We start from the raw sequence: 72089 nt of genomic DNA on the forward strand, positions 1-72089 counted from the left end.
GAAGGACTGGCTGTTTCTCTGTGGACATAGCCCAAACTGGGTGAACCACGTATATCTATGTCTCTCTTGTTTTATGAATCTTCTGTGTTTATATTTCTGCAATATTTTATGTGTTCTATTGCTCTGTAATATATAATTTTCTAACAGATCCATCTTCAGCCCTTCAGTAGAAATAACAAAACCCAAGTACACTAGCTCTTCTTTCATGAATGAACACTTCTTCAAATTCAACAATAATTTCTCTTGCTACAGCCTTTGTAAGACATAATTCAGATGTCTCGCATGCTCCTCCTTAGACCTGCTATAAACTAATATATCGTCCAGATATACTATTACAAGCTTACCAATGAACCCTTTAAGAACTTCATTCATGAGTCTCATAAATGTACTTGGTGCAATTGACAACCCAAAAGGCATTACTCCACTCATATAGTCCCTCATTTGTCTTAAAAGCGGTTTTCCACTCATCCCCTTCTCTTATTCTTATCTTATGATACCCACTTTTAAGATCTAGTTTTGAAAAATACTTTTCTCCACTCAAGCAATCCATTAAATCTTCAATTCTAGGTAATGGAAATCTATACCTGATTGTGATTTTATTGATGGTTCTTGAATCTGTACACATTCTCCAGCCTCCATCTTTCTTTGGGCTCAACACTGTTGGTACTACGCAAGGACTCAAGCTTTCTCTGATCAGCCCTTTATCAAGCAATTCTTGCACCTGCTTCCTAACCTCTTCATTTTCTGTAGGAGTCATTCTGTAAGTTGCTTTGTTAGGTAGACTTGCTCCAGGTATCAAATCTATATGATGGCTGATTCTTCTAATGGGTGGTAATTCATTAGGCAAATCATCAACAATAATATCACAATATTTCTCCAACATTTCTTGAATTTCAATGGGTAAATCAGAAACTTTAGTAGAAGTCATTATTACCTTGGGCTTGCAAAGTATGGAAAAATTTACCTCATTTTCTTCAATCTGCTTCAGGTATTCCTTTCCTCCAAGTAACAGAGTTTTTGGATTAGTCTTCTTTCCTGGTACATCTTCTTCTTGCAGAGGCAACAACGTAAGATTGACACCATCCTTTCCAAACTTGTAGGTGTTTATTTTTCCATCATGCATGGCTCCTCTGTCATATTGCCAAGGTCTTCCAAGCAATATGTGACACACATCCATTGGCATCACATCACATATAATTTTATCTTTATACTTGCCCACCCGAAATTTGACTTCACACTGTTTATTTACTAACAGTTGATGTCCCTTTTGCAACCATGACACCTTGTAAGGTGTTGGATGTTTCATTGTCTTCAGTGTCAATTTCTCCACCACTTCTATAGAGACCAAATTATCAGTGTTGCCACTATCAATGATCAAATGGCAACATTTCCTTTGGACTTTATACACTATCCTAAATAAAGTCTTTCTTTGTGATGGTTCAACTACCTCCTTTGCTGGCTTGAGCAAAACTTTATTAACTACCAAAGATTCTCCTCTCTCTAGTATATTTTCTTCTTTTTCCAGTGCTTCTACTAGGACTTCTCCCTCAACTGGAGCAACAATTGCATTCCTCTGGCTTGTTCTTTCATTTTTTGGGCACTCAAAAGCCTTATGTCCCAGCTTGTTACATCTGTAACATCTTATTTCTCTTCCTCTTCCTTTGCCTCCTCTTCCTCTAGAAAAACTCCCTCTGCCTCTTACATCACCTCCTGTGGGTGCATGCTAGGTTGAGTTGCTACTAGCTCCATATTTAGGTGCTGTAGATCTTCCTCTACCACCTTGACTTCCCCTTCCTCGAAAAGTACCTCTCCCTCTGGTAGACTGCTTCCTCATGAGTTTTTCTTCAACGTTTAGTGCTATTGGATAAGCTTCATATACTGTTTTAGGAGACAGTAGACTTATCTCATCTTGAATGTCCATCCTGAGGCCATTCATATATCTAGCCACCTTCTCATCTGTATCCTGGGCTTCTCTAGCTCTTATGCTTACCTTGTAGAATTCCTCTATGTATTCTTTCACTGTCAAAGATCTCTGTCTAAGATTTTGCATTTGTCTAAACAAGATTTGCTGATAATTACTTGGTAGAAACTTACCTCTTAGCTTTTCTACCATCCTACTCTAATTCTTGATTGGTTGCTTGCCAATTCTCTTCCTTTCCGCCTAGACACCATCCCACCAAAGTTTTGCATGGCCTTTTAACTTGGTGACAACAAACTTGACTTTCTTCTCATCTTCTGTTTCTTCATAATCAAAGAATCTCTCCATGCCATTAATCTAGTCTATTAATTCTTCCAGATTCAGTCCTCCTTCATATATTGGAACCTCTATTTTTGGCCTAGATGTGGATCTCAATACTGACTGAAAGAACCTCATCTTAAGAGTAACTACTACAACTTCCTCCTCTGCAGCTTTAACCTCAGGTTCACTAACATCTCCATCATCTATATTTCTGCCTGTTGTTAATGCATCCAATCTAGGTTGCATCTGTTGCACAGCTTCTATTACTTCAGCATTTGCAACAGACCACCCTCTTCCACCACGTCCTCGTCCTCTTCCAAATCTGAAATCCATAGTAACTTTCCTTCTCCTGCTTCTGAGATTCAATTCAGTGTCAAAAGGGGGCTCTAATACCACTAATGGTGGCCTGGGTGTAGGCGATATAGACAATCTCTCAAATCTGGCTACAATTTCTTCAATATTTGGCCAAATTCCTCCTTCTCCACTTATTGGCGTATCAATCATTTACTGATAAACAGACAGCCTCATGGTTTTCCTCTAGAACCCAATCCTTGTTATTACCCACAATTTATAAATAGAACCTTCTGTTCCTATTAGAACTGTAATTTCAAAGGAATTACACAAAACACTATCGACACTTTATAAATGAGGAAACTGTGTTTTCAATGCAAAATATGTAATCGCGGGGATTTTGTTCCAAAGGAACAAAATACACTATTGGTGCTTATTTATCACTATATCATTAATTCAAAGGAATTAACTATTGGCGCTTTATATTTCAAATTGTGCATTTGAAACGCAATTAACACTATCGGTGAACTTTTATTCCAAAGGGTTGGAACAACACAATCGGCGCTTTAATATGGTGATATCTCGATGCGATATGCCACATGGCTATCGGAAATCACTATCGGCGATTCTGAAAGTCCACACAATAGTCTCCTCCCGCTTCAACCTTACGGACCCGAAAACTTATCAACCCAACTATATAGTATTTCAGGTCCGAGCTTATCAGGGTTCGGACTTTGGCAGTTCCACAGGCCTCTTCCACTCCACTTATGGTTCTGCAATGCGATATAGGGTTCGAACTCGATGAGGATATAATCCAGACTTAATAATATTTCAGGTCTGGAAACTCATTTTGGCTAAGTATTTTTCACGATTTCTCTGTGTAAACAGAGTTTTATCTGCGGGACTTAACAATGCATTTAAGAAGAACAGCCGTGTCGATATAAGGAAAAAACCGCATCAACAAGCTTAATTCACGTATGTGATAGGAAATTAAGGCCGAATCACCATTAACAAGGCTCAAAAGGAAAGAAACGCCATCAAATACATATGCAAATATACCAGTTAACAAAGACTGTAAGTTCTTATGCACATAGATAATTATTCAAGAACACAATACCTCTGGGATCTACCTTCCGTAGAGCGTCCCATTATTTTATTTATAATTAATAGATAAAGCCTTCTCAACCATTATCCTTTACAAAAGCATGCTTTTACATAGAGTGATTTAAAGCGTAAAGCTTTGTTACAGCTTATCCATAAGCGATTATTTTAGCATGATTTATTCTTACTCTATTCTTATCTTAAACTAGGAAAGCATGAAAATTGTTGGCTAAAGGACCCCACTCCTTTGCCTGTAGATATATATATATATATATATATATATATATATATATATATATATATATATATATATATATATATCTATATATATATATATATATATATATATATATATATATTTCTTTTTGGAATAAGTTTTAAGAGTTTCCCTCCAAGTCACATGCTCTTGCATCAAGTGGATGCCTCCACTCGGTCTCCTCTCAGCATCTCCAATTGTGGCTCCTCCACAATTGTCTGAGACTTCTTCTGGGTCTTCATGTTGAAAGGTAATTTACTCTCCCTCTCAACAACCAAGTCTCTAAAATTTGCCTTGCTCCTCAGGTCTTTGCATGCATCTTGAACCTCAAGAGCATACAGGTTCTTAACTCATGAACCGATCTGTTTCACTTGTCCCGTGGTGATGTGTCTAAGGAAAACCTTTCCCTTAGTGAACACAACATCGTAGCTTTTGTCCTCCAACATCGCGATCGATACCAAATTCTTCTTCAATCCAGGCACATACTTCACATCTATCAAGGTGATAAGAGCTCCATGCTCCCTCTAAAAAGCAACCGTGCCCACTCCTGAAACACTATATCTTTCATCATCACCCATCTCTATGTGCATCTTGTCTTTCTCCTCCAAGGTACTGAATAAACTTTTATCACTGGTCATGTGGAATGAGGCTCCACTGTCAAGAAACCAGCCACAACCCATCATCGATGACACCATGCATGCGATGAGGGTGAAGTCCATTTCGAACTGAGAGGCTAATGCCTCACCTTCCGATCCTTCTGAGGATCCCTTCTTGGACTTCTTCGATTGGCAATTAGTCGCATAATGGCCCATCTCATGACAATTAAAGCATATCACTTTAGACTTGTCAACCTTCTTCCCTCCATGAGAAGAATTTGATTCGGAATGGGACGCCTTCCCCTTCCCTTTCTTTGCCTTACTTGATAAGGCCAGATTTTCTTCATCATCCTTGGATGAAGAACCATCTTGTGTGTTTCTCCTAATCTCCTCCTGCATGAGATCCGACCACAGTTGTTCCCAATCCAGCAGTTGCTCCCTTCCATTCACATAGTCTTGGTAGTTATTCCAGCTCTTTGGAAGGCCAAGGAGAGTGAGGCTCACCATATCATTATCAGCAGTAGTTATTCCCACATTGCTAAGCTCATCTCTGCAAGTGGTGAGCTTGTTCAGATATGTGGAAATAGTATTGCAATTCTCCATCTTGATTCTTCAAAGCTTATCCTTGAGCTCCAATTTCCTCTGCTCGCTACTATTTTGGTAGAGGTCCTTCAATGTCTTCCACATTGAATATGGAGTATCCTTCCCATGGAGACTCGAGACAATATGGTCTCGAACTCCCTCAAGGATGATACATCTCACCCTCGCCACACACTTCTTCCATTCAGCCAACTCGTGTGCATTAGTTGAACCTGGCTTTGGGATTTTTTGATCAATGAAATCCTTCAAGCCGTTGTCTTCTAATATAGCCTCCATGCGATCTTTCCATGCTATGTAATTCGATATGCCATCCAAGGCATACTCAAGTCTCAAGCCATAGAATGCCATTGACCAACCTTGACGTATGAGATTAATTCGATTTTCATCTGCAACCTCGAACTTCAAACTTCAAATTCTCTTCTTAGTATACTGTTCATAGCTCTGATAAACTTTGCTCTGATACCATGTAGAAATTCTCACTGTAGATTAACCTGATTATGCAATATAACTAAAGAAAAATACTTAATCTACTTCTACAATCAAACTTGCAGAATCTTAATCGATTTGAGCAAGATCAAGAAGAACACATATAACAGAGAAGAAGAATCAATACACATGAAACACAGAAGAATACTCTGGGGAAAGCCTCAACTAAAAACCCCGCTATCTGTATTATCATACAAGGTGGAAATACATCAAGATTACACAAATATTTAGCTCTCACAACTAGCTAGCTCTCAGTACAATCCTCCTGGATGCTCATAGGAAATCAAAGCTTCTCACAAGCCTTCTCCTCTGCCCTCCAAGCCTCCTATTTGCTTGTGTTGTTTCTCCTAGGTGATCCTACTGTTACCAAGTGTAACACTGATCACTCACACTGATCTCACACCCTGTAAAACTGTGCAATCCTCAAGGAATCTTATTCCTTCTGCATAGATGAGTTTCCTTTGTAAGAAAATTCACGCAACTGATAGTAACATGTCCTTGACATTTAGCTTAACTAGGTATTTATTTGAATAGACATGCATGAGTTTCTGATGAGAGAATCTTCAGTTATCTGGAGGACACTAGTTGGATGCATGCATGCATTAACTGACTGAACTCACAAGTAGTTCCTCAAACAGTTTGGAACTAATTTAACTGGAAATAACTTAGTTAACTGAGCTAACTAATTACAACTCAATTATAACTCATCCTTATCTCCTTAATTAAGGGATGATCTCCTTAATTTAAGGGATAACTATTGCATGACTTCACAGAGACTTCTAGCTTGAATTTCTCCAACTAATTAACTCAAGATGAATTAATTATTTTTCAAGCAGCTGGTGAGACTAAATTCGAATTTTAATTCTCAATTTTAATTCAAGGACAAATTAAAATTGGAATATACTGGATTCTATTTTTATCATTTATTTTTTCTATTTTTAACAAGATAATGGTGTAGAGTTCTACAGAAGGAATTTGAAGAGTTCTGTAAGAAGTGAGGTATAGCATAGAAAAACAATACTCCATAAACACCTCAAAAAAATGGAGTTGCAGAAAGAATGAACAAGATGTTGATGGAAAAGGCAAGAAGCATGCTTAGTGGTGTTGGGTTACGACAAGAATTCTAGGCAAAGGCGGTGGAGACTACATGTTACTCGGTTAATAGATCACCTTCATCAGTGTTGGAGGATAAGACTCCACATGAGGTATGGACTCATAAGAAACCCTCTTTTTCATGTCTGAGGGTATTTGGCTATGATGCATATGTACATGTTCCAAAGGAGAAAAGAACCAAGTTGGATAGTAAATCTGAAAGGTGCATCTTTATTGGGTATAAGGATGGTTTAAAAGGTTATAAGATTTGGAACCTAGAAACAAGGAAGGTTGTGTACAACCAAAATGTGGTGTTTATAGAGGTGAAAGATGCTATTAAACATGAATTTCTACTAAAGGAACCTAAGAAGATAGAGTTTGATCTAGAGGAGGAAGAATCAAACTCTACAATAGAACAAGAATCAAAAGATGAAGAGACACAAACTCCAACTATGAGAAGATTAGTTCGAGAAAGAAGGAAACCATAAAGGTATAGTTCATCTGATTTCTATTCAAATTTTTATTAGTATCTATTACTGATGATTATTCAAAATTTTTAGGGAGGTAGTATATTCAGAGGATGGAAAACTCTAGAAAGAGGCCATGGTTGATGAAATGCGATATTTGGAAAAAAATGAGGCTTGGGATTTGGTGGAGTTTCTAGCTGGAAGGAAACCCATTGGAAGAACACGGGTGTTTAAGAAGAAGATGAATGTAGAAGGAAAGGTGGAGAAATACAAAGCTTAGTTGGTAGAAAAAGGTTATTTCCAGGTGCTAGGGATTGATTTTGGAGATATTTTTTCTCCTGTTTCCAAGGTAACTTCTAGTAGATTACTTTTATCTATTGTTGTTGCTTTTGATTTTGAGGTAGAACAGATGGATGTGAAGACACCATTTATTCATGGGGATCTAGAAGAAGAGATCTACATGAAGCAACTTGAAGGATTTGTAGTGAAGGTAAAGAAAGAACTGGTATGCAGGTTAAATGTATGGGCTAAAACATTCACCAAGGATGTGGTATAAGAAATTTGATACATATATACGGGGACTTGGCTTCACCAGAAGCAAAGTGGATCAATGTGTGTTTTAAATCAATTGGTGACCATTTTATTTATTTTTTCTTGTATGTGGATGATATGTTGTTGATTGGAAATGACAAAGAAATTATCCAGGATTTGAAGACCCAGTTGTCCTCCAAATTCAACATAAAGGATTTTTCTGCTGCAAACTATATTTTTGGCATGGAAATTAAATGAGATCGGGAAAAGAGGAAGAATTAGTTAAACCAGAGGAAGTATGTCGAGACAATACTGCAAAGGTTTAATATAGAGCATAGTAAACCGATGAAGGTTCCTATTCCTATAGGTGTAAAGATATATGTTGAATAGTGTCCTAAGACACAAGAAGAGGAAGAGGATATGTCTCGTTTTCCATATGCAAGTGTAGTCGGTAGCCTGATGTATGCAATGGTTTGTACTAGGCCATAAATTGCACATATAGTGGGAGTATTGAGCAGGTTTAGGTCAAAACTAGGGAAGGAGCATTAGACAACAATGAAGTGTGATTTTAGGTATTTGCGTGGCACTAGTGATTATGGTCTGTGCTACCAAAGAAGACTATGATTGGATATAGTTTTGGACATTGGTGGCTTTGTTGATGCAGACTAGGATGGAGATCTCGATAAGAGAAGATATACAACTGGGTATGTGTTTAACCTATTTGGAGGTGCAGTCAATTGAATGAGAAAGAGACAGTCTACAATGGCAATTTCAACTACAGAGGCAGAATACATGGCATCCACTCATGAAAGAAAGGAAGCAGTTTGGTTGCAGAGGTTGTGTTCAAGTATCATGGGGTTAGTACAACGAGCTATAAGGATAGACTGTGATAGCCAAAGTGAAATTTTCTTGGCAAAGAACCCTGCTTATCATTCAAATAAAAAGCACATTGATGTTCAATATCACTTTGTGAGGGATATGGTTGAGGACAAAAAGGTGTTGCTGGTAAAGGTCGACACTTTGAAGAATGCTACAGATGCATTGACAAAGTCTATGAGCACTAAGAAGTTTTCTTGGTGTAGAGAAATAATGGGCATTGTAGGGTTGGACCAATGACTAAGCTCTCTTGTGACCCCTTTTGTGGAAAAGAAAACAATAGGTGGGAGAATGTTGGGTGTGTGTTATATTCTTTCCACGACTAGTCGCACATAGGAGGGTCACAAGGGGGGGTGCAACTGTTATAGACATTTTTGTGCCTTACAGCATTGAGCATGAAATGTCCATAATCTAAGGGATCCAAAGTCCCTAAACATGTTGTTCCTACTCCTAGAGGAACAAGGCTAACAAACCACAGCAATTCACAAAAGTTCTCCACCAGAAACTGCTAAAAAACAAGTCAATTCAGGATCATTTCAGTGGCTACACTAGCTGTTTGCGCTGAATGTCAAAGCCAACACTGGCTACCTGCGTTGAATGTCAAAGGGAACACTGGTTACCTGCGCTGAACGAGAGTGGACATGTGGCAAGCTCATTTCTCAAGGTGTCAAAACCCAGGAAGCTTCCAAAATGACACTTGCCTCAGGGAATTCGACTGGTGATGAGTAAGAGGTTCCAAATCTCCAAGTGGAAGCAAGAACCTCCAAGTGGAATCAAGAACTGACAGAGGGAGAGGACACTAGTAAGATCTCAAGCTGACTCATCCTCTCTCCAAACATCTATATATGGATCTCTCCTCCATGAGATCTAGAGGCTGGAATTTTGTTATTGCAAAGAATTGCTGTTGGTTTGAGATTGGAATCATTGGGTGCTTAATGCTTTGAAGGGGGTGAAGATAGGAATTCCATTTGCTGGGAAGGAGATGCTGGATTGGAACCTTCTGGATTGTATCTCTTCCTGAACCTTGTTATTCATCAATAAAGCTATCTTGGTTTCTCCTATATACTGATGTATTTTTGATGTATGATTGCATTAGTATGTTTAGTTTATTTCTAATCCTCAACTAGTTATGAATATGAATCCATGTCTTGTGTAGTGTTCTCTTCTTGGGATCTTGCAGAAACCTCTTGAAGCTGGGCGAGCGAGAAGGCAAGTAGCTGGGAACTATCCAAGAGAAGAGAAGCCGGATCGAGGGACAAATGGAAGATACCGGTTAGTCCATCCATCTATCTCTTCATTCTTAATTCATAAAGGAAGAATACTAGAATAGCTGTCTCTGTTTGTTGCTAAGGCACTGTCACACCTTAGGTGGATAGGATCGTCCTGCATAGGCATTTTTCCCCACAACAAAGTGGCGACTCCATTGGGGAGATTTTTTTAGTCATTTTATTTGTGTTTCCATCATCGTTTGCTTCATAGACTTGACAGCAACGATCGAACTGCATCTGCTATTCCCGGATGCAAAGTAGACAGTTGCTGCTTTGATCCAATCACTGGACTTGTCTATGATCTGAACAATGGACTCACAAATGATTTGATGATCCTTTGTGATAGATCTTAGTACTCCCTCAAAGAATCCCTTTGATTACACCTTGCTTGTTGCTTTTATTTGGCCTGAAACAGTAGATTAAATAGCAATCTGTGACCTAGAACCAGTGAGAAACGAGAGTTTCTCCTTCAGCGCAGACCCAGTGAAGGGATTCTGCATTTCAACGCAGGTCCCGTGAAGGTTACCTGCGCTGAATGTCAAAACCCCTGTGTTGAGGTTGCGCTGAACCAGTTTGGCCTTGTGCAGCTGGGGTTCTCTGCTCTGTTTTGCCTTGTTTTGATCTCTGATTTTTGCAGCCTGTAACCAGCATAGGTACCAGTTTGATAATCCCTTTTCTTTGCTTAGATTCCGCCTCCTTTTGTACAAAAAGACTGTGAGTGTTTTTATGTGTTTGTGGCATCATTTACAGTTTTCCTTTGCATGAGTGAAATAATCATCCTGTAGCCCTTGATTCAAATCTGTTGATTGTGATCTTAGGAGAGAGTTCATTGGTTGTTTGTAGTTGATTATACATTTACTTTTGCATTTGGTTTGAGTTTGTCTCTTTTAAGTGTCGAAACAAGTGTTCATTTCAAAAATCGTTAAGTGTTGTAATCTCTTCTACCCTCTCTGATTTCGAAAAAGTAAACTTGTTTGTATTTGTCATTTAAAAGCAAATTCAAAGTTGTACAAAAAGCTTTCTTTGTAGGCATCAATACTAAGAAAGCGGAAAACAAACACCTGCATTGTGCATTTGCATCTTGATAGTTTGCATGTTTGATTTAGGAAAAGTGCATTAGAGTGTGCTGATTGCTCTTTGAGAAAAGATGGTGTCTTTCTTTTCCCTTAGTAGCTAGGATTTTCAAAGTTGAAAAGATATAAAGCTTGCTTATCATCTTTAGACTGCATTTAGGAATTGTATCATACATCTCGTGGTGAACCTTGAAAGGCAAACTTCTAAAAAGATCAACCTAAAATAAATTGAATGAACTTAACAACGCTTTGCAACATAACGCACAACATAGAGGTCTAGGCTAGAGACGTGTTCCGGCGTCGTAAAGCCTGGTGACTGTCGATCTCGTGGATGGTGGGTGATTCCTCCTGAGGGACGATAGCGCCAGTACGGATTGTGCTCCCATGTACTGTCGCGTATATATTGGGAGACCCCTATAAGCATAAAACCTTTATCCTTAGGAAGCCGTGTCGGCCGCCCTACTGATCGCAATGCACTGAACACAGCATTCAGGAAGATCGACCACCCGTACCCTAAAAAGTATTCTGCGGTTTTGCGAAAAGTTTGGCACACCCTCTGCCTAGAACTCCAGAGCAGTTCCTTTTGGCCTTTTTTAGACTCTATAATGGAAAAAGTCCATCTGAGCGTTTGTCACTTCGGGATCGTTAAAACATCGAAGGAGACTAGAGTCATCTTTAGCTTTTTCTCGACTCTGTAAAATTGAAAAAGCAAGCTGTGTCTTAAGCGTCGTTAAAATTTATTTTAAACGGAACAATCACCCTTTATTCCTGCGTTGATCTTTAGGTTGAAAAAATGGAGCACACCAACCAAGGAATTCCCCTTGGTGGAAATCCTAGTCCCTTCTCCTCTTGGGGAGATGTTGGTGTGCCCCACATGGCCACATTGTCGCTTCCAGGACTGACAATTGGCCTGCCAGTCTGGCTCTTTTCAACCAATGTCGTTCAAACCACCACTATTCCTGAACAGTCGAGTCAACAGTTAGACCAGACTAGATTTTCCAACCAGCCTTCTACTTCATCTAACTCTTCCTCTCCTCCTTCCTCTTCGCTTGACGGAACTGGTAAAACAAAAAACCAAGTTCCTAAGGAGAAGAAGGAAAAGAAGAAGAAAGAGAAGAAGAAGAAGGAGCCAAAGGCGACTAGGGGCAAACAAGCGTCGTCTGACAAAAATCCACACACAGCACTGACTAGGCCTAAATCGCCATGTGTCATATGCAAGGGAGACCACTTCCACAGAGACTGTCCCTGCATCCCTCGGATACTAAGGGACTGGTCTCCCCGTTTGCACAATTCGGTAGCGTCGACCTTTGACAGTCATGTTGACAGCTCACCGTCGACTAGTGAAAGTGAAGTCCTAGGACAGAGAGGGAAAGCTAGATTTCCCTGCAAACTGTGTGAAGGCGACCACGCCATCCACCGTTGTCCCTTCTTAGACGAGGCTAAAAGAGTTTTGGAAGATCGCCCGGTTTTACCAGTGCAACTTCCTCCTGGATATCAAAAACTCCTGCCAAGTCCTTCACTAGTTGAGAACCCGGCTGGCCCGCCCAGGTGGTCAGCCGAAGCACCTATCATTGAAGATGAACCGTCTGGATCCATGCCTGACGAAAGTCAAAAGGTTGAGGTGGCAGTCGACCCGGTTTTGCCTTCAGAGGATCTATCTTCGAATGATACCATCACAGAGGAGAATAAAGACGACACCGTCCAAATTCTCTTCATCAACACAGACTCCGACGAACAAGGGGGCAATTTTCCCATTCCTTTATCGCAGGAAGGAACTTCGTCAGAGTCATACCCGACCGTCTATTCGGTCCCACCACCAAGCAACCTAGTTGTCTCGTTCGACTGGAACCAACTAGGCAGACCCCGGTTGCCAGCAAGCATACCATTCAGAATTATCGTTCAAGTATACAGAATGGTAATGGCTGGCACTATCATTGATGAGGGGGCATCTGTGAGTATCCTTTCCTCTATTGCTTGGAAAGCGCTTGGTTCGCCAGCGCTTTTGCCTGAAATGAGAAATCTATCAGGCTTTGATAAAGGAACCAGTCGACCTTTAGGGATCCTCCCCAATGTGCCCATAACATTGAAAGGGAAGACCGTTCAAATGAACGTGATGGTCGTTCAAGGACCCTTGGACTATAACCTACTCCTTGGACGAGACTATATATATTGCATGGGAGCCCTCGTCTCCTCACTCTTTAGAGTAATGTGTTTTCCGCATGAAGGAAGAGTGGTCAAGCTCGTGGACCAACTTTCATTTCCCGGATCACGCATCGCAAATAGTCATATACCATCCCTAAATGGTCTCTTCACGCAAGAAGTGTCTCAACCCACGGTCCGTCCTCCTGATGATCGTGAGTAATCCGGGAGGATATGACTGGAACCCAGGGGGCATGCGTCCTGGTCTGCTTCGGCAGAAAAAATTTGGGTATAGGGTAGGTTTCCGCGGGAGAATATGACTAGTTCGTACCCCGTCCGTCTAGGAAGAGGGGTTGTTCTAGAATAAGATTCTTTTGTCAAAGTTATGTGAGTTGGCGGGCATCGTCGCTCACCTTTGTCTATTTCGGTAGACATTGCCGAAGAAGTGTTTTGTTTGAAAGATTAACGAGACAATCTTTGGGTAACTTGAAAGAGGTAAGCCTCTCTCGTTAAAACAAATGTTTTGGCGGAAGTGAAGTAGAGGTAACCTTGAAACTCTGTTTTATGCCTGGGGGCATGCAAACCTTTTGGAGTGCAAGCAAGGGGCGGCTATTTATTTTTTAAATTTTTAGGTCCTCCCTTTAAACCTGTAGGTCTAACCCTTTAAACTCGTAGGATTAGTCGTTTCCGAACTTGCATAACGAAAGGATCCGGGGCAAAGCTTCGTGAGATGAAGCTCCATAAAAAATAGAATCTCAATGAGACACTCTTATCATATGACTAGTATAATCGAGCAGTTTTAGCACACAGTTCATGCTCGTTAAAAAATAAACGCAAGATCCGAGCAGTTTTAACGCGGACTTCATGCTCGTTAAAAAATAAACATAAGCAATGAGCAAGTGTTTCCACCAGCGTTTAAGCTCATTTTAAAATAAAAAATGAACCACTACCCGGTAAATAACCACTGTGAATGTAACCTTATCAGCCATCAAAGCCTTGGTCGTGTTTGCACCGTCACCACCACTTTTCATTTGGTCGATCGTTCACTTCCATATGATTGTTTACCCATTTTGAGGAACAGCTGCGAAGAGTGATTTCACCTATCCATCCTTGTGACACTGCCGTGATTGGAAAATTCCAACCTGTACCTGGAATCAGCTGCTAACCCTGTTTATCACTCATTCCTCAAAAGACGAGTCTTCTTTAAGCTCTTTTCAACTGACTCGTAAAATATGAAAAGATTGCCGAGTCCTTGGCCTTCCATCTCGTTAAAGGGACAGGAAGTGCTATCCCTCCTCTAGATTTTAATCTTTTTGGACCTGAGGGATTATTACACAAAAAGATCGAGTGCTTGTTTTGTTCGCTCGTTAAAACTATCGAAAACTCATCCCTTCTGTATTGTTTTATACTTTTTCGGACTTAAGGGATTAGATGACGAAAAAGGACCTTTGGAGTTAACTTTATGTACCTTTTCAGACTCTCTAAAAATGAAAAGGACCGAGTTATCTTTGTCATTAGACTCGTTAAAATCATTAAATAGCGACAAACTTGTATTTAGACGAGAACGAGTTTCACTATCGCTAGGCTCGTTAAAACATAGCGATGGGCTTGCCCGAAGGGCAGGTTATAGAACAAGCATATGTTATCCTCCTCAAGCTTGACAAAAATAAAGAGGTACTGGTCAGCAATGACTGGGGAAAAATTGGGAGAAACTAAAGAAAACTTTGATGGTAGCAAGTCGCTCTTGAACATGACACTTTTCCTCCGTACCACAATCGGGTTGGGTTGTTTCATTCACCGGTCACATCCATGGTCTCGCCATACCATCCATATTTGGGGTAATGCTACCGATCCATCGCATCAGTGTCACCACATGTTCAAGAGAAGTCGTTCAGAAAAGTCAACCGTGTCCCATCCACTGCCATACATTATCCTTCATCCTTTCATGACCGCCACCCTGAATCGTATGTCACAGATCGATTTCACCTCCATTAAAATCATTAGCTCCGTTCCGTGTCACTGATGTGGGATTCATTAAGGCCCTCCTTTGACGGATCGCTTCTTGTCGACATCAGCTCATTATCCAAGAAGTTGATCGAGGAACAACCCCTTCAGTACTTTGAAGCTTGCATGCCTCAATGGCAAGTTTCTCACTTCCGGCGACAGGTATACATCAATGACCTTCGACCGAAAGATTTTGCGTGGTGTTCGACGCCAAGTCCTTTATTCACACCACGTGAATTGTACTGCAGTACCTTGAGGGTCATTATCATTATCGGTGGTTCCTCTCGCGCTTGTTAACGGTTTACATCATTTGACCGGTAATCAAGCGATGTCTTTCCATGTTCGACTTCAGAACATTTCTCACATGGATCGACTTGTACTTAGAGTGAAGATCGAACGAGTTTGAAGACCCCGGATCTAGTTTCATCCATCTGGGCTGCGATATATATTCAGGAAAGATAAAGACATTGACATGTACATCATTGTAGCAGATGATCATCCTACTCAAAAGGATGATAATTTCATCAAAATTATCAGTCTACCATCAGATGATTGTCTATTCTATGTACAGAAAAATGAATTTATAAAGCTGAGCATGGGAATGCCCGCCTCAGCTAGATCATGAAAGCAGTATGAAAAATAATGTATTGTATTGTATCTTATTACAGGTCTCCTCCCAGCATTGGATGAACTTCGGATCCCCTTGATAAAGCATTTCACCCGATAAACGGCCTCATACTTTAGGGGGCAACTGTTATAGACATTTTTGTGCCTTACAGCATTGAGCATGAAATGTCCATAATCTAAGGGATCCAAAGTCCCTAAACATGTTGTTCCTACCCCTAGAGGAACAAGGCTAACAAACCACAGCAATTCACAGAAGTTCTCCACCAGAAACTGCTCAAAAACAAGTCAATTCAGGATCATTTCAGTGGCTACACTAGCTGTTTGCGCTGAATGTCAAAGCCAACACTGGCTACCTGCGTTGAATGTCAAAGGGAACATTGGCTACCTGCGCTGAACGAGAGTGGACATGTGGCAAGCTCATTTCTCAAGGTGTCACAACCCAGGAAGCTTCCAAAATGACACTTGCCTCAGGGAATTCGACTGGTGATGAGTAAGAGGTTCCAAATCTCCAAGTGGAAGCAAGAACCTCCAAGTGGAATCAAGAACTGATAGAGGGAGAGGACACTAGTCAGATCTCAAGCTGACTCATCCTCTCTCCAAACATCTATATATGGATCTCTCCTCCATGAGATCTAGAGGCTGGAATTTTGTTATTGCAAAGAATTGCTGTTGGTTTGAGATTGGAATCATTGGGTGCTTAATGCTTTGAAGGGGGTGAAGATAGGAATTCCATTTGCTGGGAAGGAGATGCTGGATTGGAGCCCTCTGGGTTGTATCTCTTCCTGAACCTTGTTATTCATCAATAAAGCTATCTTGGTTTCTCCTATATACTGATGTATTTTTGATGTATGATTGCATTAGTATGTTTAGTTTATTTCTAATCCTAAACTAGTTATGAATATGAATCCATGTCTTGTGTAGTGTTCTCTTCTTGTGATCTTGCAGAAACCTCTTGAAGCTGGGCGAGCGAGAAGGCAAGTAGCTGGGAACTATCCAAGAGAAGAGAAGCCGGATCGAGGGACAAACGGAAGACACCGGTTAGTCCATCCATCTATCTCTTCATTCTTAATTCATAAAGGAAGAATACTAGAATAGCTGCCTCTGTTTGTTGCTAAGGCACTGTCACACCTTAGGTGGATAGGATCGTCCTGCATAGGCAATTTTCCCCACAACAGCAACCCCACCTGTCAGGGGGCAGCATCCCTTGTACACAGGGTTTAGGGCAAACCCCCATGATTTTTTTTTTATCCTATATTAGGTGGGCGGAGCTACCTATTTTTTTGTGCATGGGTTTTTCACATGGTTTTGGGCATGATGGTTTTTTGTGTTGGGTTGTGTTATATTCTTTCCACAACTAGCCCACGTAGTTAACCGGGGGGCTAGAAGGGGGGCCGAGCCCCCCCTTCGTTGCGCCGATTGCGTAGCGAGGGAAGTCATAGGGGGTTCGAGAGGTGCAGGTAACCCCACTCTATGGGGTCCACGGCAGTGCCCCTGAAAATTTTGGTTTTGGACCCTATATTAGGTTGGGCGGACCTACCTATGGTTTTGTGCATGAATTTTCGCACATGGTTTTGGACGCGATGGTTTTCGGTCCATGGTTTTGGACACGATGGTTTTCGGTCCATGGTATTGGATGCTTCGACATGTATAAATATGTATTGTAACATTAAAAGTAATATAATGAAAAATCAAGTTGGTAGTCCCGATTTTGGCATCCAGGGGAAAATCTCTGTGTATATGTGTTTTATGTGTTATGCTCTCGAATTGTTTATTTTCTATGTTTTAGAATTTGTATGTAGGTAATTTATGTACGAGGTTAAACCTACATTCTGCCCATTGTATTTTGTAGATCCTATCAAGGGAAATACAGTTATGTTCTAATCCAGGGTTAATGGATTGAGGTTTATGAATTCTCCGACATGTATATATATGTATTGTAACATTGAAAAGAACATAATGAAAAATCAATCTGGCAGTCCCGGTTTTTGGATCCAGGGGAAATCTCTGTATATTTGTTTTATATTCTCATCATTGTTTATTTTAGGTTTTTAGACTTTGTCTGCGGGTAGTAAAAGGTTAAAACCAATAAATAATGTCTATCAACTCAAGATCATGAGTCGCATAGTTCTTCTCGTGCTCATTTCAACTTCCTTGACTCATAGAATACCACCTATCCCTCCAACACCAAGACTCCACCAAGTCCTTTCTTACAAGAATATGTACAAACCAAAAGATCCTTATCAAGATCTGCAATATTCAAAACTAGAGAATTTGTAAGAAAACTCTTAACTACTCGAAACTAGCTGCATACTCCTCAGTCCATTTTAACTTCTTCCCTTTCCTCTACGAAGATGTGATAGGATAGCCAATTCTTGAGAATTTATTGATGAACTGCCTATAATAACCTGCTAATCCCATGAATGATATGAGCTCATCAACATTCCTAGGAGTTGGCCACTACATGATAGCTTTAATATTTTCTAGATCCATCGTTATCCCTTCCATAGAAACAACATGTCTCGAGTAATAGATATGAGACTGAAATAAACAACACTTGTTGAGATTGGCATACAACTAATTCTCTCTCAACAATCTCAATACCGCTGCTAGGTGATCTACATGTTCCTCCTCATTCTTGGAGTATATCAATATATCCTCAATAAACATTATCACAAACTTATCTAGGTAAGGGTGCAACACAATATTCATCAAATACATAAAGATGGTTGGAGCATTGGTAAGATCAAAAGGAACCACCAAAAACTCATAATGCCCATACCTTGCACGAAATGTAGTCTTGTAAATATCTTCTTCTTTTATGTGCACCTAATGATATCTTGATCTTAGATCAATCTTTCAGAATAATGCTTGTCCCTTCAGCTAATAAAAAAAATCATCAATCCAAGGCAATGGATACTTGTTCTTGATCTTCACCTTGTTCAGGTACCTATAATCAATGCACAATCTAAGAGTACCATTCTTATTCTTTACAAACATTACTAGTGCACCCAAATGCGACACACTTGGCCTTATGTATCCTTTATCAAGCATTTCCTTAAGCTGCAACTTCAATTCCACCAACTCTGGAGTGCTCATCCAATAAGGTTCCTTTAATGCTAGTGCTACTCCTAGTACCAACTCAATAGAGAAATCCACTTCCTTATGAGATGGTAATTGTTATCACCCCAAGAAACTCTCCTAGGTTGTATCTCAGAGATGCTCAGGAACATTACAAACTCAACAAAAATGTTGGAAAATGGTGGATGAATGAAATAAATGCTGCATATTCAAGCCAGATAAACACTTCTACTATGCTTAACCCTAGACATGGGTGAACACCCCCAGACTACAAGGCTTTAGACCACCAATTACTCACAGTTTTAAGGAAAATGTAATGATGGAGAATACTGATCACACCAGCAGATGCACAGGGGCCTGTGATGGCCAACTGCAACCAGTTAAAAGGTCTGTAAATCTATTTCTTAATGCACAGACATGATGACAGCTCTCTGGCATTAAAACAATAGAAACCTGCATACACATTCACTGATACATGCTAGATTCTAACACAGAGGTGGGATGACAGCCCCTCTAATGCTAAACACCGAGAGTACATGAAAAATTCATACAGACACAACTTGGAACAAAGAAGAAGAAGTGGAAAGTGAGCAATTAACAGCAAAAGAAGCTTGCATTAGCTGAAAATGAAGACCAGAAGCTGCAGGTCTCACAATAGTTACAGTCTCCAAAAGTTGAACTTTACATCAAAATAACATTCATCAACCCTCTTACATTCTGTTTCTGGGTATATATGGAGGTTGAATACAAAAATCTCTGCTGACCTATGCGTGGAGGGGTCATAACTGACCACCAACCACATTTACAATTAGATATGGGTTTCTGCTACAAGATGAGTGTTTAAATGAACAAAATCGGCCTTTCTGGTACTTTGATGTCCTTCTTGAATAGGTAAATGTCGTGTTTATCTGCTCGAGGCTGTCCTTCTCATCCTTGACCGTGCTACTCTTTGAATGAGGTAGCTGAGAATTCAATGCGCTGAGTACCAGATCATCTCTTCCTTCTTCGCATGCACGGGACAGGCCAAAAACATTGAGAAATGCATTGAAAATGGACGATGGACTGGGCATGAACATTAACCGTTGGATAGCTCAGATGGATGGCCGAGATCTCTTGGAGGGCAGCGTTGAGAGGCAACAGAAGTGTGATGGAATATTAGCCATTAGATCTGGAAAATTAGATGGCAGAGATCAGTGTATGAGGGTTATCGGGAGGCATGTGCGTGGGAAGAATGAGGACCATCGGATCATGGACAGGGATGATCAGACGGCTATCGGAAGCGGAAACAACGCGACGGTTAACAAGTGGGGGGTCGTACAGGAAGGGCGGTAAGCGGTTTCCCCACACCGCTCTACAAGAATGGGTGGTTTACGTATGCGATGGTGCGATGAAATTAGGATGAGACACGTGGCTGTAGGGTTTGGCAGGAAACTACTTCCCCGCGGGCTATCGGACGTGCAGGTTCGCGGAGCGGGGGCTGCGTACATCATTAGATCATGGCGATGGATAATAGGACAGTCAAGGTTAATCGTGCATGCTTATTAAATGATGTGACAGGTGAGGGCCCAACGGGTTATGATTTTTATTATATGTGCACGGTTATGTGAATAACATCATATGGCTTTGAAATTAAGCGAATAAAGGTTTTGGATGAATAAAGGGACTTACATGGGGTTTTGTAATGTTTAAACAAAAATGCGCGGGAGCTGGGGAAAAAGGGTTTTATGCCAAAAGTGGGTGTAAAACAGGGTAGCGGGAGTTATAAGGAGAAAATGGAAAATGAAGGAGAAAGCATGAAGAAACTACTGCTAGCCTTATACAACCAAACCAGCACTGCTCAACACCTATTTTAATCCATCAACTGTCAAAGAAGATAGCAAAGCTAACAGTAACTATGAAATCTTTGCAAGAAACACATCCTGAAATTGCTTCAAAATAGGGCATCTCTTCAGGATTTCATCATCCTCAACATCCTTCCCTTTCTCACTATAAATATGCATTGCAAACAATACACACCCCTTCCTACAAATATGCTTACATGGTTGTAACCATTCTTACTGATGTAGGATTCTTCTTTCCCTGCAAGATTCTCCTTTCTCCATCATCATCTAGGAACTCAATGGCCTTCTCAAAACAATCTAACTTGATCCTATGAGTGAACAACCAATCCTTGCTAAAAAGCATAAGATATGATGCCAAAGGAAGCACATTTAGATGTGTTGATGTAGGCATACCATTCAGCTCAAATTCACAAGCTCTCACCTAATGATGAACTCTTCTCTTCATCCCTGTATCCAACTACACCAACCAAGATTTTGCATGCACTTATTTACTCAAATGACATTGATTCACTAGATCAGGACTAAAATAATTGTGATTATATCTAGGATTAATCACAATGGAAACAAATTGATCACAAATATTACCTTCCATGTTAGTAATAGATTCCTGCTGATATGCCCACCTATTATCAAGTGATGCATAGGTCCAAGGAATGATTTGACCAACATCCCTAACTGTCTATGTCTACTGAGCACTGTAGATCTATGGCCTGCCACCCTAATACAAGGGACAATCCTTCTTGCAATGATCCTTGCCACAAATCCAACATTGCATTTGTACCCTACCATTACTTTTATTTTGTTTCTCTCTAGGATGAGACCCATGTTCTTTCTCGACTAAATTAAAATTCTTGTAAGGAGCCACATTTTCTTTCTCACCAAGCCAATTTTCCTTTAGTATTCTCATTCCCTTTCCTATCATGCTTGAACTTAGGATTTCACTTCAAATGCTCATAACAATGCTTCAATTTCTTGATTGTTTCCTCTATTGAAAAAGGCTCATCAAACTCAATCCAGTCTCTGGATGCTACTGGAAAGCCACTGATGAACCTTGAATATTCACTTTATCATCCTTGAGATAAGGCACATACCTCAATAACTCTAGGAATCTACTAGTGTACTCATCATCTATCATAGAAGCCATCTTCAACTCATAGAACTCCTTAGCCTTGTCATGACAATATCTTTCAGATAGGTACTTCTTCTTGAAGTGTCTCTCAAATTCATCCCAAATTAGCTCCTCTTATTTATTGCCTCTGACATCCTTCACATCTTCCCACTAGATATTTACCTTCCCTTTGAGATTCAAGGTAGTTATCTTGGCTTTAATTCCTTGAACTCCAATGGAAAGTACTCTCCTCCTATGGTGTTGGTGGTAATGACAATGATGTATCTTGGAAGAAGAACTATAATAAAACCCATACATACTAGTCCTCATGTTAGGTGTATCCAAGAATATTCCACTCTTCACTATATCCTCCCTATCCAGCCTGTTTCTCCTATGAGACTTTCTACCATATTCCCCATTAGTCTTCTCCTCCTACCTATCTCCATGGTTGACACCCATCTATCCTTGCTTCTACAACTCTAAAAGGCTCTGTAGAATCACTGCATTAACTTATTCCTACATTTCCTGAGCTCTTGCAAGTCTTTCTAGTGCCTCAATCATATTTTTATTATATGCTTTGCAACTTTTGATATCTTCCCTCATGCTCCTCAGTGTATCTGCTAGATCAAGAGAATTCTCTTCTCCTTGCTGCTCAAATGACCTTTTCCTTTACATGGAATTCACATCAGGTTTGTAAGGGAATTCATGTGAAATGCAGTCCACCATTATACTCTTCATCCTTGGCCTTCTCTTTCTTGTAAACATGCCATGTTAGATAAACCAAATAGAAATCTGTTGTAGCCACTGCAACAACCCCTCCAAATTTTCAAGCTCTTCAAAATTTAGGAACTCCTTTTACCTTTTAGGAGTTTATCTCATCCTTAGAGTCTATTTAAGTGCTTGAGACCAGAAAAGTCTCGTAAGAACCCAAGGATTCCTTCCAAATCAAGTTAGCTTCGCAATCTGGTCCAAGCCATCCAGTTGCAACCAAATGATGCGACCTTTCTGTCCCCTGCGACTAATGTGACCCATGCAACCGGGCCGACCCAAGTTGCATAAGTCATATCTGTAAAAATCATGACCCTCATGACCTATGTGATTGCATGACCAATAGGTCACTAGGTCACAGAGGATGCATGGGCCTAAGCACCCAAACATGTGACCTGCATGACCTTTGCGACCTAGCGACTTGTGGGTCGCAAGGTTGCATAGGTCGTAAAGTACAACCAACACAGCAATGTGACCCTTGCGACCTACTGACCTTTAGAGGTTTCACAGGTTGCAAGGTCGGAGTCCTCCCTGATCTGAGATGTGCGACCCATGTGTTCCCCGCATGTACGAATGAAACTATTTATAACTAGTGTCCTCATTTGGTGACAGTTCTTGGGTCGCACAAGAGATGAGGGAGCTTTGTGACAAGGGCACACACACTTTTTCTCTAGGTAGGTGACCTTTGCTCTTCCCCAGTAATCATTTTCTTCATCCAGGTGTCGCCCTCTTCCATCTAGACCCTGCAAATTCCAAACTTGGGGGTTTTATCTAATTTCAACCTCAGTTTGGACCATGAATCTCAAATCAATGTCTTTCGGCCTCATGAAACCCCTTTTGCTTTGCTCACAAACTTTCCTCGCCCTTAGCCACCTCGTTTTCTCCTAAGTGCCTGATATTTTAGCCTTGAGGAATTCCAAAGACCTATCTTAAGTCTCAGTCTTCCTTTCAAGTTTCCCAGTGCACAGGTCATGCAGCCAAAAGCCACGATAGCCTAAATCATGCGATCAGTACGACCCCCGCGACCAGTACGACCCCCGCGACCGGTGCGCTCCCAGCGACTGGAGTGACCCCCGTGACTTGTGAAACCCCCATGAACCGCGACTTAGCTCAACTTACTCAGTTGCTATGTCACACTCCATCCGTGCAACCCTTGCAACCTGCCTAAAAGGCCTCCTCACAACCTCTGAAACAAATTTTGTTTTAAATGACTCTCTTTTATTTTCATGCTGTCATTCTCATTGTGGTTGTTTTTTTGACATGCCAAGTGACGTGGATCTTGAATGCATCTCCATATCCTATTTCGAAGACGAGATGGCACCCCCAACTACAAACGTTTCCTGTAAATGCTTGGGGATCAGTTCACTCGAAATTTATCAGTATGAGAAACCACCTATCTTTGGAGACATGACCTACAATATCAATAAGAATATGAGTGTTGACTGTGCTGGACCTGCCAACATTCGGGGGATCTCCTTAATATGAAGTCCCAACTAGACCTCACACCGTTTCGTGTAGGAGTCCCATCTAGTATGATGGCTCGGTTGCCATTATCTTAAATGTTTGCCTTAGCTCTTGCTTTTCAGCACATGAGAGTGGTCTGATTTGTCTTCGAGGTTTGCATGCCTAGTGAGAGCTAGTGTTACTTGTGGCAAGGTTCTTTCATCACAGAGAAAGAGGGTGGAAGTGAGCCTCCAATCGAACGGGAAGAGTCCCAACTCTGTCAGAGACACACAACATGATAAGACGTGTAGTTTTCGATGGAGCAATCCAAACAGATGCGGCAGTCACACACACAAGAAGAAAAATCACGTACAACACTCAACGGAGTAGTCCACGCGAGTTCAAAAGTCATTATAACAAGTTTATGGGAAAGGTTTTGTCTGATGTCTGGTGAGGCAGGCCACATAGAAAATAAAGCATTAACAAATCATACAACACATTTTCATAAATATATGTATTAGAGCAACCGAAAGGGTTCAATTGTTTTAACACAGGTTAAAGAAACATGCATTAAAAGTGTTCAAGATTTGTCTTACAAACAATTATAATACATGTGTGAAAACGTGTTGGCTTTTATCATGCTTTTGAATTAAGCAAAAATTCAAAGACACATCGGTACACCATACATCACTAACCCTATAAAAGGGGCGTTGGAGCCACTGCTCGCTCCTCAAAGAAAAGACTATAGAATCTCAAGACTATGTGGGAGGAGCCAAGGTGAAAATTCCTTTGTAGGTACAAATGAGAGGTATTTATATCCAAGGGTAAAAATGGCCCTTCTAATTGTTTGGCTTCCCTCATGACTGTTTTACTTACATGGCTCTTCAAATTTACATGATTCTTCAGCTTTACATGTGGGTCTCTTGGACTTCCATATAGAAATTTTGAATAATAAACACTTATTCAATAGAGATTATCCTAATTATACACTATTGCCGAATACATGCATAATACATAAGCTCCTCTACGTTGATCATCAATTTAGCAGCATCAAAAACAATGAAACATCAATAGCATGCACACATTAACACAGTATGTAATCCGGGGAAAGCTTACAGCTGAAAACCCCACACTATCTGTATATTAATGATTGAGAACATGTAACAATACATAGTACAATACTCCTCACAAGTATCCAACACTATCTCCACCTGTTACACACAAAACTAGCTCAGATCCGAACAAGTCACAGGTTCAAATCTCCTCCGCTGCTTTACCTGCCTCTATTGCACAATACCAAGTGAAAATCACTCACACTGAAAATCACGTGAGCACAGACTATTTTATTGGGCATATACTGCGCAATCCTCATGGACATATTCAATCCATTGATTGTGCAAGATCTCATGCACAACTATAGTCACAACTGATAGAAATCTCAACCTCTAACACCTCTCTCCACTGAACTATACATGCACTGAGTTAACTGATGTATTCTTCAGTTGCATTATGAGTTAATAATTAGTGAATTAATTTAATCAATTAATTCACATCACTCATCACTAGTCTATTTGCAGTTAGACTAATTACAACTAGTTTAACAAAGTCAAACTGAACACAACTCCATCAACTCCACATCCAACTCCACCAAACTCAACCACATGAGTTCTAACTGATGTCCTGCATGCAATAGCTCAACTGACCCACAAGAAAAGCGTATTTCCTTCTAACAGCTGCATGTGCCACATCTGTAGCTCAAACTGAAGTGCTCCAAGAGGATAAGATAATGTTTATAGTCTAAATATTATTTTGAGACAATAATATTTGACTTTTCTATTTTTAGCCTGACAGTCTAAAATAGACTTTGATCACTCTGCTGTGAACTAGAAATAGAAGTCCATCTATTTTTCCCAACATGACCAATCATCCATAAACAACATTCTGCAACTCATAGACCATGATCCATATGTCTAAAAATAGACATAGTCTAAAAATAGACTTTGCGCCATAATTTGCCTATGGGCCCACTTAGTGAAGGCGACTCCTTTCCACTAAGCTCCATCATCTTGTTGCATTCTCAACACTTCCTCTCAACAAGATATGGATTATCAACAACCCCTATCCTGCCTCGGTGGTATTTGAATTTGCTCCTGGTGAGCGCCTTCGTCAAGATATCAGCATCCTGATTCTCCGTTGGAATGTATGAAAGTAAGATGATTCTCCGCTGCACACAATCTCTAATATGATGGTACCTGATGTCAATGTGCTTAGATCTATCATGAAATACAGGATTAGCCGAGAGTTTAATGCAACTCTGGTTATCACAGTAAATCACAGTAGGCTCCAAGTAAGAACCGAACAAACCGACCAGGATCTTCCTCATCCATATAGCCTCGCATGCAGCCAAGCTTGCTGCCATATACTCGGCCTCTGCTGAACTGAGTGCCACGGATCTCTACTTCCTGCTGTACCAAGAAACTGCTGTCAACCCGATACTGAAGACCCCTCCTGATGTGCTCTTTCTGTCCGTTGGGCTCCCTGCCCAATCTGCATTCGTGAAGCCACATAGCTTCACCTCATCCTCCTGTCTGTACCACAAACCATATCCCGATGTGCCTCTCAAATAATGCAATACATGCTTGCCTGCCTTCCAGAAGAGCTTGTTTGGCTTAACCATAGCTTATGAAAGCTGGTTAACAGTATAGCATATATCGGGTTGTGTATTAACCAGATACATAAGCGACCCCACCAACTGTCGATAAACAGTGGCATCCACTTCTTCTGCCGAAGTGGCATCCTCCTTCCTCCAATCTCCAGGAAGAGGAGCATCAACAGGCTTGCAACCATGCATGTTGAACTTCTCCAGTATCTCCCGAGCATACTTACCTTGAGAAACAAATAGTCCATCACTGCGCTGCCAAATTTCCAATCCCAGGAAATAATGATGGAGGCCCAAGTCCTTCATTTCGAACTCCTTAGCAAGATCATCCTTGCATGAAAGTATCAATAGCTCATCACCCGTTAGAATCAAATCATCTACATAAAGTACATTGATAAGAAACTTACCCTCCACCACAATCTGGTATAGGTTAGGATCCACCTCACTCTTGGAAATCCAAGTCCAGTGAAATAACTGTCTATCCATGTGTACCAAGCACGTGGTGCTTGTTTCAACCCATACAGCACTCTCTTGAGCCTGCACTCATGCGACTCGCTGTTAAAGATCTCAAAACCTTCAGGCTGCTCACTGTACACCTCCTCCTCAATGACTCCATTGAGGAACACAGTCTTCACATCCATCTGATGAATGTGCCACCCCATCTGCGTTGAGAGAGCAAGAATCATCCCTATGGAAGAATACCTTACGACAGGTGCAAAGGTCTCCTCATAATCGATCCCCTCTATCTGTGAAAAGCCTCGGGCAACAAATCTTGCCTTGTACTTCTCCACACTCCTGTTTGCTACCTGCTTAACTTTGTAGATCCATCTCGAACCCACCACTGATTTCCCTTCCAGTCTAGGAACAATCTCCCATGCACTCTTTCTGACAATCGAATCATACTCTTCCACCATGGCGTCTACCTATGCGAGATCCTCCACAGCTTCCTCAAAAGAGGATGGCTCAGTCACAACACATTTGCTCACAAGAACCATGTATCCAATGTACCGATCAGGTGACTGTCTCTGCCTGCGTTGGGCTGTAGGTGGTCCTACAACTTTCTCTGCATCTTGATCCAGTCGCTCAGCTTCTGTCAAGCGTTTTCGCCCTCTGATGGTTGGCACTGCATGAGTGGTCTCTTCCACTGCATGAACCTCGTCCTGTGGCTGATCCACGTCCTGAAGCTCATCCTTGGAAACTAATAGCTCCTCATCTACATGCAAGTTTGGCTCCCTCTCAAGCGAACACTTCATGGATTTCTCCTCCTAAAATTTTATATCCCGTCGCACAACAGTCTTGCCACTGTCTGGAAAATACACACGATAGTTGTGGGGCGTAGCAGTGTACCCCACTAATATCCCAACCTCTGTGGTCGGCTCCAACTTCTTCCTGGAATCCTTCGTCACATGCATGTAAACGTTAGCACCAAAAATCCTCAATTGAGAAAGATCAGGCTTCTTACCAGAATAAGCCTCCTCAGGTGTACTCATGCCAAGTATCCTGTGAGGACAACAATTCTGCACATATAATGCAGTATTGCATGCTTCCACCCACAAGTGAAGGGGTAGGCCCTGATCATGTAACATCACCCGTGCAACACCCACGATCGTTATGTTCTTCCGCTTAGCAACCCCGTTCTACTCTAGGTTATGGGGATCTATGAGCTCTCTTCGAATCCCTTCTGCTTTGCAGAAATCCTTGAACTCATCAGAGATGTATTCACCACCATTGTTGCTCCTAAGAGCCTTCACCTTCTTCCCCGAATCCTTCTCGACCAGTGCTTTGAACTCACAGAAATTTGAGTATGTCTCGCTCTTCTTCTGCATGAAGAATATCCAGCACTTACGAGAGAAATCATCAACAAAGATCACATAATACCTGTGTTTTGCTGTCGAAGCTACTGAGAAAGGTCCACACATGTCTGTGTGAATTCTCTCAAGGATCGTCGTGGCGCGACTATCCTTCTCATGAAAGGTGGCTTTCACAAACTTTCCCAAGGTACACCCCTTGCACTGATCTAACTGCGCAAGAGTGCCTTTAGGAAGCCCTGTAATGATCTGCTGTAGTATCTTCAAGGCTCCATGGTGAAGGTGACCCAATCTCCTGTGCCACAGCTCGCCATCATCCCGGCTCACCAATCCTTCTGCCTTGCATGCCATTGTTGCGCATCCATCTACATGCAACTGATAAAGGTTCCTCACTCAAACCCCTATCTTCCGGGTTTCTCCAGTGGTCTTGCTGCACAGGAAAGCCTTTCCCTCGCTGAAAACAACATCATATCCATTGTCTTCTAACATCGCCACAGAGATAAGATTCTTCTTCAATCCTAGAACATGCATCACTTCCTTCAATACGAAGGGTTTACCAGACTCCCTCTCAAAGGAAATGGTACCGATACCGATCGCACTGTATCTACCATCATCGCCCATCTCGATGTGCACTCCAAGATCTTTCTCCTCATGAATAGAAAACAAATCTCGATCTCCTTTCATGTGAAAAGACACACCACTGTCCAAGAACCACACCGATCCCATCACACTTGAAACCAAGCATGCGATCAATGAAAAATCAAGCTCAAAGTGTGAGGTTAGAGCCTCTCCTGCTGTAGATCCAGCAGCTTGATTGTTCTTCTTCTTCTGCGGACAATTAGTGGCATAGTGTCTGTTGACCTCTACCGGTCAACTACCCATGCAATACACCCCCCTTTTCTTTGCAAAAAGGGGCAGCACCTGATCAGCGTTTCCGTGCCATCCTGCAGTCATCAGCAGCTTGATCATTTTGATTGTAAACCCAGTCTGCATGTATGAATTGTAAATAATCTTAGCAGACATGAGTCGTATATGTGTATTGCCTAGGTGGACCTAACTTTCTAGTGGTAATCTACGTCCCGGAAGGTTTTTTGTCTCACCGATCCATGGATCGGCAGAGTTTTCCTTCAAACCTGACCCCAAAGCCGGGATGGATTTTGTCATTAGAACTTTAGGAGAATCCTAGTGTGTTGATCTGCTAGATTATAGTTGTGTCGCAGAACTGGGTGTTTTGTGAGGGTCTGTATTAAGTGGGTTTGCCCCCTTGAGATGTAAATTGTAAAAAGTCATCATGAAATGTGTCTTGAGGATTGAAAATGTTTTAAATCCCCTCGTGAGTCCTAAGTCATAGGTCCTAGGTGATGTTTCCGAAGGCTTAGTTCGATGATCCATTTAAAAAATTGAAATAAAATAATAAATAATAAATAATTAATAAATTTAAAAATTTAAAAAAATAAAATAAAATAATAAATAATAAAAAATTTAAAAATTTAAAAATTTAAAAAATGAAATAAATAAAAAATAATAAAAAATTTTAAAAATTTAAAAATTTAAAAAATAATAATATTTTAAATCGACGGATGAGATCAAGAGATGTCTTGATCCTCATCAACGGTCGAGATCATTTCTACATGGATCACTCGAACTAGCCGTTGGGATCATTTCCTTTATATAGGGTCTTAGGTGGTCATTTCAGATCATTGGATCTGTGAGTCTAAGACTGAAGAAGCTCTCTTGTAAATCTGTTTCTGGTTAATAAAAGAAGACTTTGGGGTCCATATCTTGCTGGTGTTACTCTCTTAAAATGCTGTGAGATTGTTTCATTTTCTGCATATGTTATTTTCAGCCGTTAATAATAGCTTTTTGTAGAGTATTGTGAGCACAGGTATCTTGTTCACTTGCTGGGGTTTGGGTGCTGTTAGGGTTTCTGAAGTAATGGCAGGTATCTCCATTACTTCCTGAGATCTAGCAGCATTTTTGCCCTCTTTATTGACAGTTTGTTTTGAGCTGTGCAGAAAACATCATTGAAGGAAATTTTGTGGGCGTTCGGGGAAGTTCTCGGCTGAACCAGCCAACTCCCGCAAGCATTTTGAGTTGAGCCCAGTGGGATTTGATCCCGGGTCTATCATTCGGTTTATTTTTTCTAATTTGCATGAGAGATTTTCTGAAGTCCTTCACAGTGACAATCTGAAATTTCTTTTCTTTAAAGTATTTTTGTACTTACTGCTGAAATCTGGCTGTTAAGGGGCCAAATCTGTACATTAATTTTCTGATCTAGGGTTTCATTTTTAGTTTTGCTTAGGTCAGGTTTATTTAGGGTTTTGATTTTGGTTTTATGTACATATTATTTTTGGGTGATTTCAGGTGGCAGAAGCAAACACCAGATATTGATCTGAGGGCCAAGCCAGGTCCAAGCAGCAAAGTATTTACATCTGATCCCAGCATTCAAGTGAATAGATGGTGGCATTTAAGCATTAAATCTTGGAAACAATCTACGTCTCTGCCATCAACTGGGTCCTTTTTCTTGTGGGAGATTTGTTTGCTGTATATGAACTTTTGAGATATTCCATCGGCCTAGATCATTGCTTTCAGCTGCGTATAAGTTTCTTGAGGGCCAGAGGAAAGCACGTTTGAATTTTTTTGTTATAATTCTGCGTTGAGGGCGTAATCAGTCTTCAATCATTTAACTGGAAAAATCAGCTCCAGGTTTCCCTGCCATCTGCTATCAACACGCTTTTGCTGGTGTGAATTGCATGTATCAGTGAAAATCAAAATTGCTGAAGGTTGAGTCAGCGTGATCAAGACGTGGGACCCGTGTTCTCCGTTACAATCAAGTAGCAACTGATCATTGAACCCTGACGGAACCCTGAAATACCCACGGGAAACGCTGGCAAACAAATAATACGTGAGCTCTATACCATGATTCCGATGCAGAATGACTCGGATCTGGTGTGGAAAATCAAGAAGGCGTAAAAATTATTCAGCGATTTCGTGTGTGAAACGTTTCTTTTTCCGCCATCTGGAACTGGAAACCACATCGCGTTCACGCAGAGGAGCCACGGTCTTGTCAATATACAATGGACTCCAGGCATCGAAAAATCAATCACCGCAGGCCATCACGCAGGTAAATTGGTTCATCGGCGCAGGTAAAATCGATTCAAGCTTTTTTTTTTCTGCCTGCCGCAATCACCTAAATTCATTATGCGTTCCTTCCTGTTTTGAAATCGATTTCCTTGTCTTCGTTTGCTAGCGTAGGGTTTTCTGATTTTTTTTAAATTTCGTTCACGCTGAAGCCATCGACTGTGTAAATTATTTTCTGCCTTTTTGTTCGAAATCCCGTTTTGATGTAGCTTTGTCATCGATTTAATTGTTAGGGTCAATGTAAGTCGTATTTCCTTCTTTTCTTAGGTTTAATCGTCAAGCCTTTTTTTTGTTAAGTCTTTGATATATGGGTAAGATGGGTTAGGCGTATAGTTCCATTTAGAATTTTTTAGATTTTAGTTTGTTTTATATGGTTACGGTTTTAGATTTTGATTTATTTCTTTAGGTTATAGTTTTAGGTTTATAGATTTGCATAACTTAGTCATTAGATTTAAACTTTGGCTTGATTTTATTTTAAATTTTATAATTGTTAGATTTTAGATTTTTCCTCTTTTAGATTTTTATAATATAAAAAAAAAAAATTTAGGTTTTGTTTTATTTATATAATTTAGTTTTAGAATAGATTTTAAATTTTAAATTTTTTAGATTTTTTAATTTTCATTTTTCTAATATTGAAAAATAAAAAATTGAAAAAAGATTTAAAAATTTTGAAAAAAATATTAAAACTTTGTGGAAAATTCTCTTGTTTGCCAGATCCAGTCATTTTCGGAATTATCATCTTTCATGCTGAGATCTGAAAAATTTTCAAGTCGAGATGCGAAAATGATATCTGGTTAATGGTTTATGATTCGTGGTGGTTTAAAGCATTCATTTTTTGAAAATTCTCAATTGCTGGATATCGTTTTGGTCATTCTAAGAGCATTGTGATTTAGCTGATGATAGATGATTGCTGTTCATGGTCCATATTTTTATATCATTTAACAAGTAATCGTTTTAACCACAATCTCTTAAGGCATTGGTCTGCTAAGTTAATCAAATCCATCTAGTGCTTATCATATCGCGTCTCGTGTCTCCCAACCAACTGGACGACAGTTGGTCTCATCATCTCACAGGGACTACCCCCCTTAGCCGCGGGAGACAGGATTAAACGGAGGGATCGGGGATCAGAGTGACAGCCCCCGGTCTGAGCGTTGTCGTGTCAATCTGCGCGACAACATTTTTTGGCGCCGTTGCCGGGGAAATTGTTTTCTCGACGTTTCATCATCTTTTCATCATTCATCGTTCATCTTCCTATCATTCGTTTGAGCCGGCAACGCCAACATTTTGGCGCCGTTGCCGGGGACACTTTGTTCTCGGTGTTTCAACGACAATCATCCTTCTCTTTTTTATCTTTTCATCTGGCACGGCAACGCCAACATTTTTTGGCGCCGTTGCCGGGGACAGAGTTTTTCTGTTCCTGGAGTTTCATCGATATTCATCTTCTCATCTTTCTCATCTCTCATTTGAGCTGGCAGATTCAACCTTTGGGGTTATCATTTGGATCTTTCATTGCCTTATCAGTGTCTCTTCGGTGTGTTTCTTGTTTGGGTGGCGACTCCACTTTCTCATTTTTCCCAGATAAGAAGCTTCCCTCATATCTGCTTGTGATTACTTTTTGGATCCTAGAATCAGATTCATTGTTCAAGTGGCGACTCCACTTCTTCCATCTCTTAATTTTCTTGAGCAGAAATCTCTTTCTATCATCCATCTGATCCCTTACTGTTCATCATGGATTATTCATGTAAACCATGTCATTTTACTGATAATCTCCATGATCTTCCGAAAGAGGCCATTTCTAAATTATTTAAGTTCTCGGGTGGTGATTCGGTCACTGTTAAACAACATTTAAACATGTTTACTTGTGTAATGATCTTATATTGTAGATTTCCTCAATATAATCATGAAGATTTCAAGATGCGTCTATTTGTCCATTCTTTAGAGGGTGATGCTTTGAATTGGTTTAATAATTTTCCTAATGATTTTTTCACTTCTTTACAAGACATTCTCAATGCTTTTAAAGATAGATATGATAATCCAAACAGCTTGCCTTCTGCCTCTAAAATTGTGCAACAGAATGAAAGTAATTTGATAAGAAATCTAGCTGTTGAAGACGATTCATCAGATCAGAATGTGTCATCAACCGGAAATATTGCAGTTCATGATAGTGAAAAATCAGGGACAAATGACAATGAAAGGGAAGAGCAAAAGCAAATTTTACGAGATCTAATGATGCTGGTAAGAAATATGGAAATCAACCAAACTAATTATGTCAATGATGTGAAAACTTTATGCACCCACCTGGAAAAACGTAATAGGGAGATTGAAGTCATGCAAAATCAGCATGCTAAGGAAATTGAGGCCATGAAAACTAAATATGAAACAGAAATTAGAAACATGCAAAGCAAGATGTCAGTCTTAGAGGAAAATATGGTGACCATGAAAGCTGATCATGATAGGGAAATTGACTCTATGCATAACAAGTTACTAACTATGGATGAGGAAATGACTATCATGACGTTCAATCATAATAATCAGTTGGCTGACATGCAAGCGAATCATAAAGAAGAAATAAATTTCATGCAGCATTTCTTAAAGGACATAAAGGAAAAGAATGATAAAGTAATAAAAGACATGGAAGAACATCATGCCAGACAAATCGGTAATATAAAGGTTGAACACTCTAGTCAGATAGATGCATTTAAAATACAGGTTCAAAGGTTTCAGCAATTGGAAAATGAGAGAAACCAGGGAACATCAACAGATCAGGAGCCTTCTCATTTGTTGCAACAAGCTCCATCTTATTATGAGGAGGTTATTAGTTCAATTGAAAGATGGTTAATTGAAGGTGATCCGGATAGATTTAAGAATGATAAAGATCAGATGCAGGATAAAGAAAGACATATCACGCATACTTCATCTGATAGTTTTGAAACAGAAAGTTCCAGGTCATCAGTAATTCAACCTGCCAGAAAGAAAAAGCGTAAGAGAAAGAAAATAAGAAGAAGATTTGATGCATCAGACGGCCGCGAGCAACATGATTTTCGGATAGGAAAGAGTCCTACCATCTGCAAAATTGGACATGGCACATCCGACAAGCAGCCAACAGATTTGCCTGAAAGCAGGCAAATGCTCAGTATGCACTATATTGAACACATCTGATGCCATGGGGCATCTTTTGTATCGTATTTCTAACCCTACTCCTTGTTTTTTCCGCATTTTTGTTTCTATTTTAGGATTAGATTTGCTTTTCTAGATTAGTTAATAAATGAAGAGCTTTATTCTTTCCTGTGCTTAATGTATATAATGATTTTTGGATGGACGCTACTTATTTTTGTGTTGTATGGATGCAGATTCTGGATTCTCACATTCCTGCAAGCAGCAATGTGTCCCCAAGTAGAGCCAGATGTTGACCTCTACCGGTCAACTACCCATGCCCCTTTTCTTTGCAAAAAGGGGCAGCACCTGATCAGCGTTTCCGTGCCATCCTGCAGTCATCAGCAGCTTGATCATTTTGGTTGTAAACCCAGTCTGCATGTATGAATTGTAAATAATCTTAGCAGACATGAGTCGTATATGTGTATTGCCTAGGTGGACCTAACTTTCTAGTGGTGATCTACGTCCCGGAAGGTTTTTTGTCTCACCGATCCATGGATCGGCAGAGTTTTCCTTCAAACCTGACCCCAAAGCCGGGATGGATTTTGTCATTAGAACTTTAGGAGAATCCTAGTGTGTTGATCTGCTAGATTATAGTTGTGTCGCAGAACTGGGTGTTTTGTGAGGGTCTGTATTAAGTGGGTTTGCCCCCTTGAGATGTAAATTGTAAAAAGTCATCATGAAATGTGTCTTGAGGGTTGAAAATGTTTTAAATCCCCTCGTGAGTCCTAAGTCCTAGGTCCTAGGTGATGTTTCCGAAGGCTTAGTTCGATGATCCATTTAAAAAATTGAAATAAAATAATAAATAATAAAAAATTAATAAATTTAAAAATTTAAAAAAATAAAATAAAATAATAAATAATAAAAAATTAAAAAATTTAAAATTTAAAAAATGAAATAAATAAAAAATAATAAAAATTTTTAAAAATTTAAAAATTTAAAAAATAATAATATTTTAAATCGACGGATGAGATCAAGAGATGTCTTGATCCTCATCAACGGTCGAGATCATTTCTACATGGATCACTCGAACTAGCCGTTGGGATCATTTCCTTTATATAGGGTCTTAGGTGGTCATTTCAGATCATTGGATCTGTGAGTCTAAGACTGAAGAAGCTCTCTTGTAAATCTGTTTCTGGTTAATAAAAGAAGACTTTGGGGTCCATATCTTGCTGGTGTTACTCTCTTAAAATGCTGTGAGATTGTTTCATTTTCTACATATGTTATTTTCAGCCGTTAATAATAGCTTTTTGTAGAGTATTGTGAGCACAGGTATCTTGTTCACTTGCTAGGGTTTGGGTGCTGTTAGGGTTTCTGAAGTAATGGCAGGTATCTCCATTACTTCCTGAGATCTAGCAGCATTTTTTCCCTCTTTATTGACAGTTTGTTTTGAGCTGTGCAGAAAACATCATTGAAGGAAATTTTGTGGGCGTTCGGGGAAGTTCTCGGCTGAACCAGCCAACTCCCGCAAGCATTTTGTGTTGAGCCCAGTGGGATTTGATCCTGGGTCTATCATTCGGTTTATTTTTTCTAATTTGCATGAGAGATTTTCTGAAGTCCTTCACAGTGACAATCTGAAATTTCTTTTCTTTAAAGTATTTCTGTACTTACTGCTGAAATCTGGCTGTTAAGGGGCCAAATCTGTACATTAATTTTCTGATCTAGGGTTTCATTTTTAGTTTTGCTTAGGTCAGGTTTATTTAGGGTTTTGATTTTGGTTTTATGTACATATTATTTTTGGGTGATTTCAGGTGGCAGAAGCAAACACCAGATATTGATCTGAGGGCCAAGCCAGGTCCAAGCAGCAAAGTATTTACATCTGATCCCAACATTCAAGTGAATAGATGGTGGCATTTACGCATTAAATCTTGGAAACAATCTACGTCTCTGCCATCAACTGGGTCCTTTTTCTTGTGGGAGATTTGTTTGCTGTATATGAACTTTTGAGATATTCCATTGGCCTAGATCATTGCTGTCAGCTGCGTATAAGTTTCTTGAGGGCCAGAGGAAAGCACGTTTGAATTTTTTTGTTATAATTCTGCGTTGAGGGCGTAATCAGTCTTCAATCATTTAACTGGAAAAATCAGCTCCAGGTTTCCCTGCCGTCTGCTATCAACACGCTTTTGCTGGTGTGAATTGCCTGTATCAGTGAAAATCAAAATTGCTGAAGGTTGAGTCAGCGTGATCAAGACGTGGAACCCGTGTTCTCCGTTACAATCAAGTAGCAACTGATCATTGAACCCTGATGGAACCCTGAAATACCCACGGGAAACGTTGGCAAACAAATAATACGTGAGCTCTATACCATGATTCCGGTGCAGAATGACTCGGATCTGGTGTGGAAAATCAAGAAGGCGTAAAAATTATTCAGCGATTTCGTGTGTGAAACGTTTCTTTTTCCGCCATCCGGAACTAGAAACCACATCGCGTTCACGCAGAGGAGCCACGGTCTTGTCGATATACAATGGACTCCAGGCATCGAAAAATCAATCACCGCAGGCCATCACGCAGGTAAATTGGTTCATCGGCGCAGGTAAAATCGATTCAAGCTTTTTTTTTTTCTGCCTGCCGCAGTCACCTAAATTCATTATGCGTTCCTTCCTGTTTTGAAATCGGTTTCCTTGTCTTCGTTTGCCAGTGTAGGGTTTTCTGATTTTTTTTAAATTTTGTTCACGTTGAAGCTGTCGATTGTGTAAATTATTTTCTGCGTTTTTGTTCGAAATCCCGTTTTGATGTAGCTCTGTCATCGATTTAATTGTTAGGGTCAATGTAAGTCGTATTTCCTTCTTTTCTTAGGTTTAATCGTCAAGCCTTTTTTTTGTTAAGTCTTTGATATATGGGTAAGATGGGTTAGGCATATAGTTCCATTTATAATTTTTTAGATTTTAGTTTGTTTTATATGGTTACGGTTTTAGATTTTTAGATTTTGATTTATTTCTTTAGGTTATAGTTTTAGGTTTATAGATTTGCATAACTTAGTCATTAGATTTAAACTTTGGTTTGATTTTATTTTAAATTTTTATAATTGTTAGATTTTAGATTTTTCCTCTTTTAGATTTTTATAATATAAAAAAAAAAAAAAAATTTAGGTTTTGTTTTATTTATATAATTTAGTTTTAGAATAGATTTTAAATTTTAAATTTTATAGATTTTTTAATTTTCATTTTTCTAATATTGAAAAATAAAAAATTGAAAAAAGATTTAAAAAATTTGAAAAAAATATTAAAACTTTGTGGAAAATTCTCTTGTTTGCTAGATCCAGTCATTTTCGGAATTATCATCTTTCATGCTGAGATCTGAAAAATTTTCAAGTCGAGATGCGAAAATGATATCTGGTTAATGGTTTATGATTCGTGGTGGTTTAAAGCATTCATTTTTTGAAAATTCTCAATTGCTGGATATCGTTTTGGTCATTCTAAGAGCATTGTGATTTAGCTGATGATAGATGATTGCTGTTCATGGTCCATATTTTTATATCATTTAACAAGTAATCGTTTTAACCACAATCTCTTAAGGCACTAGTCTGCTAAGTTAATCAAATCCATCTAGTGCTTATCATATCGCGTCTCGTGTCTCCCAACCAACTGGACGACAGTTGGTCTCATCATCTCACAGGGACTACCCCCCTTAGCCGCGGGAGACAGGCTTAAATGGAGGGATCGGGGATCAGAGTGACAACCCCCGGTCTGAGCGTTGTCGTGTCAATCTGCGCGACAACAGTGTCCTTGCTGATGATAGTGAAAGCACTTTACCTTGGACATGTCCTGCTTCTTGCCTTTCGCACTAGACTGAGAAGCTTTCTTGCTCTTCCCCTTCTTTTCTTTGGTAGCCAAAGCGCAATTTTCTTCATCAGGTACCTTTGATGAAGATCCGTCCCTGGTATTCCGCCTGATCTCCTCTTGCACAAGATCTGACCAAAGTCTCTCCCATCCTGGAAATTTCTCCTGACCATTGATAGAGTCCTGATAGGAATGCCAACTCTTCGGAAGACCAAGGAGAACCAAGCTCACCAAGTCCTCATCATCGACAGTCACCCCCACACTTCCCAACTCATCCCGACATTGTGTGAACTTCGTGAGATACTTGGGCATACTGTCTCCCTTCTCACATTTGATGTTTCTGAGTTTATCCTTGAGCACCAGCTTCCTCTGATCGCTCTTGCTTTGGAATAGATCTGTCAGTGCTTTCCACATCAAGTATGGAGAAGCCTTTCCATGCAGGCTAGACACAATGTGATCCTTCATGCCCTCCAACAGAATCCTTCGACACTTTGTTGTCTTCTTTTGCCAAGCATCAACCTGCGCAGTATCAGTAGGCTTTGGGACATCAGCCTCCATGAAATCCTTTAGCCCGCTATCATCCAACACTACCTCCATCCTGTCCTTCCATGCAATATAGTTTGAGCTGCCCTCAAGAGCATACTCCAATTGCAATCCATTGAAAGACATTGCCACGTTGATACCAAGAAAACACTGCTGCAAATTCGAATTCCACCAGCTCCAAATTCAACCACCTCTGATCTAGAATTCGTGAGAAGAAATTATTTCTCATACAGAGATTGACTGTATGGGCTTTTACCGGATATCTCACCTTCCAAAGGAAGGATGAATCCAGAGGCCACCTGGCCCCATTACAGACTCTGCCTGAAGAAATAGAATGTAAACACTTTCTGAATAGTAGATCTAATGATCAATAGCTCCGATACCATGTAGAAATTTTGAATAATAAACACTTATTCAACATATATTATCCTGATTATACACTATTGCGGAATACATGCATAATAAATAAGCTCCTCTACATTGATCATCAATTTAGCAGCATAAAAAACAATGAAACATCAATAGCATGCACACATTAACACAGTATGTAACCCGGGGAAAGCTTACAGCTGAAAACCCCACACTATCTGTATATTAATGATTGAGAACATGTAACAATACATAGTACAATACTCCTCACAAGTATCCAACACTATCTCCACCTGTTACACACAAAACTAGCTCAGACCCAAACAAGTCACAGGTTCAAATCTCCTTCGTTGCTTTGCCTGCCTCTATTGCATAATACCAAGTGAAAATCACTCACATTGAAAATCACGTGAGCACAGGCTATTTTACTGGGCATATAATGCGCAATCCTCATGGGCATACTCAATCCATTGATTGTGCAAGATCTCATGCACAACTATAGTCACAACTGATAGCAATCTCAACCTCTAACACCTCTCTCCACTGAACTGTACATGCACTGAGTTAACTGATGTATTCTTCAGTTGCATTATGAGTTAATAATTAGTGAATTAATTTAATCAATTAATTCACATCACTCATCACTAGTCTATTTGCAGTTAGACTAATTACAACTAGTTTAACAAAGTCAAACTGAACAAAACTCCATCAACTCCACATCCAACTCCACCAAACTCAACCACATGAGTTCTAACTGATGTCCTGCATGCAATAGCTCAACTGACCCACAAGAAAAGTGTATTTCCTTCTGACAGCTACATGTGCCACATCTGTAGCTCAAACTGAAGTGCTCCAAGAGGATAAGATAATGTTTATAGTCTAAATATTATTATGAGACAATAATATTTGACTTTTATATTTTTAACGTGGCAGTCTAAAAATAGACTTTGATCACTCTGTTGTCAACCAGAAATAAAAGTCCATCTATTTTTCCCAACATAACCAATCATCCATAAATAGCATTCTGCAACTCATAGACCATGATCCATATGTCTAAAAATAGACTTTGCGCCATAATTTGCCTATGGGCCCACTTAGTGAAGGTGACTCCTTTCCACTAAGCTCCATCATCTTGTTGCATTCTCAACATTCCACATTACATTACATTCATTACAATAGTGTGGCCCATAGTAGGGATGTGGCCAATATGAATCATGAAATGACTCGACACGACAGTGATGGTATGTTCATGTTGTCGGTGGTGTCCATGCCGAGCTGTAGTGCTGCTGAGTGATGGATGTGCTCTTGGTGTGTGATAGATTCATCTCCCCATGGCAAGGTGTGTGAAGCCTTCGATGGTCTCGGTGTTTGCTTGATGTTTTCACATGCATGTTCCTCCTTCGATTGTACTTTGGCATGCTTCACATGTTCATCTATTTGCGAAAAAAATTTCTTGCATGCATCGTCCGTTCGTGAAAAAATATCCTCACATGCATCGTCCATTCGCGAAAAAATATCCTTGCATGCATCGTCCATTCATGAAAAAATCTCCTTGCACGCATCGTCTGTTTGTGAAAAAATCTCCTCACATGCATCGTTCATTCGTCCATTCGAGAACCAATCTCCTTGCATGTGCTCTACTTATTCATCCCATTCATCATCGTGTCATGTCTCATCCATGTACCTAGATCTGCAATCACTCATGATGAGACAACATCAAATCCATAAATCTCCTAGTCTACCATGATGCATTGTCATTTGCTTTTGGATGAAGGTGACCGGAAGAGAGGAAAAGGCTATGAAACTATGCAAGGTAGATTTCAAGCTGGGATGCGAGCTCCGGGCATTGCCAATGAAAATTGCACAAAAGTCATGGGGAGACTGAGATGGACAATCCAGATGAGTAGCGACTTTCTGCGAGATCTATCTCGGCTTGAGGGAATATGTCCACAATTTTTTGAGGGAAGAAGTGCCGGAAATAGACGGTCTTGGCAGCAAAAACTATGCAATTCCTTTTGGGATCTAGCAGCGGGGTGGATGAGGCTTGCTAGGAAAAAATATGAATTTTTTCAAGGAGTTGGCAGCAGGTTGCGGAAGCGTTGTTGGAAAAAACTACGCAATTTTTGGGAGGTTGGCCTGCTAAACATCCCATCATAGTTTCTGAGTTGAGCACGATGTTGGGAAGCTGGGGCGACTTCTCATGAAAACTACGTAGTTTTCCGGGTGAGCAGCAGACCGTTTTCTGGGTGTCTGGCTAGAGAAAATGCGCATTTTTTTAGGGAGATAGGGACAGATAGTGGGTGTCTGTCTGACATGTATGCACAATTTATTTAGTTAGCAAAGCGGGAAATTTTTGCATATTTTGCGCACTTTTTTGGGGGAGTGAGTCTCGGAGTCACTACCCGGTCAAACTCTCTAATTGACCAGCTGGAGGGATGGTTGATTCACTTATCGGCAGTGTAGATTGAGATGTCTTGCTAAGAAAATTTTGTGTTGTTCTGAGCGACAGTCAATTTGTTTGATTCCAGGATTGCGCAGTGTGGGCTGCCTGGGAAACAACCTCAATCTGTGCACAATTTTGGGTAGCAGTAATGTCCACTAAGGGATGAAACTGCGTAGTGTAGCTCAACGAGGGTATAACTGTTGGCGGGTGATCTGGTCATCAGAACTTCATCAAAATTACTATGTATGTGAGCAAGTGAACTCGTGCATCGCAACCTTGTGAACACACACTCAACATGACTCGATGAAAAGATGCCTCAAACTATCAAGACAACATACTCAGTGTGACTAACTGATGGTGTAAGTGACATGTGTGACACTTGTGATAGATCGTTGAGCGACCACGATGATGCTTAAGCAACAGTGCATACAACATTCTGTGTGAGTGTGATAGATGTGTACATGGAGAACACAACTCAAACACAACCTTCAACATCACCACAACGAGGTCACAAGCATGACATAACAATCAACATGCGGAAGATGACAATTGGTTGAACAAGTGAAAAAGAAGCAATACATGTAGAAGAAATACATGAGATGAATTTTTGTGTTTGCTTACATCCATGTTACTGAGAACAGGATGATATGACAATGATAAGAAGTCTTACAAACTCAACTAAGAGTGTACTTCGAAAGATATTCTTTACTTACCATACTCACCTTCAAGACGATCATGCATCTGACGGAGTTTGCATGCGGTCCTAATCTTTTCCATTACTCAAGTCCTTGATCCTTCTCCTCAACTCCTTGGAATTGATTTTAGCATGTCACCTTTTCTTGTAATCTCTAAGAGGTGGATCTGTGCAATTTCAACGGACAGTGATTGCTGCTGGAATGAGGCCCGTCTATGCAGTTTCTACATGCAAGACAAACAAGGCAATGTGGAAAACATTGCGCAGTTTTGAGGCTCAAAGAACTGCTGCGGGATCGGGGTCCTCAGAGGACACCTCTGCACAATTTCTGAATGTAGTGCAGCTGGATTTCTCTATGCATTTCTAGAGAGTAGTGTTGGTTGGGATCTCTGTGGGCTGCAGGGTTTCAGCAAGCAAGGGAGGTTGGTGTCTCCAAGCACTGCGGGGTTTTAGTAGGCAAGGGAGGAAGATTGATGGTTGTAGAAGAAAAGTGCATATTTCAGGGAAGTTGGATGAGGCTAGGTTGCTCGAGAAAATGGCTAAGTATGAGATCAGTGAAACATAGGTAAACATGACAGAACTTGACTATGATCACACATAGACACTTAGTGACACAATGTATGTTAGAGAATTATATATATTATAGAGCAATGGAACACATAAAATATTGCAGAAATATAAACACAGAAAACACATAAAACAAGAGAGACATAGATATACATGGCTTACCTAGTTTGGGCTACGTCCATAGAGAAACAGCCAGTCCTTCTTTTTATATTAACCAGCAAACTGAAGAGATACAACCTACAAAAAATCCACTGTAATTCCCTCTTCGCTCTCAATCTCCTCTCTCTTCCTCACTCAGAATACAGATATGCGTAGACACAATACAATTCCCTCATATATAGCAAGGGGTTGCCTCTAGGGAAAAAAACCCTAAATTAAACATAACTTCTACCATCAGATCTCTGCTTAATGAACAACCCAAATTGACTATGAAATTACATTTTACAAGGCAATTTTACATCTATTCTTAGCTTTGGGGGCGTTGCCCCCAATCCCCCCACTAGGGTGGGCTCTCGAAGGTCGCAACCACCCCCTTTGGACCCCCCCTGTAGCGAATATTTTACGGGCGGCGTTGCTGTCCCATTACGAACTGGGGTCCAATGCAGTGATACCTTTGAATACAAAAGATAATCAGGCTCCACACCCAACAACGTAGACCATCTAGAATGCATAAGACATAATTTGCTTGATGCTTCAACCTCCGTGACAAGAGTTCATGAGGTGAGTGTGAAACATATCTCTGTGATGAGGACCACTCATACACACACAATTCCCTTAAAGAAAGACAACATTCCCTTTGCATGGTAAACAACAATCTCTATGCCCAAAAAGGACAGAAGCTGCATAAATATGAGAACACAGACAACTATTAGGATCAAGGAGGGGAGCTTAAAATCATCAGCTTACCAATAAGTGACCAAGGATGATCAATCACAGGATCCAAGGTAGGCTCTGAAATTTACATGCGAGCCAAAATTTTGGAGGGTGGTTGTACCCGCTACAACACTTGGCGACACACTGGTAGAACTCCAGCTCTCTGTATAGACCTTGCTTCATGAAAAGCGAGTCTAACCCTTCCATAAGTATTGTTCGATTCTTTGATCATCGTAGTTTCCACACTATATTGTTTGAAATATGTAGCACCTACCATGCTCTTTATCGGTCATTACACATTCCAAGCCAAGTCAACTTAGTTATTTCGATTGGGGATGAGGGGTATATTGGTGAATAAGTAATATAACGGTTAAAGTTTAATTTTTATCTTTGGTGTTGCTCTGTTGTCAGCAAGCCTGGATAGTACCCCAACGTAGTCACACAGGAACACAAGCATCGCTTTGTTGCCAGCGAGCCTGGTTAGTACCTTGACATAGTTACTTGCATCACCTCTATGCACAGGAAACCTTTCCCTTCTTTCACCTCATTTTTTTTTCAAAATTTTTCATATCTTCATATTTTCTTCATTTTTCAAATAACTGTGCGTAGGCACTTATTTATTTCAGAGGTGAAAGAGGGATCCAAAATTATTGAGAGTAGAAGAGGTTTTTCCTTCAGAGAAGTATGTTATGTATACCTCTGACATACTTGTTAAAGTTTTCCCGCTCACCTTACTCTACTTAACTGAGCTGAAAAGGGTTAACCCAAAACAACCGACTAGAGTAGGTGGTACTAGTTAGAGTGCAAGTGTTGTGTTTTCACCAAGTCTCATTCTGAAGAGAACGCATTTTCCATCAAGGCATCATCGACTAAAGACAAAAATTTCATCATAAAGGGAGAGGACAACAGATAACCAGATGTTGATAGTTGTACAAATCCTCTTAGATTCGGCTGGCTTGTCCCGAGAGACAAACACGGTTTCACAGGAGGCTAACCTACAAGTACAGGCAAGCGAACAAAGAAAAAAATAAAAACAAAAAAGCAGAAGTAAAATGAAAGAAAAAAAGTAAGCAAAGTGAGAAAGCAAGCAAACCAAACCAAGTAAGCAAGCAAACAAACAAGAAAACCAGAAAGAAAAAAAAAAAAAAACAAGAAGCAAATACTACTCCTACTCCTGTGCTAAACAGTGCATGGGCCTACTCACGTGAAGTGATATTTCCAATGTAGCCACTGGCGAATTTGTTGGCCCATGTTGGTGAAGGCATAGTTCACGAGAAGCACAGTCAAGTGAGCCAACAAACATAAAAGATACAACAAAGAATACCAACATGCTTTGAGTTCTAAAACATCCACAGAAAAGAAAAGAGTGAATGCACAAGACAAACATTTTGCGGACTTAACATAGTGTTATGACACACTATTTGCAGACAGTAAACATACACACTCTTTGGATTGTGACATATGAGCGAACATGATAAATACCAATAGATTATGCTTTGCAAGTGAGCTCGCTGTGTAAGATTCCTTTAAATCTTGAGCAATGGGATCATGTGTTTCTGGTGGAGGAAGTGAAATTGGTGTGTTGGATTGATCTTCAGTGCATACAGATGAGCGATGATGAGCCTTGGGTATTTCAAAATTTTTCTAATTGGAAGTGGAACCAACCTCACGACATCAAGGGCCTGACATAACCATCAGCTCAGGTTGAAGCGCCTCGACAACCTATGGGGTTTCCACTCTATCAATGGGTAGATCATCAGAGACCAGTGGCTTAGATAGATTAACAATGAGTGAATCAACATTATGATCAAATGAAGAAGTATGGGGATCACAAAAACCATGCTCAAAAAATTCGGGATGTTCGTCGACATCCTCATGATTCGATGAATCATACAGACGGGTATATGAGAAGTGAGAATGTTTGACCTCTTTGTTTCCAGAAAAAATAGATGAAACTTCAAGTGGATTCTTGATGAAATATTTGTCCTCTCTGCTACCGAATGATAGACTGACATCGAGTGTGTTCTGCGAAGCATCAGAAGTAGGTGCATCCGTGGATGATTTTCACAAGGGAAATCAGAGATAACAAAATCACTAGAGATTTCAAGAAAAAGCGAAGGAGGCGTGGATAGAAAGAGGTCATCCTTTACCGCGAGTTCATGTTCTGATTCCCGCACACAATCATCATGAATGATGGCGCAAGTTGGCTGCACAATATCAACTTCGTCGATAGCTTGATCCTCATTCACAACATGTGAGGAGTCCAGAATGGAAGAACAAAAGAAACTACAATTCATAGGATCAATGGAACGCGGGGACGGAGGTTGAGGGAACAAATCCATGTCACAACCATCCAGCTTGCAAGCCAAATCTACACAGATATCAACAGCAGGTGGGGTAGGAGGATGTGACAGTTGAACATACATGTGTGCATGTTCTCACACATCACTCTGTGGGGGTGGAGATGTTTGATGAGGGGAAGGTAGACAGTCACTTGTGACAACGACTGTGTCCGCTTGTGATTGCGCAACTCCATCATCGAAGTACGTTGAGCAGGGTTTGAACTTTAACTTCATTTTGGGACAAAGTGATTTCGTAAGGAAATATATGAATCTATCCATGAGATATTGGAATTTCATCTGAATTTTTGGAGCTTCAAACATGAATAGACAAAAGCACTGCAAAAAATCTATAGGAGATTTATGTGGGGCCTTCCGTTGTTTTAATAAATTTTTATCAATTGCTTCAGGATCAAAATGATGAAAACAAATTCAATTATATCACTGAACTACTTGAATGAGTGCATGGAGTTATGAGGCAGTATGCTACACCATCGCAATGGGTGGTCACGAAGTGTGTGTGCGATCAGTGAAAAAACCTTTGTTTCATTAAAACCTTCCATGTTCTCCATGAGCACATTGCAGTCATCTAAGTGCTCAGGCCATGCCACTTCACCTTCACCATCATATGTGATTTGTGACAGTTCATCCTAGAACTCCCTCTCAACGTGAAATATATGTCTGTTGGATAGACATTTCAGAGGGTGAACTATAAAAAACTCCATGACAGATGTGCGAAGATTCAAAATAGATTGTGAGGACTCATATTGTCATCTAGCCCTCCTTCTAGCACCACAAAATTTGACGGTGTTGGACCCACCAACATTAATGGGATCTCCCTGATATGAAGTCCCAACTAGACCTCACATCATTTGGTGTAGGAGTCCCATCTAGTATGATGGCCTGGTTGCCATTATCTTAAATTTTTGCCTTAGCTCCTGTTTGTCAACACATGAGAGTGGTATGCTTTGTCTTCGAGGTTCGCATGCCTGGTGAGTGCTAGTGTTACTTGTGTCAATGTTCTTTCATCAGAGAGAGAGAGGGTGGAAGTGAGTCTCCAGTCGAACAGGAAGATTCCCAACTCTGTCAGAGACACACAACATGACAGGGCATGTGTATCTTCCAATGGAGCAATCCACACAAATGTGTCAATCACACACACAAGAAGGAAAAGCATGTATAACACTCAACGTAGCAGACCGTGTGAGTGCGACAATCGTTATAAAAAATTTATGGGAAATGTTATGTCTGATGTCCGGTGAGGCAGCTCATGCGGACAAGACAACATTAACAACTCATACAACACATTTTCATAAATATTTGTATTGAGCAACTGAAAGAGTTCAATTGTTTTAACATGGGTTCAAGCAACATGCATTAAAAGTGTTCAAGATTAGTCTTACAAACAATTACAATACATGTGTGAAAACATGTTGGCCTGTTATCAAACTTCTAAATTAAGTGAAAGTTCCAAAACACATCGGTGCACCATACATCACTAACCCCGTAAAAGGGGTGTTAGAGCCACTACTCACTCCTCAAAGAAAATACTATAGACTGTCAAGGCTATGTGGGAGGAACCAAGGTGAAAAGTCATTTTCATGTACAAATGAAGGGTATTTATAGCCAAGGGTAAAACTGGACCTTGTGACTATTTGACTTACCTCATGACTGTTTGACTTACATGACTCTTCAACTTTACATGACTCTTTAGCTTTACATGTGGATCTCTTGGACTTCCACATTACATTACATTGATTACAACAGTATGGACCACAGTAGGGATGTGGCCAATATGACTCACGAAATGACTTGACATAACAATGATGGTATGTTCATGTTGTTGGTGGTGTCCATATTGAGCTACAGTGTTGCTAAGTGATGGATGTTCTCTTTGTGTATCATAGCTTCATATTCGCATGGAAAGGTGTGCGAAGTCTTCTATGGTATTAGTGTTCGCTTGATGTTTGCACGTGTATGTTCCTCCTTCGCTTGTACTTTAGCATGTTTCACATGTTCATCCGTTTGCGAAAAAATCTCCTCACATGCATTGTTCGTTCTTCTATTCGTGAACCAATCTCTTGGCATGTGCTCTCCTTGTTCATCATGTTTGTTGTCGCATCATGTCTCATCCATGTACTACTATCTGCAATCACTAATGATGAGACAACAATCAAATCCATAAATCTCCTAGTCTACCATCATGCATTGTCGTTCCCTTTTGGATGCAGGTGACTAGGAGAGAGGACAAGGCTATGAAATTGTGCAAGGCATATTTCAAGCTGGGATGTGGGCTCTTGGCACTACCATGAAAATTGTGCAGAAGTCACTGGGATGCTAAGATGGACAATCCAGATCAGCAGCGACTTTTCACGGGATCTGGCTTGGTTGGAGGACAAATCTGCACAATTTTTTTAGGGAAGTAGTGCAGGCAGCAAAGGGACTTGGTAGAAAAACTGCGCAATTCCTCTGGGGAGCTGGAAGCGGGGTGCAGGAGGCTTGTTGAGAAGAAATGCGCATTTTTTTCATGGAGCTGGTAGCGGGCTATGAGAATGTTGCTGGAAAAAACTACACAATTACTGGAGGTTGGCCTGTCTAACATCCCATCGCAGTTTTTGAGCTGAGCAGGATGCTGGGCAGCTGGGGTGACTGCTCATAAAAACTACGTAGTTTTCTAGGTGAGCAGTAGACTGGTTTTCTGGGTGACTGGCTGGAAAAAATGCACAATGTTTTGAGGGAGATAGGGATGGACAATGGGTGTTTGTCCGTCATGTTTGTGCAATTTCTTCACTCAGTGGAGTGAGAATGTTATGCACCTTTTTCTCACTTTTTTGGGGGTGTGAGTCCCGAGGTCACTGCCTGATCAAACCCTCTAGTTGACAAGCTGGAGGGTTGGTTGATTCGCTTGCGGGAAACGCAGATTGAGATGGATTGCTGGGAAACTTATGCATTGTTTTGAGTGATAGTCGGTTCGGTCAATTCGAAGATTGTGCAGTGCAAGATGCTTGGGAGACAAACTCAAGCTCTGCACAATTATGAGTAGCAGTACATGTCCACTAAGGGCTAAAACTGCACAATGCAGCTCAGTGAGGGTATGGTTGTTGGAGGGTGATCTGGTCATTAGAACTTTAGCAAAATCACTGTGTGTGTGAGCGAGTGAACTTGTGCATACGCGACCTTGCAAACACACACTCAACATGACTTGACGACAAGATGCCTCAAACTATCAAGACAACATACTCAATTTGACTAACCGATGGTTCAAGCGACAAGCGTGACACTTGTGATAGATCGTTGAATGACCGCGATGATGCTTGCGAGATAGTGCACACAACATGGTGAGTGAGTGCAATAGATGTGTACATGGCAAACACAACCTTCAACATCACCAGAATGAGGTCGTAAGCATGAAATAACAATCAATATGCAAAAGATGAGAGTTGTTTGAACAAGTGAAAAAGAAGAAATACATGAGATGACTTTTTGTGTTTGCGCACATGCATGTTACTGAGGACAAGATGATATGACAATGACAAGAAGTCCCGCAAACTCAACTAAAAGGTGTACTTCAGAAGATGTTCTTTACTTACCATACTTACCCTCAAGATGATCATGCATCCAATGGAGTTTGCATGCTTTCCTAATCTTTTCCATTACTCGGTTCCTTGGTCCTTCTCCTCAACTCCTTGGAAGTGATTTCAACATGTCCCATTTTCCTGTAATCACTAAGAGGTAGATATGCACAATTTCAGCGGACAAAGACTACTGCTGGAATGAGGCCTCGGGAGGACCATCTGTGTAGTTTCTACATGCAAGATAGACAAGACAATGTGGACAACACTGTGCAGTTTTGAGGCTCAAAGCACTGTTGTGGGACAAGGGTCCTAGGAGGACACCTCTACGCAATTTTTGAGTGCAGTGCAGCTGGCTTGCTCTGCGCATTTCAGGAGAGCAGTGTTGGATGGGGTCTCTTTGGGCTATGGGGTTTCAGTAGGCAAGGGAGGTTGGTTTCTCCACACACTGCAGGGTTTTAGGAGGAAAGGGAGGAAGCTTGATGGTTGCAGAAGCAAAGTGCATAGTTCAGGGAAGATGGATGAGGCTAGGTTTCTCGAGAAAATGGCTAAGTGTGAGACCAATGAAACATAGGTAAACATGATAGGACTTTACTGTGATCACACACGTACACTTAGTGACACAACGTAGACCATCCAGAATGCATAAGACATACTTTTCTTGATGCAACAACCTTCATGACAAGAGTGCGTGAGGTGAGTGTGAAACATGTTTATGTGATGACGACCACTCATATGCACACAATTCCCTTAAAAAAGGACAACATTCCCTTTACATGACAAAAAAAAAATCCTATGCCCCAAAAATGACACATGCTGCATAAAGATGAGAAAGCAGAAAACTCTTAGGATCGAGGGGAGCTTGAAATCATCAGCTTACTAATAAGTGACCAAGGATGATTGATCGCAAGATCCAAGGTAGGCTCTGAAATTTTCATGTGAGCCAAAATTTTGGAGGGTGGTTTTAGTTGCTACAACAATGAGGCTCTCGTGGTACAACATCTATGAAGAGTTCATCAAGAAAAACATACTAGAAATCCAGGAAGATTTTCCAGTGTATCTCAATGTCAAGAGGTCCAAGCTCCAGAAAATAGCATCACACCCTCCTATTTTTCCGTCTGTCGAGACCATCGATTGGATCTTGCAAAGCACATATACAAATTCATGGATATTAAGGGACCATACTAGCAAACCCTTAGGGGCGATCTCTTCTACGGATATTGCCACCTACTACATACTTCCTTAGAAGCAGGAAACTTTCAACACTCGATGGCTCTTCAGCTTCATGATGCCTACCAAAGAAATCCTAAGGGAATGGTGCCAAGACCCCTCTAAATTCTGGGTTTGAACAAATCAGGTGTACATGACAAAAGGCCTAGGAAAATTTTATCAACTGATCACCACCATGATGTGCTGCTTGTATGGAAAAGAATATTGTGATGTATTCCATGGTACCTAGGTCCTTCTCATGTACATCGTCATCACCCTAGGAACAATCTTCAACTGGGTGAGCATTCTTCTATCGGCCTTGAGGACAAACATCATTGCACCAAAGAATCCAGAGCCAGAGTAGCCACCCGAATTGTAGATGGCTTCATACCTCGTAGATGTTGTCTTCCCAAGATACCAGTTCGATAACTGGAGCTATAATTGGGATATGTCCGCAACCAACCCCATGCACCACCACTATAAGATCTTCTGGGACACCGCCTATAAGGGTATGATAGATGTCATTTCTGAGTCTTTTATCGCCCCACTATACCAACGATTATTCGGAGAGGAGCCACCGTGCATGTTGAAGAGGGCCATGGAAACCATTGTCAAGGTGGCACATTGGTTCCCCATCCAGGAAGGTACACTTATTAGAGTTTTCGATTCCCATAAGGCCCCACATGCTTTGCCCAAGTTCACCACAGATAAAGTACTCCTGCAAGAAGCCTGCTACCAGATGACGCAATGTTTCTCGAGGGTACTAAGAAAAGGAAAGAAGAAACCATGGCTGATTTTCCCTCTCGCCATTAGAGCATGTGTAGTTGAGAATTTCAAGAAAGTAGAAGTAGAGGCTGAAGCTTTGAAAGGTAGTCACTTTGTAACCCTCAACTATCGAACGTATGACCCTGAGAATGTTTCAGTTGCTCACTGCAAGCCGAGGGAAAAATTTAACTGTTCATATTCACATGTTAGACAAGATCATGAATATGGGGTTAAGAATTGGTATAACGCCACTAGGCAACTCAGCCCTCATGAGAAACAGGCAAGAGATGATGATCTCCTTGAACATTGCTAGGAGAATGTTAGTCTACAAGAGAGGTCCTCCACCCTGAAGAAGAAACAACATGAGACATAGAAATCCATAAGGAAATCCAAGAAGAAGAAGGAGAAAGAGGTCGAAGATATCCCAAGAAACCCATAAAAGGGGGAAGATAATGAAATGCTGGAACAAAGGAACAACACCCTCGCAAAGAAGAAACAAGAGGTAAAGAGAAAAAGGGAGCAAGAGCTTAAGAAATCAAAAGAGTCTAGTGACTAGGGCTAGTTCGAAAAGAAGAGGTGTCAGGAAGAGGAGGTGTTAGCTTCTAGATTTACCTCAGGCTGAGAAAGGTAGGATCTAGGGTAACATCAAACCACGCTTAACTTGGTAGCTAGCCATACCAGGTCGGGAGAGGGCTCTCTCCAGGTCAATCTCAGCAAAATATGATCACTAAAGGCTTGAGATGACTGACATAACTACTAATCTTAGGCTAGGTATATGTGTAAAGGGTTTCATTGAATAAAATGATGTTTTTGTTGGCTCAAATGGAAAAGCAGATTTTGGGTGCGAGGAATGAGGCTTAGTTTTGCAGAGATCTCAATGGGGCAAGGTAGGCAACTAATTTGGCACTTTAAATTGAATGAGATGGAGAGATTAGACAGGTGAGGAGTTGAATAGGGAAAAAGAAGCCATGGATCCTCTCCAAACAACTAAAAACATCAAGAAACTGAAGCAAACCTCAAGTAGAGCACTGCAATTTCAATGGATTCTACTTTCACTCTTGTTTGATTTAGTTAGGAAGAAACAAGATAGATAATGTCACACATAACACATGAGTAAATTCACAAATATAGAAGAAATCATTGTACCAAATCAAAATGCCACTGGGATCCCAAAGAGTGTTGCAAACCCTGGTCTCAATTCCTTAGCCAAAACACTGATATGAGTGTACAATGAAGCTCCTTACTTTATCAAAAGTCCAACCATGCTAATGATTGAAAGATCACAAGATATAGACAAAGAATAACTCATCCTAGCCCTAGGGGTCGATCTCACAAGTTTAGGAGCTGTTCCAACTAATTCTAAACTGAGAACTAGAAATCAAGTAGTGGAACAGCTTGCCTCTAGAAACTAGGGAACTGATTCATTTAGTTTCAAACAAATTTTTGATAGATGAATCTACCTCCATAAGTGAAAATTAGACATAATTACATCAATATCCTTCATTTTACATTAAATTACATCACAAGTTTGACATTGAGAAAGAGAAAAAGTCAAACTATCAAAACTAGGCAAAAAACAGAGCATTCTTGGTCAAACTGGGCCAAATTTCCTCTATGCGTCGCACCTGATTTCTCTATGCGTAGCACCTGTTTGAGGCCACTTTTGGAGGCCTTTCCGGTGTCCAAATTTGCTCCAAGTGTGCTTGTTGGAAAGGTATGCCTGTCTACTTTCCAACCCAAATGGAATTTTTGAATTTGACCTCAATTTTCCCCTCCAAACTTTAGTTCTCCCAACACGGCTTCCTGTGTGTCAAAATAGGGGCAGTAAGGTCATTTTTTGAGTGTTTTTGACCTTTTTGAGGGCTCAAAACCTGTCAAAATTTCTTGGCCATTGGTAGGAAAGCATATTTTTCCTTGCCAAGTCCAAAAATACTGAGTTTTTGTCATTTGGAGGCTCCCATCAAAAGCGAGCGCCAGGTGGTGCGGCGCATTGGGCAGAAAAGTCTGTTTTTGCTCAAAAATTTCTAGTTCTGCACTTTCTCTTAGTATTTCCAGTGGTCCCGCACCTAAGATGTCTCCAGTGGACCTAACCGCACTTTTTCTTTGTTAAAGGTGCGGACCATTAATGCGTCGGGCCACTACCCAGGTGCGTCGCGCCGTTTTGTAGACAAGTTTTGGAGGCCTTACCGGTGTCCAAATTGGGCGCGGGATAGCTCGTTGGAAAGAATATTGAGTCTACTTTCCAACCCAACTTTAATTTTTCAATTTGGAGTTTATTTTCCTTGTAAAAAGTCAAACCTCCCAAGACTGGTCAAAATGTGAAAAATGAGGCTATCTCAAGGCAGAGTGATGTTGCAGTCAACTTTTGAAGGTCTTCCTCAACTAAAAATTGAGCTCATTATGGCTCATTGGAAAGCGCCTTGTGTCTAGTTATCATTTGACTCATCAATCAAGTCATTTGGCCAACCAAGCTAGGATAAATCTTGATTTTCCCAAGGTCACTTCAGAGGTACATCAATTCTCCCAAGGCAACTGTATTTTTGACATTTCTCTAAAACCATGACACCTGTGTAAAAAGTGAAGGATTTTTTTCTTCCTTGGCCTATTGTGGAAGAAAAAACCTCTATAATTTGTCCCAAATTCATCTTTTATTGCTCAGAAACATCATTGGAGTAAAACCTATCCCGATGTGTACAACAGGGGATTTGTCGAAATGAAGTGAAATGAAGGGGATAAAGAGCTTCTAAATTCTTGAGAAAACTTTTGGAAGTAGGGAGGGATGTTAGGAAGCATGGGAAAGTGGAACTTCAAATATTGGGTGAGGGGAAGGGGTCCAAAAGGGAAAAACTCAGGGCTAGCCTAGAAAATTGTCAAGTTGTAGCAAGAAACTAGGGTTTGTGCGAAAATGAGGAATTTGAGGGATATCAGTGATGGGAAGTGTTTAATAAGGTACATTAAGGATAGGGGAAGGTGTATGAACATTAGGATACAAGTTTTTCTGATGATTTGACCATCCAAGAGAAATTACTTTCAAAACCCTAGGAGAGGAAATGAACTTTACCTAGGCACAACTAAAGCATGAACAAGGTGTAAAATGAACCATTGGAACCTGACATGATGATGAAAACCCTCTGAATGATGGTACACTCAGCTGAATGGTGACATGGACTGAGATTTGGAAAATTTTGAAAGGAGTGAAATCAAACCCTAGACCTAATACCTAGTGACCAAATTTTACTTGAAGACTCACTGAAATGACAAAATTTGACCTTGACACCTTAAAAGCACTTTGTAAGAGCATGTTTGATCACTGGAGGAAGGCTACAAAGACTGACACTAATAGGAGGAAAGGAAGAAACAACTAGAAGAAAAGAAGCGAGAAGAACAAATGGCTCAGGAAAAGGTAGAAAAGAAAATACAGCAAGAAGAGTAGATAACGAGAGAGGAGGAAGAGAAGAAGAGACAAGAATAAGAGCTAAAAGAGAAAGAAGAGAACCTTAAGTAGGCCAAAGAGCTCAAGAAGCAACAGGCACTAGTAGAACAAGATAGGAAGCAGTTAGAGGAAGAACTAAGGAAGAGAAAAGAAGAGGAAAGCAGAAAGATTGAATGGGGATAAACTAGTAAAACATCGGAGCTGGACACATAACAAGGTGAACTAGCCCCATTAGATGTTCCTCTTTCTACGCCCCTCACTAGAGGACACTTTCCCTTATAAGAGCTAGGCTTCTCAGAGGAGCAAGAAGAGGAAGTCTTAGACCTCACTAAGCTCACCTTCGACCAAGTCAGCCTCAAGATCATGCAAGAGAGGAAAAATTATTATGCTAAAAACCCAGCGGAGCCCTTATTGGTCGCCACAGCCAAGGAGATTGTGCTTGGTACCACTATGAATCTTGAGATGATCACCTCGGCTGGGACAAATTTTGTGACCGCTACGAAACATAATGTGGATCAGATGAGAAAACAGATCACAAACCTCCAAAATAGGCTTTACACATCAGAGGAAAAGGCCGCGAGAGTAGAGCAGGAGAGAAAGAGAGCAAAAGAAGAGAATTGGCCCTCCATTTAATTCACTCTAGCACAATGGAATTCTAGGTAGCAATCAAAGGAGACACAAAGATGCTCAAGGAAGCCATTGAGATGGTCTACGAAGAGATGTCAAAGCTACATCACACAGTGTCCCTGATCTTGGATATATAGGCTCACACAAAAGAGAGGTTTGATATGGTGAAGGAAGTCGTGGTTGCCCTAGATAGTATGCATGAGTGGTCCTTCAAGTACCCATGAGCATCGACAGTAGTCCCAAAGAAGGATTTGATCACCGTGCAAAACGACAAGGTCCAGCTACGCATCAAGATCCAGTCAAAGGAAAAAATAGCCAAAGATGTGGACAAGGTGTTAGCTTCAAAGAGACACCTTTTCATCGATCTAGAGTTTGTGATTGAAATTCATGGATTTCCATCCATCGGGGAAGTTAGGCATTTATGAAAGCAGGAAGATATCTCATGGGAAGTGCAGGCATTCATTGATACATAGAGACATGCAACCCTTGCAGAATATCTGCCCGTTAGAAAGGAGAATATCACACACTATGTGGTGGAAAGAATAAGAATGTACACCAAACTAGTAACCTTGGGTAATTAGGTGAATGCCAAAAGGACCACTCTCATACATTATGCCCTCGAAAATTTGCACAGACATGATGAAGAGAAACCACAAATCATCCCACTTGCAACCAAATACAAGTTGTGGTGCACATACCTAATGGAACAACTCCACCTGGACATTCTCGAACTTTTTATTGTTAAATTAATAGATTATCTTATCAACTTATTTTGTGATTTTGGAAATTAGATAGGATGGGACATTTTTTGGAATGTAAAGAGTCATAAGGAAGCCTAAGAGTCAGGGTAGGTCAAGAGCCACCCTCATTTTATAAATACACCTTCATGACGCATTGTTAAGGTCTTTCAGTTGAGGACTTATTTTGGGACAATATTTTTTTGAGAGAACTTATGCTCTTCTCATATATATGCAAGGAGTAATTGTTATTTTCCACTATTGGATTCCACAAATCTTTTATGTCGTAATGCCATGAGTATTTTTTGCTTGATGGATCAGATGTTCATGAGATTTCTTTGATACATAGTCTATTCATGTGTTGTCTCATGCTACAAGCCTTGTTTCACTACGCATGGATGGTATATGATTTACTAACTCTATGATTGTATTGGTGAATTGTTTCGTTGATATTGGGGTAATCTTATCATTGACTATGTGCTTACTTACGGTTATAGATGTTTGATTACCGTGAACTGCTTTACAATTGTTGAAACTTTATTTTATGGACATGAGTATTATCTGAAGACTCTTGAAAATTATTTATGTAAGGTTTATGTTGTTTATAATCTTGTTATTCATGGTATGCATGTTATAAAACTTTTGTTAGTTATTTACTTGTATTTATTGAAGTCCATGCATTCAATTGAGCTCGCATTCCACATTTGTCCAAATCAAGCTCAACTCATCTCAGCGATAGACGGCTCTACATACCAGATGGGATCCCTAAATCAAACATTAAAGGGTTTAATTGGGATCCTACACTGGGGATATCCCCTTTAATGTTGGTGGAGTATTCCGGCCGTTAACATATTTGGTGCTAGAAGGAGGGCCATGGCAGGTACCAATGCACACCCTCACACTAAAACTTCCCATCAAGCTAGTAACCAACCCTGTCCCCCCACCCCTCCTGAAATATTGTAACATCCCCCTTTTGGTCCAGCTTTCACGAGGCCCCAACAAGAGGTTACCGAGCCTCCCCCTCTTGAAGATGCCCTAGGAGGACAGGAACTTCCCCTTTTCGAAGTCACCAATGAGAAGCTCAGGGCCATGCGCCCTATTACTCACTAGCTTGGAATGGGTTTAAAATTCATTCCTATCACTAACTCCTTGTCCAACCCTTGCATCTCCACGCCTCGTCACACAGTTCAAGGAATCCTATTTAATTCCATATCACAGTTAATCGGCCTAGCGCTCGATGACTATGTAGACGTCACTGAAAGGATCTCCATTGAGGGGTTGGATAACCCCCTAGAAGATGAAGGAGAGGACCTGAAGAATACATTCACTGGGGAAATGACCAATCACGATGGCGAGGAACACATGGAAACAATCAACAACCCCTAGAAGATAACCCTGTGAACAACCAACATCTAAGAGAGAATATTGAAGGGGCCTTGGGGCAGGGGACCGAGGATAATCTTAGAGACTGCATTAACTTCTACAATAATAAATGAATTTTGAGATTTCATGGGAACCCGAGGAACTTTGGGAATGCGAGAAACATTAGAGACCTAAGACACCTCAGAGTTCCCCGAGGGGATGGCAGTCACCCTCCCCACACTAGTGGAGGGTCAGACACCAATAGTGAGTCAGAGGGGAACAACAACCACCTTCTTTTTCCTCCCCCACCTAGAGACAATCTTCGTCAGCCTTTAGCTTGGATGGCTCAATCTCCATTAGGCATCAGGGGCCAACTTCACGACATGCCCCACCATCTCGAGAAGCACTTCTTGAAATTCAACCCTGAAAAGGGAACCTTAGCTGATGATCGTATTAGCAATTTCTACTTAGCCTTGCAAATGATGAGGGTGAAATATGATGATGTGGCTTGTCGCCTTTTCCCTCACACTTTCGAAAATAGGGCTGCCACCTGGTATTAGTCACTGCCTGTAGCTTCGATCCAAACATGGGAAGAATTCTGAAAAACATTTATTGATAAGTTTTCAGAAGACAAGACACCTTCTATGCTCCTCACCGAGCTAAGTACGTTAAAGTGCCATAAGAAGGAGAAGGTGAAATATTTCAACCAATAATTCACCACCATTTTGAAAAAGTTCCTGAAAAATGTGGCCCTTGATGACTCCATCACAATCGATTATTACAATAGAGCCCTTCCACGGGACATTGTCGTGTTTGTTAAACGCGAAGAAAAACCCACTCTAGTCGAAAAATTTGCTACAACCCTAGAAGTTGAGAAAGATCTACTCTTTATCAGTGCCCTCGAGCACGACTCGCGAGAAGAAAAATCAAGCCTCAACCAGTAAACACGTCGAAAAAGACAAAGATTCCTTTGACTTCAAAGGATTAGCCAAATCTTTAAATCAATTGACTAATGAGGTGTCTGAATTGAAAAGGAAGACTAGTGACACCTTCGCAAGTGTTGCGTGATAAAAGGTATCTTTTTAAATCCTATTTATCTTCACATTAAATATCAATCTAGGTAAGGTTTTTTATTTTAAGAGTGTACTCAGTTTGAGGTGGCTATTTACTCAAGAGTAATGTTTCTAAATTTTCAGTACAGTGCTTTAAATACAAGAGTAAATGAATGCTTGAAATAAAATCTACTTATAATTAAAAGAAACTTAACACTTTGAAAATTAAATCATTCACTCAGAAAACTACAGAAATTTATCAGTCAAGGATGCAGTAGTAATAACTCTTTCCTCTGTCAACTAATATAAATGAAATCAAACATAAACAAGATCCACAATCTAAGAACTTAGACAGCTATAGTCAATGTTCTTTACAGTTGTTGATCTTTCAATCCACACTAAAGCAAATAACTGGAAATGGAAATTCAATTGGAAATGCTTACTAAAACACACTTGTTGCAACAACATTTAAAGGTGAAACCAAATCCTTGCATGAAAGAGATAAAAACAAAGCCTATTTGAACAACAAAGCTAATTTACTGGAAAAGAACAACAACACTAAATTAATGGAACTGAACAACAAAGCTAAATTAATGGAAATGAACAGTAAATCTAAATTAATGGAAATGAATAGAAAAGCTAAATTAATGGAAATTAACAAAAAAACTAAATGAACAACAATCTGTAATGAATGGTAGAGTCCGAAGTGAACAACGAAGCTTTATAATCAGAATTAACAGCATAACAATTTGAGTTGTAATGAATAGTAATCTTGTTATGGTGGAAAGGAATGGCAACGCAATTCAATCACAGCTTATGCAATAAAGCGAGATCATACAATGTTGGAACAACACACTGTAAAAGCAAGAAACTGTAAAGCGATACGATTCAAAGAAACAAGAATTAAATCAAACCATCACACGACTGGAACGGTAAAATAATAGTACAGGTAGCAAGTGGATCCACCAGCGCTAGGCCCTTAACCACTAGTGAAGCACCGCTAGATTACTTCAGAAGATGCGAAGGAACTGCAACTGTTTTTATATGTTAATCATTGCATAAACATTATAGTAGTTTCGTTCTTTGCTTCAACAACGAGAGTAAATAATAACAGTGAAAATTTCTCCATAGTAATTCTCTCATTCCTCTTATGCTATCCTATCTATCTCTAATCTAATGATCCATCTAATTCTCTCTCTAATCATCCATCATGAAAATCCATAATTCCCCATCCCTGCTTTGATCTCTGTTTTCATTTAAATACATAGAGAGCAGAGAGTTGTTACAACAGAGATGATTACAATGTGATTCTCATTAAAAAATTGGATTGTTCTCAAAAAATTGATAAACAATATCATATCTGAAATATCTTCCCATTAGCATTCAACAAGAATAGGTCGAATTTGGTGTTGCAACTGAGATAATTTGGAAAACGGCCACAATAGCGAATCCAAGAAAAACGTCTTCAGATAGCCTTCCATTTCTCTTAGTACGGACTGAATTTGGGAAAACAACTCAATAAAAAACTAATTTGGTCCATTCTGGACAAAACCCATGTTTCGTATTTTCCAGATTCTTCTCCATTTGCCCAAAACTTCCAATAAAAAATTGTCACTTCTTATTCTAGCGAATTTCTGAGTTAGCACATTTAATGATGAGCTGGAGATCAAATCTTCCATTTGGAGAATATCTTGGAGGCTAAAATGGTGAGTGATGTTACAACCAAATTATTAATAAACCATCATTGGTAAAAACATGCATAATAATCAATTTATTTAAAAATAAAGGAGAAGAAATAATATTTATCCATAAGAGCATAAATCATTATAAGATGGAATTATATGATAAACCATGATAAATGACATGATAAAAAAGAGTAGAAATGGGTGGAATAAGCGTTCAAAAGTGATAATAATAATGACATATTAACGGCCCAACAGCAGGAGGGAAAACTGCTAAACCTTTTTTACGAAAGACCAGCAATCCACCCATTAAGACACCTCAGGGATCCTGTACAAACTTCAATGTGGAAGAACTGGGAAAGGACAGTTTCTACACTTTCCATCAGGCCTCTTATTCTGAGAAGACCTGCCCCCAGTGGATCCATAACATGACCGCCGTAGTAAACCAACTCTTAGAAGACCGGGCCATGGGAGAGGGTGAGGAAGAAACTAATGACTCTGAAGAGGAAACCTCACCCCCCAATGGTGATGCTCCTTTTGCTATGCTAGCCTTCGAAGTCATCTGCGGAGGAGAGGTTTTGACCGCTCAAGAGGCCATCGTGGGGGACACCCCTCCCCCGAAGCCTCCCAAAAGTTACAGCCTCAGGAGTAAGGGACCTGTGTCAGACTCCACACTAGAAGATAAGAAAAGGGCTTTGTTAAGAAGGATTCTTCCACCCACTAACACTAGCCAACCATCCACCCCTTCCCCCAAAGGGGCACCTGGCCAAAGCCCTAAATAATCCTTGAGAGGAGGCAAAGGAGACACATCCGTACCTAAAATTTAGACCAAAGGGGTTGCAACTAAAACCACCTCGTCCTCGCAACCCTTTTTGGAAGACACTTCGTCCATAGACTTGGAATATAATATCATCAAGGACATGAAGAATATGTGGGCCAACATCTCATTGTATGAGCTATGAAAGTTTACCAACCAACGTGAGTTGATTGTCAAAGCCTTTGCCGCCTCTCCCGCCACTTCAAAACCTTCCTTGTCAGCCAAGGCTAACTCCTCAGGCCAATCCCAGTCTGTGATTGACCTTCAAGACATTGTAAATTACACACCTGCAAATTCGAGAGGTTCAACCCCTCATTTCCTCTTGACCTTCGAGATTTTCAACTACAATGTGCACAACTGCCTCGTCGACTTTGGTGCATCAACCAATGTCATGCCTTGGTCAGTCTACAAGAAGTTAAATATCCAACCCAAAAAAACAAATGCTAAGATCATCCAACTGGATAGCTCCCAAGTCCTGATTATCGGTGAATTCAATAATGTTATAATTAGGTTGTCCTCTGATTCTTGAGTGCATCGGTGCATTGAGATAATTGTGGTTGACATCCCAAAAGCCTACTAGTTACTCCTTAGTAGGGATTGGTCTTGCAAGCTTCAAGGTTACTTTTCCACCAACTGGTCCCACTTATGGTTACCCTATAAAGGAAAGAATAATCAAATCAGAGTCAACAACGAACCTTGCATGAAACACACTGTTACCGATCTTGAAGGCTCTAATGAGCCGATCAACTTTGGCCAAGAGGAGTTGAGGGTGTGTTTCCTTGAGACATTATTGGTTATTATTAGTCTGAAACATCGACCATTCCCCTTGGTACCTAGTTGGAACTCCCATCACACCCTCAGCCAATGAAAATGAAATTTTCACTCTAAGCATGCACACTTTGGACCCACCCATGCTCAATGATGGAATGTATAGGTTATATTACAATGGATCCAAGGATCATGACAGAGCTAGAGCGAGTTGTGTCTTGGTGGATCCCAACAGGAACAAAATTTTGATTTCTTGTATGTTAGAGTTCCAATGTGTTAGTGTCAGTCTTTCCAGCCTTCCTCCAGTGATCAAATATGCTCTTACAAAGTGATCTCAGAGTGTCAAGGTCAAATTTTGTCATTTCAAAGAGTTTTCAAGCAAAATTTGGTCACTAGGCATTAGGTCTAGGGTTTGCTCCCACTCCTTTCAAAGTTGCCCAAATGCCCATATATGTCACTATTCATCTGAGTCTATCATCATTCATAGGGTTTTCATTATCATCTCAGTGTCTAATGAGTCATTGTACACCTTGTTCATGCTTCAGTTGCGCCTAGGCAGGGTCATTTCCCTCTCCTAGGGTTTTGAAAGCTAATTTCTCTTGGACGGTCAAATCATCGGCAAAACTTGTATCCATATGTTCATACACCTTCCCCTATCCTTCATATACCTTATCAAATGCTTCCCATCACTGAGATCCCCCAAAATCCTCATTTTTGCACAAACCCTAGTTTCTAGCTACAACCTGGCAATTTTCTAGGTTTGGCCTATGTTTTGCCCTTTTGGATCCCTTCCCCCCGCTCAATCTCTGAGATTCCACTTTCCCCTGCTTCCTAACATCCCTCCCTACTTCCAAAAATTTCCCCAAGAATTTAGAAGCCCCTTATCCCCTTCATTTCGCTTCATTTCGACAAAATTCCTTGTTTCACACAACGGGACAAGTTTCACTCAAAAGATGTTTTAGAGAAATCAAAGATGAATTTTGGGAAAATGAGAGAGGTTTTTGTCCACAACATGCCAAAGAAGAAACACCTCCTTCACTTTTTGCACAGTTGTCATGTTTTGAGAGAAATGTCAAGCATACCGTTACCTCAGGAGAATCAAAGACACCTCTGAAGTGACCTTGGGAAAATCAAGTTTTCTCCTAGATTGGTTGGCCAAATGATTTGATTGATGGGTAAAATGATAACTAGACACAAATATATTTCCAATGAGCTATCATGAGCTCAATTTGGGGTTGAGGAAGGCATTCAAAAGTTGACTGCAACAGCACTCTTCCTTGAGGCAGCCTCATTTGGCACGTTTTGACCAGTCTTGGGAGATTTGATTTTTGACAGGGCAAATGAACTCCAAATTGAAAATTCCAGTTGGGTTGGAAATTAAACTCAAATACCTTTCCAACGAGCTATCCTGCACCCAATTCCGACACCGGGAAGGCCTCCAAAGGCCTCCTGCAAAAGCGCAACCCGTCGAGACTGGCGCGCGACCCGTCACGGCACCTCCAGCAGTGTAAAAATTACACAGGCGCGACCCTTTGAGGGCGCGCGACCCGTTGGGCAGTGCACGCGACCCATCAGGGTTTCCTCCATAGAAAATTACCAGCAAGCTGCCAAGGAACCACAAATTGCCAAATTTTGCAAGGTATGCCCTCCATCATAAAAAATTATTGCTTGCTACAGTTCAAGAAGGTCATGATTGCATTTGCAAAAGTCTCCATTAGCAAGTGAAAGTCTCCATTGTGCTTTTGGTTTGAAGTTGTCAAATTGCTAGGGTTTTATATGCTGTTTTGAGGTATCCCATTGTTCTCATTTTTTTTTATCTCCCATTTCATATTCCTTATCATTCTGTGTAAATTTCCCTTCCAAATATGTGAAGAGCCCTAAACCCTACCCCTCTTCCCAAGAAATCAAAAAATTGCACCCTAACCCTACCTCTCATAATATCCTTGTAAATGAAATTGTATGATGATGTATATGTCATAATTATTCCCCTAAACTCCTTGTTTCATATATTTTTCCCAATTTCCCTTTCAAGTCTCCCTTCCCTAACATTTCCCTTGTGCTACTTGTCCCCTTGAAACAACATTTCAAAACAGTTAAAACAACAGATTTCAAAGCAGAAGCAGCAGTACATTTCAGTCACTTTGCCCCTGAAACCATGTCAGAAACCGAAACCGACTATGAGCAAAGTGATGATCGTGAGTCAACACCAGAAGTTGAGCCTACTCCGGAACATGAAAAACCACTATTGGGCCCGAATGCACGTATGCAAGGCAAAAATGAAGGTGCTCCAAAGGCGGTTGGCCAAAGCACAAAAACGAAGAAAAAGGCCCGATCCCCTCCACATTTTGGCCGAAGCTTCCTTGAAGGAGCAAGGCACTAAATAGCCCAGCCATAGCACAAATCCCAAGAAATTTTGAACATTTTGGGTCAATTTTGGTTTTTTCAGGCAATTTACAGGTTTTCTCCATTAACGGGTCTCACCCCCCGCGCGACCCTTCATCCTGGCAACTCCATTTAGCAAAAGTTCAGCATTTCCAGATTTTTCATGAGACGTTACATATGCTCATCAATGGACAAGAGATTTTATGAAGTTTTGGGCCTCCAGAAAGTCAAAAAACAAACAAAAAATGACTTTCTGCCACATTTTTGAGACACAGAAAGCAGTCTTGGGAGATTGCAATTTTGGAGGGGCAAATGACCACCAAATTCAGAAATTCCAGTTGGGTTGGAAAGTAGACTCACATACCTTTCCAACAAGCCTACTCTTGCTCAATTGGGACACCTGGAAGTGCCCCAAAAGTGGTCCCAAAGGCGCGCGACCCGTCAGGCAAATTTCTCCAGATTTCAGTGTACAGCTCAGAAAAACGCAGTTTGACCCTGTTTGACATTTTGGGGTGGATTATTATGCTCTTTGATGTAATTAATGTACTTTTATGACACTTTTACACTTATGTACCTCTTCTAGAAGATTCATTCATGAAAAGGGTGAAAATTAAATGAATGAATTGGTTTCCTAGCTTATAGAGGCAAGTTGTTTTGACTGCCTAGTTTTCAGTGCTTAGTTTAGAAGTGGTTGAAACAGCTCCTAGGATAGTGAGCTCGACCCATGGAGGCAGGGAAAGAGGTTAGATGATATATATTATGTACTTTCTTGCTCATTTTCATGGTTGGACTCTTGAGGGAGAAGCTCTTATTGTATTATTCACTGTATCTCTGCAATTTTTGGCAAAGACCAGGGTTTTGCAGTCCTTTTTGGGATTCTTGTGGTCACATGTATTGATGGTGTGTTTCTCTTTGTACTTGTAAGTGTGTTATGTGAATCATTTCCTTACTTTTCCTTCTGCAAATTAGGCAAATGAAGTGTTAAAGTAGAACTCATGACTGTCATGCTCTGCTTTTAAGTTTGCTTAATTTAAATTTTTTCTACTGTTTAAGGAGAATTCAAAGTTATTGTTTGCTCTCCTTAGCTCCTCACCTGTCTTTCTCATCCATTCACCTCAATCTAAGGCATCAATACTGTCTCCTATCTCGCCCCAAAGAACCCCCTGCAGAAACTGTGTCCAATCCCCGCACCCAAAATTGCCATTTCCTCAATTTGCCACCAAAAACCCTAAAAACCCCAAATCAATCCTTTTGATCCGTTTACTAGCCTAAAATTAGTGTTACCCTATTAGTCATCTCACCCATTGAAAATCTTTACCGAGATAGACCGGAGAGAGCCCTCTCCTGCCCCGTAGGGCTAGCTACGAGGCTAAGTGGTTTGATGTTGCCTTGAGGTTTACCTTTCTTAGCCTGAGGTGAAATTTCAAGCGCTAACATATTGGCGACCATACTGGGGAGAACAAACTTGTTTGTGGATTGATGTGTTTGTTTCATAAGTATTAGACGGAGCCTGAAGTTATGCCAGGTAGCCTTCGAAACGCTTTTGCTTTGCATAAGCGGAAGTAGATAAACGCTGCTTCAGTCAATCTCCGTGAGCTTGTGAATACGGCCACTTCATTTGCATTTTACCCTAGTACATGTATCAAGTTCAGATCTGATTGTTGATAGTGGACAACGATTAGACACTTGAAAGGCTGAAATCATTCACTTGGCGACTCTAAATCATTTTCGAGATCAGATCCAAATACTCCACTGGAGGATGATCCTGACCAGCAAAAACATGAAAGGACAACATGGACAGATCAGGTATTCAAGTTGGAATTTCATCCAAGACATTTTGTTCTTTGTCATAAATTATTTCTTCTCTTTTCCCAAGAATGTAAAGAAGGCTTTGCAAGGTATACTATGCTTGAGAAAAGATCCTCGGCCTGCAGTTGATTCTTTCCCTTTGAAGATTGTGAATACCAAAGATTTGCATGCCTTTGAGCTTGATCAGGATCGTTTTTCCAAATTTTGTGATGACCATCTTCAAATTGATGAGCCCCAAGCAACCAAGACCGATTATATACCTGCTGTACATACTCCTACACCTTGTAAAATTCCAGATCAGTATAAACCTCTTGTTTTACCTTCTGTTCTTCATGCTTTCCCCAAAAATTATGATCTATACTTGCCGAGGTTTGATGGTAAATGTAAGAATGTCAACGCTAAGCAACATGTGCAGAATGTTGAGAATTTTCTAGATCTTTTTGAAGTTGATGATGAAGATGTTAGTATTAGGCTTTTTGCTCTTTCTTTGCAAGCCAAAGTGAAGAGTTGGTTCAAAGCCATGCCTGATGCGAGCATCTCAGATTTCCAGCAGTTCGTCAAAGTTTTTCTCGATAGGTGGATGATCGGGCAGAACCTTTTCTTGATTGTAGAAGAGTATAACCAGCTGAAAAGATTGCCAGGGGAGACAGTACAACAGTTTTCAGCCAGATTTAATCAAGTTTATTATTCGATGCCAGTTGATATAAGACCTTCTCCTAGATCTGCTCTCTTGCACTATCCGGGTGCCTTTGATCCGGAGATGGAGTTTCAGCTGAGAGAAAGGGATATTGCAACACTTCACGAGATGCAAAACAGTGCAGTAAATGTAGAGGCTCATCTGCTGATCCGAAGGGCAAGGTTGAAAGAAGAAGAGATGAAAAACATAGATCCGGCCGAATCGACATCTCTAGAGGTAAAGCTTGACATTTTGGTAAGTGCAGTGGAAAAGATGATGGATAAGATCACCGCAAGAAATGCTTATGATGTTCAAGTTCAAGGCTCGCTGATTGAAGAAGAACAAGTTGTTGATCCAAAACATTTTGTTTCTTATCCTAGTTGTCATAGATCTGATAATGATTGTTTTGTAGATCACCTTGGAGAAGAGAGATCTATTGATATGACATGTATGATTGATGATGTGTTTTATAGTGATGATTTGCCTCAGTTTGATGAGTATGATGATGATTATGTTCTCCAAACAACAGCTAATCTTGCAATCAAACAAGCAGCTAGTTTGTGGGAGGAAGAAGTTCACTTACAGCAGCTCGAGTACAATGATCAACCGATGCATATCAGCTATGACATTGATGAGGAAAGTGCAGCAAAGTCTGAAGTAAGTGGAGGATCTTTGCCTTTTTGTTTTGATTCGTTTCAGTTCATCAGAGATAACTACTATGCAATCAGAAATCAAATGTCAGCAAGTCTTGATTTGGACCATCTTAAGAGCAATGAAAATTTTGTTCAAGACTTCTCATATTCAGATTTGCAACCCCCGGAAGCCATTGATTGTCAAGTTGCAGCTGAAGACTTGGAAGTGGACACACATGATTTAATGATTCAAGGTGACTTTGTACCATTCTGTTTTGAATCATTTCAGTTTTTGAAGGGTAGATTACATAGTAAATCTTCAAATGAACAGCCTATAACAAATCAGCAATCTCTCAATGTTAATGTTGAGGATCAGACAGATAACAAAATTCTTGAGCAGCTTGTAGCATCAAATTTGCAACCACCAAATGAAATTGAAGGGTAGATTACAGATGAAGCTATGGAAGACGAAATACATGATTTGATGATGCAGGAAGAATCTATACCCTTTTGTTTCGAAGCATTTCAGTTTATAAGGCAGAATCTTGGTAAAATCTCTCAAGAAAAAGATGAACAGGTAGAAGGATGTCATACATTTTCAATGGATACATTACAGCAGTCTTTTCAAGTTTTTCATGATCCAATAGCTGATGTTTTGGATGAGGTTTGCAGTCAAAGTTTTTCTCCATTGTCTACATATGAGCTTGAAACATGTGCTGATATGAATTTGATCCGGCAGCCGGTTTCTTTCTCATTTTCAACAGAGGTCTCGTCACAAGGCTCAGATCAAAGTTTGCATTCATGGTATGAGGAGAAGAAAAGTAATCCATTGGATGAGCTAAGTTCCAGTGTGCTTGAATTTCATGATCCTTATGCAGTGTTTTTGGAGGTGGATAGAGAATTCATATCTTTCAACGGATCTGTTTCTAAGTTGTCATGGGAATTGCCTTTAAGTAGTTCTCTTTTGTTGTTCATAAGTGAGCACTTGCGGAGACTTCGAACAACAGATGGGATACTTACTTGGTTGCATTGGTTGTTTCATTTCACTTGATCAGGTGATGAATGAAACTGTTAGAGTAGGTTTTGATGAATAAGCTCCACTTTGAGCATCATTTCCAGTTTGTCGGTTGTGTTTAAGTATTGAGCCAATTTTTAGTTGAGTGAGAGTCAATTTGTGTTGTCAAGTCATCAGTTTTCAGTCATGCATTTCAGCTTGAGTTTTTGACTCCATCGCCCAATGGATGAAAGCACTGGTCTGCTCTCCCAGAGGTCTGCGGTTCTTGGCACCTCCAAGGAGCTACCATCCCCATTGGAGCCAATGTTAGTGTCAGTATTTCCAGCCTTCCTCCAATGATCAAATATGCTCTTACAAAGTGATCTTAGAGTGTCAAAGTCAAATTTTGTCATTTCAAAGAGTTTTCAAGCAAAATTTGGTCACTAGGCATTAGGTCTAGGGTTTGCTCCCACTCTTTTCAAAGTTGCCCAAATGCCCATCTATGTCACTATTCAGCTGAGTCTATCATCATTCATAGGGTTGTCATTATCATCTCAGTGTCTAATGAGTCATTGTACACCTTGTTCATGCTTCAGTTGCGCCTAGGCAGGGTCATTTCTCTCTCCTAGGGTTTTGAAAGCTAATTTCTCTTGGACGGTCAAATCATCGCAAAACTTGTATCCAGATGTTCATACACCTTCCCCTATCCTTCATATACCTTATCAAATTCTTCCCATCACTGAGATCCCCCAAAATCCTCATTTTTGCACAAACCCTAGTTTCTAGCTACAACCTGGCAATTTTCTAGGTTTGGCCTGTGTTTTGCCCTTTTGGACGCCTTCCCCTCGCTCAATCTCTGAGATTCCACTTTCCCATACTTCCTAACATCCCTCCCTACTTCCAAAAATTTCCCCAAGAATTTAGAAGCCCCTTATCCCCTTCATTTCGCTTCATTTCGACAAAATTCCTTGTTTCACACAACTGGACAAGTTTCACTCAAAAGATGTTTTAGAGAAATCAAAGATGAATTTTGGGAAAATGAGAGAGGTTTTTATCCAAAACATGCCAAAGAAGAAAAACCTCCTTCACGTTTTTCACAGGTGTCATGGTTTGAGAGAAATGTCAAGAATACTGTTGCCTCAGGAGAATCAAAGACACCTCTCAAGTGACCTTGGGAAAATCAAGTTTTCTCCTAGATTGGTTGGCCAAATGATTTTCTTGATGGGTAAAATGATCACTAGACACAAATATCTTTCCAATGAGCTATCATGAGCTCAATTTGGGGTTGAGCAAGGCATTCAAAAGTTGACTGCAACAGCACTCTTCCTTGAGGCAGCCTAATTTGGCACTTTTTGACCAGTCTTGGGAGATTTGACTTTTGACGGGGAAATTAGACTCAAAGACCTTTCCAACGAGCTATCCTTCACCCGATTCGGACACCGGGAAGGCCTCCAAAGGCCTCCTGCAAAAGCGCGACCCGTCGAGACTGGCGCGCGACCCGTTGAAGGCGCGCGACCCGTCAGGGCACCTCCAGCAGTGTAAAAATTACACAGGCACGACCCGTTGAGGGCGTGCGACCCGTTGGGCAGTGCGCGCGACCCATCAGGGTTTCCTCCACAGAAAATTACCAGCAAGCTGCCAAGGAACCACAAATTGCCAAATTTTGCAAGGTAGGCCCTCCATCATAAAAAATTATTGCTTGCTACAATTCAAGAAGGTCATGATTGTATTTGCAAAAGTCTCCATTAGCAAGTGAAAGTCTCCATTGTGATTTTGGTTTGAAGTTGTCAAATTTCTAGGGTTTTATATGCTGTTTTGAGGTATCCCATTGTTCTCATTTTTTTTTATCTCCCATTTCATATTCCTTATCATTCTATGTAAATTTCCCTTCCAAATATGTGAAGAGCCCTAAACCCTACCCCTCTTCCCAAGAAATCAAAAAATTGCACCCTAACCCTACCTATCATAATATCCTTGTAAATGAAATTGTATGATGATGTATATGTCATAATTCTTCCCCTAAACTCCCTGTTTCATATATTTTTCCCAATTTCCCTTTCAAGTCTCCCTTCCCTAACATTTCCCTTGTGCTACTTGTCCCCTTGAAACAACATTTCAAAACAGTTAAAACAACAGATTTCAAAGCAGAAGCAGCAATACATTTCAGTCACTTTGCCCCTGAAACCATGTCAGAAACCGAAACCGACTATGAGCAAAGTGATGATCGTGAGTCAACACCAGAAGTTGAGCCTGCTCCGGAACATGAAAAACCACTATTGGGCCCGAATGCACGTATGCAAGGCAAAAATGAAGGTGCTCCAAAGGCAGTTGGCCAAAGCACAAAAACGAAGAAAAAGGCCCGATCCCCTCCACATTTTGGCCGAAGCTTCCTTGAAGGATCAAGGCACTAAATAGCCCAGCCATAGCACAAATCCCAAGAAATTTTGAACATTTTGGGTCAATTTTGGTTTTTTCAGGCAATTTACAGGTTTTCTCCATTAACGGGTCTCACCCCCCGCGCGACCCTTCATCCTGGCAACTCCATTTAGAAAAAACTCAGCATTTCCAGATTTTTCATGAGAAGTTACATATGCTCATCAATGGACAAGAGATTTTATGAAGTTTTGGGCCTCTAGAAAGTCAAAAAACAAGCAAAAAATGACTTTCTGCCACATTTTTGAGACACAGAAAGTAGTCTTGGGAGATTGCAATTTTGGAGGGGAAAATGACCACCAAATTCAGAAATTCTAGTTGGGTTGGAAAGTCGACTCATAGACCTTTCCAACAAGCCTACTCTTGCTCAATTTGGACACCTAGAAGTGCCCCAAAAGTGGTCCCAAAGGCACGCGACCCGTCAGGCAGAGGCACGCGATCCGTGAGGCAAATTTCTCCAGATTTCAGTGTACAGCTCAGAAAAACGCAGTTTGACCCTGTTTGACTTTTTGGGGTGGATTATTATGCTCTTTGATGTAATTAATGTACTTTTATGACACTTTTACACTTATGTGCCTCTTCTAGAAGATTCATTCATGAAAAGGGTGAAAATTAAATGAATGAATTGGTTTCCTAGCTTATAGAGGCAAGTTGTTTTGACTGCCTAGTTTTCAGTGCTTAGTTTAGAAGTGGTTGAAACAGCTCCTAGGATAGTGAGCTCGACCCATGGAGGCAGGGAAAGAGGTTAGATGATCTATATTATGTACTTTCTTGCTCATTTTCATGGTTGGACTCTTGAGGGAGAAGCTCTTATTGTATTATTCATTGTATCTCTGCAATTTTTGGCAAAGGAAGACCAGGGTTTTGCAGTCCTTTTTGGGATTCTT

The sequence above is a fragment of the Pinus tabuliformis genome, chromosome Q (assembly GCF_031772625.1).
Source record: "Pinus tabuliformis cultivar Carrire ecotype Pingquan chromosome Q, CPIR1, whole genome shotgun sequence".
Taxonomy (NCBI): domain Eukaryota; kingdom Viridiplantae; phylum Streptophyta; class Pinopsida; order Pinales; family Pinaceae; genus Pinus; species Pinus tabuliformis.